The sequence below is a fragment of the Dermacentor albipictus genome, unplaced genomic scaffold (assembly GCF_038994185.2).
Source record: "Dermacentor albipictus isolate Rhodes 1998 colony unplaced genomic scaffold, USDA_Dalb.pri_finalv2 scaffold_14, whole genome shotgun sequence".
NCBI lineage: Eukaryota > Metazoa > Arthropoda > Arachnida > Ixodida > Ixodidae > Dermacentor > Dermacentor albipictus.
Genome location: NW_027225568.1, coordinates 3,113,408 through 3,165,642, shown reverse-complemented (window position 1 = coordinate 3,165,642; position 52,235 = coordinate 3,113,408). Strand labels below are relative to the sequence as shown.

At 47.9% G+C, this 52,235-nt stretch overlaps 1 protein-coding gene across 1 annotated transcript; it reads left to right on the top strand.

Moving 5' to 3' along the window:
- The first annotated feature begins 10,678 nt into the window (after positions 1–10,678).
- On the top strand, positions 10,679–51,811 carry LOC139051712 (uncharacterized). Its single transcript, XM_070528697.1, has 3 exons — positions 10,679–11,476; positions 14,712–14,944; positions 47,969–51,811. The coding sequence occupies exons 1-3, from the start codon at positions 10,724–10,726 to the stop codon at positions 48,318–48,320; spliced, it is 1,338 nt and encodes a 445-aa protein (XP_070384798.1). The 5' UTR covers positions 10,679–10,723; the 3' UTR covers positions 48,321–51,811.
- The last annotated feature ends 424 nt before the right edge of the window (positions 51,812–52,235 follow it).

Genomic DNA, 52,235 nt, shown 5'->3' with positions numbered 1-52,235 from the left:
AACACCAACTTGCTGCCAATAAACAGCTTTATTATAACATCGTTAATGTTTAGGTAGTGACTAAAGTGACGGGGCCCGGTACTTTAACATCCACACTACGGTGACGGGGCCCGTCGCTTTAACAACAACACTACACCGACGGGGCCGTCACTATAAAGATGTCGGTATTGGGGGCGAGGACCATAGAGTTTCCTACAAAATTCTTGTAGCAAACTCTATGGGGAGGACGACTTACGGAGTCGCCATCTGTCGGAAGCGCCTCACATGCGTCGGCGTTAAATAAAGGCTAAATAAACATACTACGCGGCAGCCCTCCTGAACAATGTTGCAAGTACTCTCGAAATGGCAGTATTTTACCTTTAAAATAATCATGTTGGACAAACAGAAAGCACAGAATGGTTTACAAACGCTATCTCTTTGCCTACTACGTACAGTAAGCTGGGACACTGCAAGCGGTCGCCGCAATCGATTCCACCGAACCGGTTTGCGTGAAACGTAAGCAATCGCTGAGAAAACTATGTGAAATATGTTCTTATAGTGGGATGGCTGTCTGTGAAACTAAATATAGCATAACAGAATGAAGCTGCAATGCAGCGATCGCACGGGTTTGCGGTGACCGACTTCGCGTCTGCATGCATGTCGATCGCTTTCGCTCCGAGCACGTTTTCGCACCGTACCGTGAGCTTTATGCCGCGGCATATGAACATTTGACAGTACGCAAGCAACCATTGTTGCATGGACACTATCGGAGCTGTTCAAAAATAATTTCGTTATAGCTAGGGTCTTCGACTTCTACAGCGACTTGAGATATGTTCCGTCGCGATGATTCAGTCTTAATTTTCTTTTTCTTTTCTTCTAAAGTCTTGGAAGCTTCAATATCATTATTTCTCAAATTTCATCGAACTGCATGTTTATCGGTCTTCTAAGCGAGCAATTACCCGCTGCTTCTTTTTCTTAATTCAGTAGAATATTCATTGTCTGGTGCTACACAAGCAGAAACATGTGCCGTGCCTTTTTTAATGTGTTTTTACCGTTCCCCTTCCATTAGAGTGAACTTTCTTTCTTTATTATAATCATCATAGGTGTTACAGTGCATACGCAAAAGATTGCACATTCATGGACAAGTACCCATTGCGGTCGTTCGATCCGTATGTGTGCAATCAATGTATTCCATTGCTGCACGGAAGTTGCTGACATCGTGAAATTCACGTGGTGTTGTGGACAGTACTGGAATAAAATACCACGGTCCGTGAAGTGCTTGGCATCCCCATAGGCGCCAGCACCGAGAAGCTCATGCAGCTGGGGGTCCACAACACCTTCGATGAGCTTGGGTCACAGAAGTTAGTCCAGGTTGTCAGGCTCACTTCCTCGCCTGCGGGGAGACGGATCCTGGAGGCGCTGGACTTTAACCCGTCAGGGAAAGGCGGTGCGTGCTCGACGCGTGGTCGCGGGAGGCCGTCACGGTCTCGCCGTTCCCGCGCAACGTGCACGCGCAACGCAATGTAGGCACACGCCGGGCCCGAGCGGCCGCACTCCTCGGATCCGTCGCCGACGATCTACGATCGGTCGCGTTCGTCGACGTCGCCCATTACGGTTCGTCCGACCGGTTTGCGGCGGCCGTGGTGGATCACAGGGGCAACCTAACGCCGCGTCCGTGCGGGGCAGGTGTCCGGATTGCGGAGATCCATTCTGCACTTTAGAACACATGCTCTGGCGGTGTCCCTCGTTACGGGACCACGGTCATCTCACCACGGAAGAAGAGTGGGAGGAGGCGGTCAGGCACGGCCTGCCCGTCCCAACGTCGGAACGGCTCGCGGCGGCCCCCTACCTCTTAAGGGGGTTTCGGAGTCGCTCCTTAGGACCTTAATAAAGTTCACTGCCTGCCGTGAAGTGCTCGAAGTTGTTTGCATAGAATGTTTGAAAGAAGTGCGGCCATTGACGTCGCTACAGTGTTGACGTAAAGTGCCGGTCCCGTCTGTGGTTAAGGAGACGGGCCCCGTCACTGCAGGGCTGAGGTTAAAGCGCCGGGCCCCGTCACTGTAGTGAATATGTTAAAGTGCCGGGCCCCGTCACTGTAGTGCATATGTTAAAGTACCGGGCCCCGTCACTGTAGTACAGATGTTAAAGTGCCGGGCCCCGTCACTGTAGTCACTACCTATCAGTTTTCCTTCTTTTTCGCCCTTCGTCATCGGCTCGGACACGACTTGCTCGCCGCCGCGCTGCCGCTGTCCCTGCGATAAGCCCCACGGCGCGTCGCGTGATAGAAGCAATGGAACTTGAAATCGCTAATCACAATATACGGGCCCTGCATTGCCTGCGCGAAGTAAAATCGAAGAGTGTGGTGCTGACGGTGCGCGCTGTGCCGTGACGTTGAGGAAGAAAGTGTGGCACTCCCGAAAGAGACAAAAAAGGGCAGCCAAATAAGAGATGTCCATAATACCTTCTATTCTGACTGCATAGTTTTATCAGCCGAACGAAGGAAGCGCTGAACCAGCCTATAGGTTGAACCCTTCTGATTGCTGAACGGCGATCTGCGAGCTATTCACGCTGGCGATAGCACTGGGATTTCGATCTCACCATGCACATATCTCCTTGGGATTGGCTTTGAAGCTGAGGTCACGGCAAAGCTGACCCAGCCCTTCAACCGGCAAACACAGTAATTGCGAGAGCAACTTCGTGGACAGTGTCGGCAGCAGAGATCTAGGCCATTCCGATGAATGCTTCGCGGCCGACCGACCTCTGGGAGCTGCAGGCCGGTGGCGATTGACTGAGAGGGATTGAGAGGGATTGATGCACTGGGACGCTTGCATAGCGTAGCCTGCAAAACGTCTACTTAGAAAGCCGGCAAGGGTGGTGCAAATCATTATCCGTCACTTCTTCGAATGTGTATCGCACTTCCAGCCGTGGTCGACACCGAAAGAGCAACGCCAAGCAGACGACAAAGGCAAGTAATATAGCCTCCGAAGCAACCAACGCACGCGCGTCTCCGAGGTCGCGCGACCGGCGCGCGCGGCCAGGGTCGCAAGCCGATAGCCAAGCCACAGCAACGGAACCCAAAGCGGACTACCCCTTCGCCGGTTCCTACGACCGGTTCGCTTTGAAGATGATTGACAGGTGCGTGACGTATTCATAAATTGCGATACCGCCCCGCTGCCTGTGACGACCTGTGACATAACCAAAATTTTGGCCAATCGGTTCCTACACCGAACCGTTATAAGATTCGGCCCCATGTCTAGCCCCCAGCATGAGTTGGCAATGATGTTGATAATCCTGTTGCAAGATACCCACCCAGTGAAAGGAATTGGCTGATAATCTGGCAGTCAAAGCATGCAAATTACTGTTAAGTTATCCGAGGAGAGTGAGAGAAAAAAAAAGAAAAGTGTGCCAGTAACCCATGAGCAAAGGATAATTAAGACGGCACACTAGCCTAATCTAACTTATCAAATACATAATTATTAAAGGATGAGATAATTAAGGCCGGTGCGAAAAGAATTTGAAATATAAAAAAATAAAGTTGAAAATAATTCCTGCGGTTATACGTGCCAAAACAACGATCTGATTTTGATCAAAATCAGATCGTTGTATCGCCACCGGCCTGCAGCTCCCAGAGGTCGGTCGGCCGCGAAGCATTCATCGGAATGGCCTAGATCTCTGCTGCCGACACTGTCCACGAAGTTGCTCTCGCAATTACTGTGTTTGCCGGTTGAAGGGCTGGGTCAGCTTTGCCGTGACCTCAGCTTCAAAGCCAATCCCAAGGAGATATGTGCATGGTGAGATCGAAATCCCAGTGCTATCGCCAGCGTGAATAGCTCGCAGATCGCCGTTCAGCAATCAGAAGGGTTCAACCTATAGGCTGGTTCAGCGCTTCCTTCGTTCGGCTGATAAAACTATGCAGTCAGAATAGAAGGTATTATGGACATCTCTTATTTGGCTGCCCTTTTTTGTCTCTTTCGGGAGTGCCACACTTTCTTCCTCAACGTCACGGCACAGCGCGCACCGTCAGCACCACACTCTTCGATTTTACTTCGCGCAGGCAATGCAGGGCCCGTATATTGTGATTAGCGATTTCAAGTTCAACTGATTAGCGATTTCAAGTTCAACTACGGCGTGCCTCGAGGCACGCCGTAGTTGACTCTAGATTAAATTTGACTCCGCGAGGTTCTTTTGACAACCCGAGGCGCGTTCGTTCGGTTACCGGCGCGCGCGATTGGCCTACTCCGCGCCGACGTCGCCAGCCGCGGGGCGAGGCCACGTTTTTGGTGACGTCTAAATGACGACACGCTCCTGCCAATCATCTTGTCACCGAGCACGTCGTCTGCTAGGTGCCGAACGCGACGGGAGTTGGGAAGTTTGCAGCCATCGTGGGTGCTATTCCGGACATTCCGCCATTTTCTTCGATGCGTGACGTAGACGCGACGCGAATAAATTGGCGCTGATGGCCCCATTTTGCTTTCGTAACGTGGCGCCAATTTGACGTTCTGCCTAAGAAACTGAACTGAAAGCACTCAACGTAAGGTTCTCGGTAAAGCAGAACAGTTTTCTTCCGCAGTAAAAATAAAGCAGCTGGCTCAAGGCGCATGAATATTCCGTCAAAAACGCTTCTCGCTTCCGTCGTCTGCTGCGTACAAGCCGTCGTCTGCTTCAATAGCTAGGATGCGTAAACCCGGATAAAGGAATGAGTCATCGTGCATTGGCGCCACCGCGCTTGTTTTCCACCTTGAGACAACATACACCCGCCGTGGTTGCTCAGTGGCTATGGTGTTTAGCTGCTGAGCACGAGGTCGCGAGATCGAATCCCGGCCACGGCGACCGTATTTCGAAGGGGGCGAAATGCGAAAACGCCCGTGCACCTAGATTTTAGGTGCAACTGAAAGAAACCCCGGTGGTCGAAATTTCCGGACTCATAATCAGAAAGTGGTTTTGGCACGTAAAACCCCATAATTTAATTTTTGAGACAACATACGCGACCTATACCAGTGGTGATTATCGCACGTTCTAGGCCACGTTATCGCTATCTCGTTAACGCAAGTGACTCAGCCCGACTCGGCTTGCTGAGAAACGGCCGAATTTCACCGATAGCGTTGCGCGTGCCAGATATATCCACTAGAGCGACGCAAGCGCCGGCGCTGCCATCTCTCGTTCATTTCGCTGGTTACTCGCACCGAGGGAGGAAACTTCAAGGCGCCGCCTTGTGTACATTTCTTTTTATAAATTAGAAAGAGGCCGTTGTCATCACTTTGGATTGTGCGAAAAGGCATTAATCTTGATTACAATAGAAATGCAGCAGTGAAAAGTGGACAACATTGCCGAAAGTTTGCTAGATTCAACCAATATTATTTCGTATAAACGCGTTCTATTAAAACATGATGGCCCCAAACACAAATACCAACACCCCCCGAGAGCGATGCATATACTATGAGCCCGCATTATGCACAAAAGATTTTCATGGCGCCAAAGGACGGGGAAAATGCGGCGATACGCATTCCCCTCGGCTGCCGTTGCATATGGCTGCTCATTAGCATAATTCGCGCGGCTCGTGCACCACAAATTAGGGCGGAAAATCGCGGCAATAGCCGCCCAGCGCAACGTCACGCATCGTCAAAATGACGTTTACGGAACAACCCTTCCTGTGGCGCTCCTCACGGGATATTGCTTCAGCCAATCAGCAAGCTGGCATGGCGCATATCTTGGATTGCCACCATGTATTTGCGAAATTGCAGATGCATTGCACTGGCTTGTGTAAGCTACCGCTCACATTCTTTTTGAAGCGCTAACGTCGAAATATAGCTGCCAAGGACCAAAAAATGTATTAGTCTATAAAATTTGCAGCTCCACGTCGCGTTTCGTCATCTTGATGAAAAGGCAAAATTGCATTTTGCAAAACTTCCGTTTCGCGGCACAAATTTCAAGGCACGTCAGCTCTCTACAGCCAATCAGAGAGTCAACATGTCGGATAATGGCGGCCGTGCAGCCGCCATGCGTGTCGAGAATAGCGCCCAAGACAGCTTTCCAAACACGTACACGACCATGCCATAGCGTACCAAAAGCTGCCGTACGATTTCATTTTTTTTTTGTTGGCTCATTACACAGCAAACTATGTAAGAATTAGCCGTGCAAAAGTATCGCAGATAAATTTGCGATAAATCTATTGTCACGTAGTAGGGACGGTGAAAAATGATACAGAGCCAGAACTGGGAGTTACAAATTTAACTTTTTATTAGGCGAACTTAACACGCTTCCCAACCGCCCTGCTGCTGCCATTGTAAACGGAACCTGGGGCCAGTCAAGCTGCTTGCTCTGCAGCTTATTCCCCTTGTTTTTCCGCCACAGCCACGCACGTCCTTGCTTGTGGAAACACATAAAAAATATACAGTGCTAAAATGCGGGCACGTCCTGTGCTATCGGCGCTTAGCGGAGAGACGAGAACTAGGAGTCGGATTCCTGATTCACAAGGTTATAGCTAGTAACATACAGGAACTCCATAACATCAACGAGAGGGTGGCAGGCCTTGTCAAACTTAATAACAGGTATAAATTGAAGGTCGTACAAGTCTACGCGCCTACATCCGGTCATGATGACCAGCAAATCAAAAGCTTCTATGAAGACGTGGAATTGGCGATGGGTAAAGTCAACGCAAAATACACTATACTGATGGGCCACTTCAATGCCAGGGTAGGCAAGAAGCAGGCTGGAGACAAGTCAGTGGGGCAATATGGCATAGGTTTTAGGAATAGCAGGAGACAGTTATTTGCAGGTTTATTTTAGTTATTTGTAGGCCAGGCTGATAATGATGATGAATAATCAATCAATTAATGCTTTGTTATAGTGCACAGGAACAGTTAGAGAGCCTTCGTACTGGTGCACTTAAAAAGCAATATGTCAGACAACATGTACGGAAAACATGAATGTATTAGACGAAATGAAGCAGAAACAAATAGGGAAAAAGAAAACGAGGAAGGGTGAAGCGAGTTAATCATACATGATTATCTACAGATACACAAAACACAGGAAATGAACTCTGAGGTATGTCAATACAGGCACAATTCTTACTACATGTTCTTTGGAGTCTTGTCATATATAGCACAGTCTCCAACGCAAAAAGGCCAGGCAAATAATGCTAAATGCTGCCTGGTATACTGTTTCGGCACGAACAATTGCATATGATCAAGACGCTTTGGGGAATGTACAATGCCATGGACCACCTTATACGGGGACAAAAGGTCTGATTAATTAACTCTTTAGTCTAGAGGTGCAAGTGGAGGTATACTTGAGAAAGCTGAACTATGGTCGCCAAAGCGGCAAAAGTGGTACTTGAAGATAGATATCAATTGATTCTGGGCACGTTAAATGAGGTCGAAATTAGATTTGCACCATGCACTCCCATCTACACAGGCATACGCTAGAAGTAGAAGGCATACAGCAGAATACAATATCAGAAGCAGAACCGGTGAGTGAAAATCATGCAATATACGACATGCAATTTCAAGAGCGTGAAGGCTACGTTAAAAAAAATAAATAATGAGGGTTTTACCTCCCAAAACCACTTTATGATTATGAGGCACGCCGTAATGGAGGACTCCTGAAATTTTGACCACCAGGGATTCTTTGAAGTGCATCCAAATCTAAGTACGCGGGTGTTTTCGAATTTCGCTTCCATCAAAATGCGGCCGCCATGGCCAGGATTCGACCCTCGACACCAACACCATATCCACTGAGCAACCACGGCTTGTAAGTCCAAATTGTGTGACTATCTGTGTCAAGAGAAGCTTAGCATTTTGTCGTAGTACCGACCAAGATCTTTCATTTTATTGACCCTGGGCAGTGGAGCATCTCGAAGGTTTTACGAAAACTGCAAATGGTTTGTTTTCTGCATATAACCTAATGCCATAGTAATGGCAGCATTTCAGAGTACCCTATTGTTTCTGCACCAGTTTGAGAGCGAAAAAAATTTTTTTTGGAGGTTAGTGCAGTGGTGAAGACTGTTGACAGTCTCAAATAGCTCTCGGTTGTCGGCACACAAAGCGATGCTGTTCATTTATTGAAGTGTTCTTAGCACTAACATGAAGCAAGGACTGCAATACCGCTTCAAATACTTTTGACGCACTGCAGAGGAGAGATATAGGCCGGCATGTCTAGCACCCGATTTGTGCATGGGCAAGGTCCATATGCTGCCTTCCGAGTGCTAGAAAACGTACCAGACTTTAGGGAATTATTGAAGATGCTTGTGAGAACAGGGAACATGTATGCTTCCATACGTCTTAACCCTTTCAGACAGCACTTTATCCCGTTGATTAAAAACTTGGTTTTGCCACGTCTGTTGCATCTTCAGAATTATGGAAAGTGTACAGCTGCAGAACTGATTAAGCATTTTCGATTGTTTAGTGAGTTTTCTCAAGTTTACCGAATTTCGACTCCATGCGAAAACTTATATAGGAACATCAAATATGAGAACATAAACTCTTTCGTGTTTTTAAAAGATTGAGAAGCACTGTCCAGCTACTTGAAAACTATGCCTGGTGCATGATATTGTGAAAAACAATGAAAGAAGGGAAACCGCTATATAGAACATACTGACAGAGAGTAAGAACACACAACCATCTACCTTCCCACTCATTTTGCTAAAACTTTCTGCACGTTATTCAAAATTGCCAGTTCCAATAATAACTTTTTCAATATGTATACGCAACACACTTAGATATCATTGCTTTCATAAGGGTTTTCGCTGTTGATTCATTATCTTGCTGTACACAGTACTGTAGACAGCATCTGAAAGGGTTAAGCACTGCCGAAGGAATACCAAAAGCACCACAAGGGAAGTTTTGACGCGCTTCATACTTTTCAAAACAAGGTCTCCATTGACTGATAGCGCACAAATGATGCCAGACTTAGAAGGAAGGTTACTTGAAGCATCTTTTACACCATATACAGAATGTAAATGCTCTGCAAAGCCATCAGCAGTGTTCGAGACAACATCACCATATTCATCAAGAAGGCATACATCATTGGCCCTCTCTTTGGAAGAGCGAGAGTGCACAAAGCCGGGGAAATATATTGAAAACGTGTCACGCTGGCCTCAACACATTCAATGTGGTCGTAGTAAAAATTCTAATAATAATAATATAAAATAACAATAATAATCTTAGTAGTAACGTGGCACTCTAGACAGCTTGCAAGGCTAAAAAGAAGGCTGATGCCTGGGTGCTAGAGCGCCTGTAAGCCAGCCATCTAGAGCAGCAGTTCGCAGGGTGCAGAAGACTCCACGTGCACAACACACACACACGCACGCACGCGCACACATTTGTTGAGTTGCAGAGCACTGCACACAGTCGACGGGTGCACAACACGCAGGAGTTCCGATTCAGTCCGGTCGCAAGGAAGGGGTGTCCGAATGGCCGAGGGGTGGAGAGAAAGCTCTGTATGCCAGATGTAAGCATGGAGTTGTGGTGTCGGGCCGTGCAGGCGTGACAGGGCTCAGGCTGTGCGGACCACTTGTTCAGATGGACTGAAAAAGAAAGACGAGTGCTGTCCAGAGATCCATCAAGAAACCTGCAGAATAGACTAATGCAGTGTTGGGCTGGTATTGCATGGGGTGCCACTTTAGTGCTCTGAGGCAATCCTCGTAGGCTGGCATGAGCTTGCGACGACCGAAAAGACGGGAGTGTGCGTGTTGCCCTGCGCTGAACAAAATCAAGTTTATCGGAGACGTGAGTCTGGTATAGGGACAGTACTGATGAGCAGTACTCAAGGGTCATTGTTTTTTAAGCAGGGGGATTATTTTTGCGAGTTTCCAGTCAGGAGGTATCTATGCGTTCATGAGAAAGTATTTTACTATATTTCAGAAGTTTTGTGGGGCGAGGTCAAACAATATTTTCAGCATGCCTGATGTTAATGTCATCTGGACCTGGAGCTGTGCCAGGGAGCAGTTGAACAACGTGCTGAAGCTCCTCCATTGCTACCATTGAGCAAGCATCCCCTGACAGAGCCCCTACGAAGTTTACCTGAAGCTGAGTTGTAAACCGGTGCTCTAAATCTTTCGCAATCGTATCTAAGGATTCTAACAGTTCTTTTGGTGACAGAACAACCGAGTCACTATTTGTGGGCACTGGAACCACATTGCGAGAGCGGAAAAACCTAAACAGTGCTTTTGTATACTACCACTTTTCAAAAAAAAAAATCGAAGTTTTTCCTCATAATTATCCTTCGCTAATGAAATTGTTCTTTTCAACATAGCAGCCGCATACTTACAATGGCTGCTCGCGAATATTGGCGGGACGCTTCTTCTTCTTCCAGAATTCGCCAGTTGTATAAATCCGAAGGTGTGAGCGCTAGCTGGTGCTGACAGTATAAGCGTCATAAAGCAAAACTTTTGATAGCGACCGCTCCGAGGCTTTATAAGGAAAAGACCCGTTAGAGAAGGCATTTAGTGCAGAATTGCGACAGATTCAACCGTAGACTGTTTGATCCAATTTAGAACCATTTACTGCAAGCTTGAGCAATGTATTTTGCACGTAAGATTTTGACACCTTGTCAGTGGAACTTTGTTTAGCTGCCAGACTACCGAAAAAAAGTTTGTTTCGATTAGGTGTTCATGAACGGGCGAGAAATATTTCCTGAAGATATTTTGCCATTTTTAGCCACAGTGCCTAATCCCGCTTCTGCGTGCATTGGTGGAGTACGCGCGTACGGGGTGAAAAGGAAGAGGCATCGCCCGTTGTCAAAAGTCATGCCGTACGAGTCCTACTACGACCTCAGCATTCCCCGTGCCCCCCAGCCTCCTCCGACGTTACTTCTAAAGACAGTTGAAAACCAGCTGCCCGCGCTACCCGGTACCCCGCTCGCCGTTCCCAGAGTGAGTCTTCCAACGGAACCGACGTTCGCTCCCTGTGCTTGGCGGCGCAGCGGCGTCACAGGCTATCACCCCGATTCTGCCAACCCCTGCAGCGGCGGCATTGCGTCTTCCCCAGTGCTGCAGACGTACACGGCCGCGACGAATGTGGCCGCCGAGTTTGCCGCTAGCTCCGCCGACAATGCGACACTGACGACACTCGACTGCAGCCGCGAACACCAGCCGCTGCTGCAGCTGGAAGCCGCACTTGCGCAGGAACCAGAACCCGGTAGTAAGACGAATGCGCTGCAATATTGTCTCATCGGCATCCTGTTTGCTGGTCTAGTGATCGCTGCGGTTTCAGCAACGACGAACGCGCCCGGAGGTCCCCTGGCTCCTCACGACCTCCTCCCAGAAGAAGAGCGACGGCCTGCACACCACCAGCCGCGCCCCTCGTACCACGTGTCCGAGAATGTCCAGACAGTGTTGGTTGTCCCTAGCATCGCCCGGCCAACGTCGCCTGTCGTCGCGCGTCCGACTGCGGACGAGTCTCGCAACAGGCTCCGGAACTCTGCGGCAGCGAAATCCGTTGACCAGACGAACACTGCGCAGCACTTGGGCCAGCTCGAGTCAGCGGGGGCAGAGAAATACGTAAGATACATAACTCGAGCTAATTCGCGAGGCGTCAGCTATACATAGCGGAACATCGGTCCTCTGTGAATCCTGTCTGATAGATGTAGGAAGCAATATCTCGTCTCGTTTAATTTATGGCATCATTGAAATCTTGGAACATTACAGGACGCTGTGATACAGTTAATAAAACGTTTTAACATAGCGCTATTGCCTTGCCTATAGCGCTGCTGCTACGCACATTGGTGCTAGACTCATTTAAGCCTTAGACTAGTAGCATTTTGCACGCGATACCAGTTCCTGGATGAGGCGATAACGCTAGCGACTGGGCGGTAGGGCTGGACAGTACCGCGATGTATCTCAGTGGTACTTTTCAGTATCCGTATTTATGTATCGAGATACATGTGAAAAATGCATTTGCATCTATCGCAACATTTCTATCATCTATCGCATCTATCGCAACATTCTAGCATCTATCGCAACAATTCTATCGCAACATGATGGCCACATCGTGTTTACGAAGAAAGCTTCTAGTTCTGAGATTTTTGTTTTATAGTTACCCTTACTGTAATCACGAATTCGCTTTCTCGTTACACCGGTAACCGGTGGCGTTTTATTGATTGTTATTTGGAGTAAATGGTGTTCTCTAAAGCCATCCAAGTATTCTATGTGACCTATTGTTTAAGGTGCAGCACTAATAAGAAGATCAAGAACATTGGCAGCACATGTGGGTTTTGTGACACCTTGAAATAGATTGAAATCTAAAGACACGTTGATGAATTCAAGCGATATATGACAAGGAGGTGATAAATTTGTCCACTCAATTAGCGAATAATTGAAATCCCCGAGAATATAAACTAAATCAGCCAGGAAAGGTTCCATGGATCTGTTGATTGTGTAGCGCAGACCATGGATGAAAAAACTGTTAGAATCTGGTGTACGATAGCAATTACCTATTAGTATCCTAGAAGATGTGGTCGTGCAGGCCTCCCAAATAATCTCGAGATCAGAGTTAGTGTTGACCAAAAATGAAGTAATGGCTTTCTTATACCAATCGAGACACCGCTCCCTCTTTTAAGAGAGCGGTCACGCCTATATATGTCATGCATCTTTGAAGATGAAAATATTTCACCATTATTGCGGAATGCAGCCAGGTCTCCGTGAAAGCGATAATGCCGGATTTACTGCCTGCCAACAAGGGAGAAATGAGATCGCGCATTTATAATATGCTTCGTATGTTTGCGTATGATAGCGATAGCGAGGGTGAAGCTAAATGTATGGGGTTTTACGTGCCAAAACCACTTTCTGATTAGGAGGCACGCCGTAGGGGAGGACTCCACAAATTTCTACCACCTGGGGTTCTTTAACATGCACCTAAATCTAAGTACACTGTTGTTTTCGCATTTCGTCCCCATTGAATGGCGGCCGCCGTGGCCGGGATTCGATCCCGCGACCTCGTGCCCAGCAGCCCAACACAATAGCCACTTAGCAACCACGGCGGGTGAGGGTGAAGTCGTGGATAGTCTTAGTGCTTGGTGACTCTGTGCGCCTGCTCTCAACCGTAGCTATCCATTCAGTGGGACAACTGAACTTACCGAACCTTCTGCAAACTAAACACTGTGAGAACTTGCCCTGCGGTGAACTGACGTAAGGCACGCAGACGCAACGCCGCATTAAAGCCGCCCAGAAAATCAGCACTTCTGCACCCGACGCGGCATCTCAGTGGCCTTGCTCGAGGTCACGGGTGCGATCCCGACCGCGGCGGCCTCATTTCCATGGGGGTGAAATTCACAAGCTTTAGGTGCTCATTACACAACACCAGCTGGTCAAAACTAGTCTGGTGTCCCACACTACAGCGTGCCTGTTAATCATACAGTGATTTTGGCACGTACATCCTTTAAAGGATGTTTAACAATTTCGAAGCGATTCGATGCGCCGCGTGAGGCAATGGCAGTACTAACCTTCTAGCAGGCTATGAACTATGGTCAACAACAACGCCTCAAGCGAAGACGTCTCGGATGTGTGTACGGTGTACCACGTCGACAAACACAAGTGGTGCACGCAGAGGGACATCATTCTCTCAATGCGCCAACTTAAGCGCTCGATAACTTAAGCATTCGCCGTCAACACTACAGCCAATTATCGCAAACTAACTAAAACACTACAGAAATCTTCGCTGACACTGATTCCAAATATGTGTGGGGAACTGAATATCTTTTTTATTATCAGTTGTACCCGACGCCCAAATTTCAACACTTGTATCTTTCATTCCGCTAAATCTTAAAATACACACTAAATAATCGACTAACGCGGAACATGATGAAGTTTACACACCTCAAGTTTAAATAATTATTATTATTAGGTTTTCTTTCAAGGCAAGTACCAACATCGTAGGCAGAACGCATTTTCTGAGCATTGAGGTTACTTTTCCCATCTTCTAAAGTGGAATAAAATGAAATTTGAAGCTCCTTAATTGGAGAAAGAAGATTGGGTTTATGGTGTACTTTTTTTGTTAGAATCAGTTCCTAAGCCTCCATAGTAACTGTTAAGAACAGAACTTGCTCACCTGGTGCAATATGTGAACGCAACCACTACATGGAGGTGTATGGGGTGATCATTTTTAAGTATTCCGGAATTTTAAAAAATCGCCTGTTGGGGCCATTATGAGCTCATCAGCCACATTATGGCTGTAGTTGCTAATACCGCAAGGTCGCAATGTTCTGCTTGAAGCATATTGCCGCATCCATTCTTCGCACAAATCGTCACACCTAGGGATTGTTGTAGCACGAGTCGTATATGCGAAAATATTTGTGCTACAAGCCATACGCTCTGAAATGTGCTAAGGCCAGTGAAGCAAAAGTACACAAAATATGGCACGGTAATTCCTCACCCAGACCAGGTAGTGCTAAAAGTCGGAAAGGAATGTGCACCCTTGCCTTACGCATCTGATGGCCACTGCAATGCGCGTCCTATCGTTGACATAAACAGGGCAGACGTGGAAATCACCCGGAAACAACCACCGCGTCTAGTGCCGTCTATGCCTATACAGGGATTATGTGCGATCATCAATTCACTTTAAAGCCATTATAAATATCTCTGCGACACCTGATTTTTTGTATTCTGTAGTGTTTAAAGAAAAAAAAACTATTTGTGCCTGTTTGAGGAACGCCTGCTGTGTATCAGCAGTGTTGTCACTTGCGATAAAGGCCCCTTCCTTTTTATAAATGTCCACGCGTCCGCCCTCTACACTTCCAAGGTGGGCGAAGAGTGCCGGCGCTACTACTACACCTACTGTGCGCACCCGATGCCTCTGTTCCACTACGACCCGGAGCAGAGGGTTTGCGTCTCTACCTCAGACGACGGCGGTCAGCTATGCAACCACGGATCCAACCGGTTTAGCAGCTGGGAGACCTGTCGCGCGAGCTGCTTGCAAGCCGACCGCGTCTCGGAGAGCTGTTCGGAGAACACGCTCTTCTTACCATGCACCAGGTGAGTCGAGAGCACGAAGGGACTGGAGGAAGCGTTTTTCTAATTAGTATTGCGGCATGCATATTCCATGTTCTTTTCTGGAGGATGCGCGCGGGTGCCCCGACGAAGACAAGCTGCTGCTTTAGCATGAGTTTTCGGCTGAACGGGTCAGCGCTGCAGCTGTTCTATAAATATATCTTGTAAATAGTATTCAGAATAAAATTATCCCTCGTTTGTCCCGGAAACTGTACAGAGGCGGCACATTCCCGCATGGCATCCTGCTGCACGCCACGCATCCTACGAGCTACAGTTACAACTGTGCCTACTGCTCTGCGCCCAATGCCTTCTACCGCGTGACATAGGAATGTGGGTGCACAAGCCATCGGCACCACCCATCACAGGACCAACCATCGAGCAGTGGGAGGCCCAGCTGACAAGCCCGAACCTTGAAAACCAGCATCCTCGGGTGAGCAGGACCAAGCTATCGGCTCAGGCCCACGTCATCCTGGACTAGGCAAGCCGCCCACCTCGGACAATTCCACCGTTGGTTCATTTCTACAAACAAAACTTATTCTTCCATTTCCCTCATTCACGTAACATTTTGGTGAAGGTTGGCCTTCCCCGTCCTCACCACGGAACTCCGGAGCAGCAGCACCGTCCAGCTTGCCGCCATGACTCCCGATAACGACAACTCGTCTGCATTTACACCTGCGACTCCAACTACAACGTATGTCACGGTGGCCAATCCCTATATTCCTGGCATATTTTCGGGCCAAGATAATGCTGACAGCGAAGACTGGCTCAGCATGTATGAGCGTGTTAGCCCGAACAGCCGCGGGGACCGTACCATACTGCTAACACATGCGATATATATATATATATATATATATATATATATATATATATATATATATATATATATATATATATATATATATATATATATATATATATATATATATATACACAATGAGCTAATGTCTTTAATTGGAAAGACAAAGGCGCCAACTTACAAGTCAAAGCAAACTACCTGGCTTAACAATCAACTCAAAAAGTTATACAAAGGAACGAAAATGAGGTACATCACACTGCAAGTGGGGTGAGGCCTTTTGGGTACGCAAAGATGCTTCGTTGCGCTAGTTGTAAAACTTCTTAGTCTATGCTGTGCATTTTCCTCATTACTTTTTATTCGTCTTATGCTGTATTAGCTGCTCAATAACGCAATCCAGCTACTTGTTCTCATGTTTTTCCGCACTTTTGAGATATCGTTGTGTCTTATTTATTGATTTATTACAGTGAAGTTGTATACCTCCACCGTCCAAAAAAAAAATTCGTGTCGTTGTTCGCGTAGTAATAAAATACTCCCCATGCGTGGGCCGATCCCGAAGATTGTGCAATGCCGGCCCGACCCGCGGCGGAGGTACAGTGGCTACAAGGGGGAAGTGTGAGCAGCGCGCCGCTCGCCGTATGCGGTCCACTGAGGCCTTTGAGGAGGATCCGACAGGCGGCGCTCGACGACGTTTGCACGTCAGTCGATGGGCAAGGCGCGGTGGCATACGCTGGCGTGAGCTGTGCTGCACGTGTTTCTCTCGGCTTTGCCGGCAGTTGTGTGAGTTATTTCTTGTGCGCTGTATGTGTGGTGATGCCCAGAAAACAGAGCCACTGTTTTGTGCCTGGGTGCACTACTGGCTACAAATCGTGCAAGATGAAACTGTCGCTGTTTGGTGTACCCAAGAATGAACTGGCGTTGGCGCAGTGGCAGCGGGCTATACCGCGTGCTGACAAACAACTCGAGAAGAACTCTGCGGTGTGCGAGCTTCATTTCGACACAAGGTACATTTCAAGGTACTTTGAGCACACACTGAATGGAGAGCTCGTCCGAATCGAAAGAAGCAGGCCTCTGTTGCTTCCTGGAGCTGTGCCCACGCTTTTCCCAAACCTACCAAAGTATTTATCGAAGCAACTGCCGCCTGACAGGAAGCGGCCCGCAAAGCCTGAACCCACAGCTCCAGCCAAGAAGAAATGTGCAGAAGACAGTGCCGTTTCTGTGAGTGTGGGCTTCGAGGAGGTTCCGTACTGCACAGCTTCGTTTCAGGACCTCACTTTACCGTCGTGTTCGTGGGGCATGCACACGTTGAACCCTTCGCCGTTGACTGTGGCTTACAGTGTGTGCAAACCAGGGAAGGATAAACGGGTCCTATATGCAAGCAAGCTGGTTGTGTTTTCACAAGAAGCGAACTGTGTGAAACAAGATGTTTTTTTAAAGGGAGTGCGCCAGTCGGGGCTGTCATCCACCGATCCTACATCTCTTTTGAAAGAGGTCGACAGCATGGAAGTCTGTGTTGGAGCCGGCACAGTCGATGAATTTCCGTTTGCGTTGGGAAGCAAGAAATTTCACTTTTTTGACGCAATCATTTCAAGCATAAAGTGTCGTGGTGTAGCGCATGACAGTAGGCCATGTGTGATGTGCAAGCATCTAAGAAAAGCTCTTTTGAACCAGCGATCAAAAAAGCGTCGTAGCCAGAATTCAGCTCCCAGACTCTCAAGGAAGAAAAAACTTCAAACGCAAACTGTTCGGCGACTCAAGGCCAAGTTGCCAGTCTACACACAAACCATCAAGGATCTTGAGAGGCAGAGTGTAGAACTGGAAGAGAGCGTCCTGGAAGACAGATTAAAAGCTCTTCCACCTAAGCAAAGGCTCGCGGTACTGCAGTGTTTTCAGGCAGCTCGTCGCAAATCACTGAGAGGGATGAAATACAACCCAGATTGGCTACTCGAGTGCATTATAATGCGCATGAAGAGTCCAAGACTCTACGAGCACGTCAGAAGAGAGGGAATACTAACACTCCCGAACAGAACCTGCTTGAAGACATATATGCGGAAGTATAAGAGCGGGTTTGGCTTCAACTCCCTTGTGCTTGCAGGGATTGGCAAGAAAACGAAGACCATGGATGAATTCAGGTGCCACGGTGGCCTGATAATAGATGAGATGAAACTGTCGGAGTGTTTCAGTGTAGTTGGAGGGGGAAAGATTGAGGGACTTGTGGACTTAGGAAAATTCACCCCCGAAAGTGAGAAACATGTGCCTTGTGATCACGGTCTAGTGGTCATGTTTCAACCTCTAAGCGGTTCTTGGCATCAAATACTTGGTGTTTTTGCCTCAAGGGGCAATGTGAAGGCAGCTCTGTTGTCGAAAATCGTCCTAGAAGCTGTGATTCTTGCCGAAAAAGCTGGCCTGAAGGTTGATTTTGTGACAGCTGATGGCGCTTCATGGAACCGCTCTATGTGGCGCATATTTGGAATATCTGGTTCCTCGAGCTGTGTGAAGTCGTCGGTTGCTCATCCTGTTGATAAAGAAAGACGTCTTTTTTTTATGTCAGATTTTCCCCACTTGATAAAATGCGTAAGGAACGGTTTCCTGAAGTGCTTCTACAAAACTCCGGATGGTGCTGCCTACATTGAGCACATCAGGGTGGCACACGAGGAAGATAAATGTGCAGTCACCCTCAAGGTCATGCCAAAAATTAGTGCATGCCACGTGAAGCCCAATAATTTTGAGAAAATGAGGGTGAACTTAGCATTCCAACTTTTCAGCTCAGAAGTCGTTCGTGGCCTTTTCTTTTACAAGAATGAAATTCAAAGGAATTGGGGTGACCCAGCAGCAACTGAGGCATTTGTCAGCACAATGGCCAAGCTAATAGAGGCGATGACAGCACGTATTCCATCCGAAGCTCTAAGACTTGGGTCCATTCAAGAGAAAAACATCAAAGATTTCATCGAGTACCTTAACAAATGGGAAAGATCCTTGGCACCTTCCAGAGTAGGTTTTTTGTCAGCAAGCACAGCTGAAGGACTGAGGGTTACCCTCCATGCAACATTAGATCTGTTAAAGTATGTCCATGACAAGCTTGGGTACAAGTACTTGCTGACAAGCCGCCTTTGTCAGGATAGCCTGGAAAAACTGTTTGGCGTCATACGTCAGTTTTCCGGCTGTAATGACCACCCCAACGCAACCCAGTTCCTCATCACTGTTAATTGCCTAAGTTTTTATAACTTAGTGAAAGCGCCGAGCAGCGGAAACTGTGAAGGAGGCACCCTGCAGTTTTTGCTGGGTGAGAAGGAAGCAGGCGGTGAAGTGGATGAACTTCTTGACAGAGGACAGATAGAAGATGCTTCACAAAGGCTCCAGAAATCTGAGCTTCTCTCTGACCATGTGTACAATGAAAAAACGAGCGACAGCCGCCTGGTGTTTTACATTGCAGGGTATGTTGCACGAAAGACCATCCTGAAAACTCACTGCAAAGACTGTTTTGATCAGCTTCTCGTGAATCCGGAGAATGCTAACAAAGAACTCTCGACATTTACCAAATTTTGTGACAAAGGTGGTCTGCTCTACCCATCCCACGAACTTTTCTCGTTTGTAGAGGCGTTAGAACTCACCTTTTCTATGTGGTTTAGCAACAACCAACTGCACTATGACAGCCTTGATCAGCTGACATGCTGTCTCAGGAAGAACAATGTCTTGATTGGCTGTGAACTTCATGGGCTGAGTATTACCAACCACATCACCAAGTTTTTCCTGCTAACACGCCTTCATTTCTACATGAAATCCCTTAACAAAGAGAGGGAATCATCGCGGGAAAAAAAGAAGCACTTGAAACTGAGGCGGGTTACCTAAGGACTGTTTGGAAGAGGTTTCACTCCCAAGTACCAGGAAATCATTTTATTTTGCCGCTACCAGAGCAGCTTAGCAAAATAAAGCTTTATTCAGAAATTTTGCGCATTTGAACATGTGGTGCTTTGTCCGAGTACAGCAGAAATCAACCCGTCGCGAAATAATCTACGCTGTTGGGCGATCCAACATGGAAACGGTAAGTCTGCTTTCTCTTGACATTCTGCTCAATTTGGAATTAACTCAGTAATATTTCCGGCTCTCTTGTACAACCAAGTGTCCAGCAGAACCGATTTCTGTAATATAGTGAGAGCCATGGAAACATGACGAAAGAAAAACTGCGTCCGCCGCGTATAAAACACGCGTTTACCAACGCTGCAGCCGAAGAATCTGACGTGTATGCGCGCTGCAGCGCCATCTGCCCCTTTCCTTCCAAAGCGCTTCGCCTGCCCGGGCGCGCTCCTCACACTTCCCCCTTGTAGCCACTGTAGCGGAGGTGAAGCCCGTACATGGTCGCTCCGCCCGTCCGTTCCGCCCTCGCCCGGCCGCGTGCGGAAGCCCGAAAGGCGGAAGGTGTCGCAAAATTCGATGCACGCTCAATCCGCACGACCGGAACGCACGCGCACTCCTATTGGGCGACGCGGCCTGTTGACAGCTGGCAACCGTTCGGCGGAGCAAAGGTGTTCAAGGTTGGCAACGACCTTTGACAGCAGACGACACTAGCATATTTTTGCAGATCTGATTTCAAGTTTCCGCGTTCCGGTGAAAAGGCGACTCTAGGCTGCCGCATTCTGTTCTTCAGCCGTATGTGTTGCATTGGCACCGTCATCCTTCTTCGAAACATTGCACAGTCGTCTTATCTGCGCCACCTTTTACAGATGTATTGCAATCGCATCACGTCGCAGCACGCGACGTATTCTCGGATGATTACTTTCAGTGCACGCTGCCTTGGCTGGTTGAACAAAACCTCTCTAATTATCCAACGTGATGCGTTCTACGTCACGCGAAACTGAGAGTGTCGCCGGAAGCGCGGTGGCGCGGTTTCTGTAGTGCTAGTGACAGCTTGCAAGAATACGGAACGCACGCACATCTGTCGCGGAATGCATTTGCGTAGGTCGCCAAGACGCACCTTTTTACCACTGAGCACGCGTGTGAGGCTCCGAGTACAGCTTGCTGACACGCTTGCTCGTGCTTTTTTTTTTTTTTTCACTCTGCCAATTTTAAGAGAGTGCTTAAAGCAGTTGGATTCATGGAATGCATTTTCCTTAAATTATTTGCTCAGCGATGACTGAAGTTCTCACCGTGTGCAAAAAAAAAAGTTATGCATAAGTGGTTAACTTCATGCAGCAAGGAATTGAAGGTTAAGCAGTGAATCTACAATTCATTATGACTGGCTTAAAGCAATATGTATAGCGGTGACCTTATGCAGATATATGCATACTCATGAGATATGTTTCCAAGGGGAGTACTTATTTGAAAGCATATAATTTACATTGCTTATAGGAAAACTTATTTTGAGTGAAATCAAACAATTGCATTCTTTCTTGCCAGCCTGGCTACCCAATATGTTGCCAGCGTACTACTTAACATACCTAATTTAACATTTCAACAATGTACAAACATTACCAAAGCACACAAAATTAAGCAGTACCTTGACAGGCATGCTCCCTCTCTCACCCATGGCACCAAACAAGGATATTCGACTCGAGATTGTTTGATACTGTCGGCATCATACATGCATGTTCTGTTTTGATTACTCTACTTATAAAAAATAAGCTCTAATCAGGTTATATGAGTTAGTTGGGCATGAGCTGCATGTTGTTTATGTATTTATGTAGTAACAATCTTGCTAGCTCATGCACAGCCATATTTTAGGAAAATGAAAAATGCATAGCATAACATAAACAGCTGGCTAGTGCCTGTATTTATTTGAGAGCAAACCGACATTATCAAGTGTAGCTTAGCAGTGAGCTCAGTGACCTCTTGTGGTGTGAAAAGGTTGATGTAGTTAGTAGTTTTGTGTTTGTCTTTCTTACTTAGTTGCTGTTTTAACATGCACGTGACAATGAAATGAAGGTGCGTAGGGCAGAAGACAGGGCCACACAAAAAGCGAGGAAACATTCTTTGTCATTTTTTTATTTCCATAACAAACCAGCCAATAGTTCCTTAGGTTCAGTTTTGTGAATAATGCACAAGGTGTTCTGCGTAAAACTGAAAGATTGTAGTGCTCTATTACCTATACACTATTTGGGTAGCCAAATGAACGATATTCCCATTAGCACTGTGAGAGCACAGAAATTTGCAGTGAAGAGGCCGCAGTGGCTCAGCCTCTGTGCCAAATGTAAAATTGTTCCAAAAGAAAACATGCATACTGGTGAATTGGGTATGCATTCACATCTGCTATTCAAATCCACACATCACAAGTAATCTTTCATTCCTTGGCACATTTCTCACCATTGTACAGACTTTGCTTCAGCGCTCTTTGTGTGCAGTAATATAACTTGGTAAATCAAAGCTGCGGTTATTCAGTACACTGAAAGCAACTTTGCGTGTGGGTTAGATAAAAATAATGCTCCTACATATGGGTCAGCTTAGTATTATCAGCCGTTTTGTTTACTAGTTCACTGTTACGCCTGAACTATACGGTGCCACTGGACAATGCTGTATCCCTGTAGGCACGCTAGAACAGCTTGGATATGCACAAACAATCCTTTACATCGCACTTAAATTAAGGTGGTGTAGATTTGCTGTCACAATGTGCTTGTAAGCATAACTGCCGAGCATTCAAAAAAGTGTTTGAAATGTAAGGGTGGATGCTCAGGTTTGCAGGTGTGACATTTTACATTTATAGTGCAAGGACACACCGACGAACAGGAGGGATACCACACAAATCCTCGTGTTGTGACCTCGCAGTCACAATGCAAGTAGTTTTCAGTGGTGTTTAGCTATAAACATGTGAAGCAATCTGTAAATTCAAAACTGTATTAAGTAAACTGAGACACCATGAAAAGCAACATAACACTACGGTGTACACATTTTTGTCACATCAGCTCTTTGTGGTGCCGGTCAAATATGTATACAAGCTATTTGTAGGAAGTAGGAAGCCTATCCAATATAAACAAGAAACTTGCAGGCAAGGTAATCACAACAAACCAGCTGAGACGGTGGTACTATTCTACTTGTTTTCGTTTGTGATAGCACAAGTGTTCCCACTTGTGCTGCTGGATGGTTGCGACTGATATGCTCGCGAAGGTTTGGGTCATTCACATTTCAAGGGATGAGTAACTGTTACATACGTAAATCATCTTCCTCTGCATGCAGCCGCTGTGGCTGGCAGTCGATCCCGTAGCCACATGCTTAGCAGCCAAACACCACAACCACTAAGCAATCACGGCGGGTAACTGCTCCTCAGGTTGTGCAATCTGTGTGGCTGTATCAAAGCACTGATGTAACACGTGTTTCAGTGGGGTCCAACTACAGCACAGAAGTTGTGGTGCAGCTCTTCCTAATGGCAACATGTGTTGCAGCTGGGATACAAAGAGTTGAGCCTTTGTATCCGATGAGCATATGGTAAGTGGAAACTTTGTTTCCACTTCTAAAAATTTTTGAGTATGTTCTAAATGACATGAGCCAATGTTGTAATGCTATTTTAATTTTTATAATAGCTGTACATGTTTGTGTACATCAAGTACACCATGAAATAACAGTCATCGGGGTATGCTTGAAAGGCACCTTCAGCATCTGCACTTCAAACCGCAGCTATGTCGTAGCCATTGTAGGTGAAACAGCAGTAGTCAACGCGCAATTGACCGCCACTTTAGCAGTTTGCATGCAAACACACATTCATGTGGTGGCATTGTTTATTTTGGTTACCTGGCCCAGGCAAGTAATGCGAATAGGAGAACAATTATCAAACATCATTAGCTTAGTTAGGCCCAAAATACTCAGTCGGGTAACTATTCATAGCAGTAGTCGAGGGCACGCTTGAAAGGCACCATTAGCAGTCTGCACGTGAAAGCGCAGTCAAGTCGTCGCCACTGTTGGTGAAACGGCAGCACTCAATGCGAAAATGACAGCCACTGTTGGCAGCTTGCATGCAAACACACATTCATGTGGTGGCATTGTTTATTTTGGTTACCTGGCCAAGGCAAGTAATGCGAATAGGAGAACAATTATCAAACATCATTAGCTTAGTTAGGCCCAAAATACTCAGTCGGGTAACTATTCATAGCAGTAGTTGAGGGCACGCTTGAAAGGCACCATTAGCAGTCTGCACGTGAAAGCGCAGGCAAGTCGTCGCCACTGTTGGTGAAACGGCAGCACTCCATGCGAAAATGACAGCCACTGTTGGCAGCTTGCATGCAAACACACATTCATGTGGTGGCATTGTTTATTTTGGTTACCTGGCCCAGGCAAGTAATGCGAATAGGAGAACAATTATCAAACATCATTAGCTTAGTTAGGCCCAAAATACTCAGTCGGGTAACTATTCATAGCAGTAGTCGAGGGCACGCTTGAAAGGCACCATTAGCAGTCTGCACGTGAAAGCGCAGGCAAGTCGTCGCCACTGTTGGTGAAACGGCAGCACTCCATGCGAAAATGACAGCCACTGTTGGCAGCTTGCATGCAAACACACATTCATGTGGTGGCATTGTATATTTTGGTTACCTGGCCAAGGCAAGCAATGCGAATAGGAGAACAATTATCAAACATCATTAGCTTAGTTAGGCCCAAAATACTCAGTCGGGTAACTATTAATAGCAGTAGTCGAGGGCACGCTTGAAATGCACCATTAGCAGTCTGCACGTCAAATCACAGTCATGTCGCAGCCATTGTTGTATTTGTTTATCTCACGGCAAGTAACACCAATGCAAGCACAATTATTCACCCTGAATAGCTTTGCTAGCATTGTTTGTACAAAAAAATTCTGAGTGAAGTTGAATGTGTTTTGTTGAGGCAATTATTTAATTCACAAGCCATCGGCATAGTGATCGACGGCCAGGTTCAAACAATGACATTTGTGAAGTAATAAATGGTGAAAGTTGCAAAAGCTATCAGTGCACTGCTTTGCTGGGCTCCATTTACTGAAAAATGTCTTTGCAACGACAAAAGCATCAGACAGGAAATGACACCCCACTGCACAATGTTATTCGTGTTGAACTTTTTTGCCATCATATGTGATGGGCAGCGAAACCATCCGTTTACTAAGACTGATTGCATGAAAAATGCAACAGCATAGCAAGGTGTAGTTTCACAATATGGCACCCTTTCATGTGCACTTCTGGCGAGCTGCCACATGCACTGATGCATAAACATGAACTGAGGTAAGAGGCTAAGTTGCTGTGCAACCCCCATGACGCTTTTAAGAAAATCTATCTCTAAACCTTTCTGTTTTCATAGGCGATGAAAATCTGTTTTGAGCAAGTTGGTTAATCACACTGCAGCAACAACACAAGAACCAAGGACAGAAAACACAGCGAGTAGGCAGACTGAGAGGACGAGGTAGACCAGTGAGAAAGGTTTTAATGAGATGGAAGAGGCCTGCCCTGCCGTGTACATGAGTTAGTGCTTTGAATGAGATTGGTTTATGAAAATGTCTAATGACTTTCCTGAAAGAAAACTAGCAAAAGCAAATGCTAATATAATATAAAAGGACAGAAATAATGGTAAGCGCAAGCACGCATGGAAACAGGCACGTATTCACACACAAATGCGAGAACTAAGAAGAACTCCAACGTAAAGAAATCTGGGAAATAGAAAAAAAAAATTGACAAACGCAAGAAAACATTACAAACAGACGCGTGTCGAGGTATTATAGGAGCGGGTTCACAAGCTGCTGTGCTTACCTTCTCATATGTTTTCTTTTTTAACCGTTCTCTTAATACTGTCTCGGGAAATTTTAATTGCATTCATGACATTAGTGCTCTCAGGCGCGTCCACATTTCACGACAGCGCTGAACGTTTTGACGTATGCAATTATAATGTTGTTCCCTAATTTCCCCCCACCGATAGAAGCATCTTTAACCATGCAGTAACAACTTTTGAAACAAACGATAGATGTACGAAGCAGAAAAGGCCGGTGTGATAGGGCTTCTCTATCGGGCTACTACATAAGAAACGCAATCGGCAACACTTATGCTCAGCTCACTTCTGAGCACACGAACATCGCGTAGTACGACCACTTCTACACCCAGTAACGCTGCAACACATCGCACATATATATCACGATTTGTAGCTCGCAAACGCACTTCATAACAGCAAGAGCACAGCTCGAACGTCGCGGTCACCACGGCGCATCGCAGCCGGCAAAACGGCTCATACGCAATATAGCACACGCAGAATGGCAGCGACAACTAGGCGATTAAAACTTATCGCTACTGATCGTATCGTTACTTTTGGTAAGTTGCGAAGGGCTGGCGTTCACCACACTGCGGCAACGATCGGCATACACAGAGCAGAAACCAAACGTGTACGCTGGGTGCGCAAATCGGACGCTACTTATTTCGCCACGACTTGAACGTGTGTGCTGCTCAGAATGCACGTGTATGTGATGGAGTTCTCGTCTGCGACGCACACGCGAAGCATGGCACAAGAAATCACGAAGTCGACGGCTTGAAATATTTCTTCCGACGCTCTCGTAAACACAACACACACTTCCTGCGCTCCGTCTGTTTCTGTTGGCGATCGCACGCACTGATGAGGTCTGGAAGCGTACACCGGCTTGCTTCTTCCGATGACTATCTCCGTGGGTGCCACATATCTCTGGTAAAAATCACAAACAGGAGAAAAAAATAGACTGTTTCTGACGCGGATGTAGCCTATGCCTTGCGTCCCTGCTTCGCTTCGCTTCGAGCACGCGCCATGTTTGCTGTGACGACAGCCGAACTATCCGCCTCGGACCAGCCAATGAGAGACGAGCAGGCGGCCGGACGGGAAACTTGCGTCCGCTCCTCGCTCACCAGTAGAGAGCTATCCGCACGCGACCAGACGAGGGCGGAACGGACGTGCGGAGCGACCATGTACGGGCCCTAGGGGCCGATTTACGCTCGAGCCGCCCATCGCCGCAAGCCGCACCGCACGCGTGCGGTCACGCGAAAGGTTGCACGCATGAAAAACTTGTGCACAAATTTCGCTTTACAATGTGCTGGATGCGTGCAATTTTCCGCGCGACCGCAAGCGTGTGGCGCGGCTTGCGGCGATGAGCGGCTCGAGCGTAAATCGGCCCTAAGCACTCCCCATACGTGGGCTGTTACGTTGACCAGCGGGAGCTGGCGATCTTCGGGGAAGCGACCGTCGGAATGGCGCCGGCAGGTCTGCTGCGACTACTCATTTTGTGAAAACAAAGTCATGCCCGACCCCAACCATCACAACCGGCTGACAGCGGTGAGACGGACTTTGCGACGTGGTGCTGTGTCTGCGGCGAGTGCTTGGTTCTTGCTTTGACTCTCTAGGCTTCCTTTTGTGGTTGTTCTGTTTGGAACAGTAGGGAAGCTGGATTGTTGATTGTTAGCTAGGTTGTGTTTTCCTAGGTAGGTTTAGCGGGCAGGACCAAGGCAGTAAATCAGCCATTATGGAGTTAAGGGCACTGCTGAGAGATGAATTGTTGATTGTTGGTGAGGAACTGGGCCTAGAGGTAAGCAAGAAAATGCTAAAATTGAAATTATTTCAGCTGATTTCCGAACAGGCCAGTGAGGAGGACATTGAAATTGGGTTGGAACTTCTTCGAAAAAGAGAAACGGGACAGAGAGAGAAACGCAAGAAAGATCGCGACTTAACAAGAACGCAACTTGAACTTGAAAGCAAACGTTTCGAGTTGTCTCAAGGGAGTGAAGGGCCTCTGGGATGGTCAAGTGAGGCAGAATCATACCGCATGGACAGGCTGTTAAAGCCATTTGAGGTCGGGAACGACATAGGCTTGTTTTTAGAAAATTTTGAAAGGACTTGCGAGAAGATGAACTTCGGTCCGAGTACATGGGCACAGCGGTTGCTGTCTATGTTGCCTTGTGAAGCTGCTGAAGTAATCGCCAAACTCAGTGCGTAAGATGCATATGATTATGCGAAGGTTAAAGCTAGTCTTTTGAAAAAGTACCGCCTTTCAGTCGAAGCTTTTCGGCAAAGGTTTAGAAGCCCGGGCAAGGATAGCCAGGGATATCTGGAGTTTGCATATGGCATAAGGTCAAACCTAGTCGAGTGGCTGAAAATCGCGGAAGCATACGAGAGCAGAGACATGATTATTGACTGCATGTGTCTAGAGCAGTTTTACAGAATCATCTCACAATCTGTGAAGCTGTGGTTGCAAGACAGAGGAAATGCAAACACTGTGGAAAGGGCGGCTGAATTAGCCGAAGAGTGCGCAACGCGTAGAAAGCTGAACACCGAGGACGGTAATTGGGACGGTCGAAATGGACCGCGGAAACCATTTCCGTTTAAAAAGGGTTCCCAGACTAGACGACCGGAGTCTGTAGATGTGGCGGAAAAGGCCTCAGAAATGAGCGAGGAGAAATCAAACGGGGAAACCGTGCAAAAAGAGCAGAAAAGAAAATTCGAATCTTTTGGACCTATCCGCTGCTATAAGTGCCACAAACTAGGACATATCGCTGTAAACTGCGGGAAGCCTAGCGTAGTTTTCTCCTACGTGGATGAAAAAGACGAGAATATGGAACTTTTAAGCCCATATCTTCACGACCTGGAAGGTAATGGCAAACCATGCCGGGTGCTGCGAGGCAGTGCCGCCATTATGGACATTGTCCATCCGTCTTACGTGACGATAGATGACTTCACTGGAGAAGTAGTATGGATTAAACAGGTTGTAGAAGAACACAGCGTGTGTCTGCCCATGGCCAAAGTCAAAATCAGTGGACCGTTCGGGGAGCTGGTGAGCGAGGCTGAGTTTCCAAATTTTTGTCGCTGCACAACCCTTACATTTTTTCGAATCGTTCAGAGCAGTTACTGCGGGACAAAGTGCTTAAACTGGGAGAGGGCGTAGTATAGGCGTTGACACGAGGCCAAGCTCGGAAAATCGCGTCGCTTTAGGCTGAAAATGGAAAAGCTGCTCCAGCGGATGTAGCAAAAGAGCTAACATCAGTAACCGAATCTGAGCTAGGCTCGAGGGACGAAAAAAACGGTTGAGCAAAGCCTGCCAGCTGACCAGCTCAATGAGAGCGGATCACTAGGGTGTCAAAGTTCACGCCTGCAGGAAGAGCCAGCTGACGCACCCGCAAGCGAGACAGGGCCGTTACTATCACCGGCCTTAACGAACTTTGATCAGCTCTTACGTGTGGGCAGAGAATCACTGGCAGCCGAGCAAAAGAAGGATGGCAGCTTAGCTAAACTACATCACACAGCTAAAGAAGGCATTGCTAGGTGCAACGTGATGATACAAGAGAGAGGAGGGTTGTTGTATCGGCACTGCAGAGACCGAAAGGGTAGGATTCTAGATCAGTTAGTCGTACCTACTAAGTACAGGGAAGACCTTTTGAGTCTCTGTCATGGAAATGGGTGGTCTGGCCACCTGATCATAAACAAATGAAAGGACATATTGCTTATGGGATACTACTGGCGTGGCTGTTTCAAAGGCGTAGAAAACTTTGTAAGATCATGCGACGCCTGCCAGCGCTCGGGTAAACCAAGATAAACCTGGAAAGCTCCACTAAAGGTAGTGCCCTTAATATCAGAACCTTTCAGATGACTTGTGATAGACACAGTAGGGCCTCTACCGAAAACAAAGTCGGGTTACAGGTAATTGTTTACCATGCTGTGTCCGGCTACAATGTTTCTAGAAGCGATCCCTCTGAAAAAGCTCAGTTCACCCGAAGTAGTAGACGCGCTTTTGAGAGTATTCGCACGAGTTGGGTTTCCAGCCCAAATTCAGTGGGATCAAGGGTCAGTATTCACCAGCGCACTGCCTCCCACATTCTTACAAAAGGGCGTGGTAAAGTTTATGTACAGTTCCGTCTATCACCCTCACTCAAATAGTGTAGAGAGCTGGCATTGAGTGCGTAAGCGAGTTTTGTGGGCGCACATGTTACGAGCACAAGGAGGACTGCGAGAATTGTCTTCCGGCTACTTTGTTTGCTTTGCGAACGGTGAGGCTACAGGGTTCTCGCTAGCAGAATTGGAGTATGGGAGGACACTAGAACCAAGTTTAATGAGTGTAAGGCGACCTCCAACTCTGAAATCAGCCTAAAAGAAGTAGTAAAACATTCGGCAAGCTCGCACGCTCTAAGACCTGAGGAGCTAGATGAGCTAAAAGGGATGTTAGGGGAATATCTCGACAGATTCAGCGATTCGTGAGGTAGAACTGAACTAATAACGCATGAAATAGAGCTGACATCAACCGAACCCGTAAGATCTATAGTTGAAATGTATTTAGCAGCGCTAACCCTTTCAATTCGTTCCTCAATGTTGGGTGTCGGGTACAGCTGATCCCTAGTGATGGCATTTAACTTCCTGTAATCAACACATGGACGAGGGTCTTTAATTAAGGGTTTCTATAGGTATTAATGGTGACGTGAAGTCACTCTCAGCAGGCTCAATAACTCCCAACTGTAGCATGCGCTGTATCTCTGCCTCCATAATTTCTAATAACTAATAACGCATGAAATAGAGCTGATATCAACCGAACCCGTAAGATCTATAGTTGAAATGTATTTAGCAGCGCTAACCCTTTCAATTCGTTTCTCAATGTTGCGTATCGGGTACAGCTGATCTCCGTTCTCCACTGAGAATGTTAAGAGAGATGTGGGAGGAAAGAGGAGAGAGTCCAACATTGGTAGGATACATGCTAAATTTGCTGGAACGGCTAAGCGCAACCCAAGAAGTAGTCGGAAAGAACATGGGAGTAGCTCAAAAGAACGCCAAATTCTATTACGCCAAGAATGCGAGGCTCCGTACGTTTAACGCCTGAGACCAGGTAATGATCCTCAAATCTTCAAGAAAGAACAAGCTTGAAGTTCACTGGGACGGGCCCGTTAAAGTGTTGCACAAACTTTCAAATACTAACTATGCTCTGAAGATGCCCGGTCGCAGGAAGGAGATGAGGATATACCACTTAAATTTCTTGAAGCCGTACGTAGAGCGGAGCGGAGTCGTAAACACTCCGTAAACGCTTAGCTACATTGTCGCCTTTTCTTTTTTGCTATTCCGGTCTCTCTCTCCTTTTTACTTCCGGTCACTATCTCCATCTTTTTCTCCCCACACCCCTTTCGCCGTGCAGTGCTGTTGAGGTGTCCTCCTGTGAGAGACAGTTACGGCACTGCACTTATCTCTTCCATTTCTCTTTAAAAATCACTTCACACAGTCGTAAACTGCAACATCAAGGAGCAGGACGACACTAGAACCAAGTTCAATGAGTGTAAGGCGACCTCCAACTCTGAAATCAGCCTAGAGGAAGTAGTAAAACATTTGGTAAGCTCGCACGCTCTTATACCTGAGCAGCTAGATGAGCTAAGAGGGATGTTAGGGGAATATCTCGACAGATTCAGCGATTCGCCAGGTAGAACTGAACTAATAACGCATGAAATAGAGCTGACATCAACCGAACCCGTAAGATCAAAGTCTTACAGGGTGTCCCCACGACAGAGAGAAATTATGGAGGTAGAGATACAGCGCATGCTACAGTTGGGAGTTATTGAGCCTGCTGAGAGTGACGTCACTTCGCCATTAATACTTGTAAAAACCCTTAATAAAGACTCTCGTCCGTGTGTTAAATACAGAAAGTTAAATGCCATCACTAGGGATCAGCAGTACCCGATACGCAACATTGCGGAACGAATTGAAACGGTTAGCGACGCTAAATACATTTCAGCTATAGATCTGGGGCGGGGATACTGGCAAGTTCTCCTTTCAGAAAGTGCCAGCCGCTATGCCGCATTTATCTCGCCTGTAGGCACTTTTCTCCCTCTCGCTCTCAGGAGGTTGGGGCTGAAGAACGCGCCATTTAGCTTCTCTAAGTTAATGGATATTGTCCTAAAAGACTTGCAGGAGTTCGCCTTGCCATATCTTGATGATGTAGCAATTTTTTCGGACAGCTGGGAACAGCACGTATCGCACCTCAAACAGGTGTTCTCACGGTTGAGGGAAGCCAGCTTAAAGATGAAGGCGGAGCAGTGTAGGTTTGGCTGCTCGCAGGTTACTTATCCGGGACATGTTGCCGGCCAGAGCACGAGACGGCCGGCCGAGCTGAAAACAGCTACGATTGGAGAATTTTCTCAGCCGCGCACGAAAACAGACCTTCGTTCATTCTTGGGACTTGTAGGGTACTATCAACGGTACATTCCGAATTACTCGCAAATGGCAAGTCCTTTAACGGACGTCCTCCGAAAGGGAGCACCGAATAGCGTGCACTGGGATAAGGACAAAGAGAACGCTTTCCAAAGTTTGAAAACGCTGTTGTTTTCTCGTCCTGTGCTTCGCGCGCCAGGCTACACAAATGAATTCAAATTTCAGCGCGACGCAAGCGACAGGGTCAGGTCGGCGACTTAGTCAGGTCGGCGACGATAATGAGGAGCATCCTATCCTCTATGCCAGCCGTAAACTAACCGTAAGAGAGGAAGCCTACAGCGCTTTAGAGAAGGAATGTGCTTGTTTAGTTTGGGCAGCCCAGAAGTTGTCGTGTTACTTGTATAGAGCGAGGTTCATCTTCGAGACCGACCACTGTCCTCTGACGTGGCTCAATCAAATGTCACACAAAAATGGCCGCTTGCTCCCATGGAGCCTCACTCTCCAAGAGTACAACTTCTCCGTTAGATATAAGAAGGGGAATGTTGCATAGCAATGCGGATGGTTTGAGCAGGCTAATTTGAATTCTGGGTTAGGAATCCCGCCTAAATATTGGGGTTGTTATTGTTAAGATTGTTAAGCCAAGAAGATGCCCTCTCATTTAGCAGGACTCCCTCCATGATTGCTCAATTTCTCAGCACGAAATCCCTTTTAAAAAATTGGCGTAGCGAAATGCAGCATTTTTCGTTGCTGCACTTATGTTTTCTTTGAAGCCTAGCGGGTCTAATGTGAGATCCAATATACGTCATCTCGGCGCAGAGCCGTGTTGTGGGGTTCGCTTTGCAGTTGCCTGTCCTTGTTGGATGTTTTGGAGCGGTGTCATCATTTCACGGCGGGTCGGTACAAGCCAAATACTTTTATGTAGCGCGTATTGAGCAGCAGAAAGCTGTATCGAGAGTTTTTAAAGTTGCTCTACAAGTTTATCATCGACACTTTTCTTCTAACTATAATATTTGAGAACTTATAAATACGTAAGACTAATTATCAAATTAGGCAGAATGAAAAAATAATTTGACTATCTCCAAGCCAGGACAAACAACATTACCTTGGTTCTGTTCAGCTACGTAGCATTTTCATGTTTTTAATGCTTGGCTCAAGTTACGAGGGGCACACTGTATAAGAACACGGACGATGCCAAGGCAGATAGAAAACGACAGTTTTTCTATCGAACCAACTTTCTAAACCAACTAGTCGATGCTTTCACTTTAATAGGTCGCAGCAGGGTCTGCGTGGGGCCGAACTCTGTTAAAGCGCGAAGCTGTGGCAGGCGCCTGGCGTGGTGTCAGCCGCACGCGCTGCGTAATGTAAACTGCGGTGACCATCCTCCCGGGCACGGGTCGGATTTCACTGCCTGCAGAAAAAGTCGCAGTTTCGCCCGAAAGGCGGAGCATCGATTGCGATAGCAAATTAGTAGACAGTTATACGAAGTAAAGATCGTAGTTTTATCGGCCGTATAAATTTGGAAACATTCGCTTACTAACTGAATTAAGCATGGAGTCAGCGCGCCCAGGCAAGCATATCGCATTCGATGACCGCGGACACTCGCTGTCAACACGCTGGCGTGAGCAAGTGGGACAGCAGCAGCGAACAAAGTGGCCTTCGTGCTGTCTATCGTTTCAACGCAAACAGTGGCGAGAAAACAGCGCGCACACACGTGTGAGCTGTGTGCACATCGATTTCAAGACACGGAGAGCGCGAACGCGCGCCGCAACGCAAAGTATGCAGTTGCTGGCGGGGTTGAAGCCGACCCCCTCCTCTCCTGCGCTGCCTCCCCCACTAGTTGGTTCCCCTTGCGCCCGGTCGCGAAATACGTAGTTGCTGCCAGAACCAAACGCCGCCAGCCCTGCCTCCTATCCCAACATGGCCTTCCGCGCGACGGCGCGTTTGCCCTACGTTTTCTTGCTTCGCGCGCACCAGATTGAGCCGCGATCGCCGGCACTCCTCACCACGGCGACGCCGATGGCGACGGCAAAAATGCGTCCGGAGTGTCCACAAGATTGCTTTCGCAACAGTAAAGGCTTTTCATTCCCAGCAAGCCTTGTGGATAGTCGCTTCTTTCTGCGCTTCTCGCGCCCACGACATGGTGCCAGAAGTGGGATTATACTGCCGTCTTTAAAAAAGGCTTTGGTCTTGTCGCCCTTAACGGTCTCCAACAACCGCCATGGCGGACTCAGCTGTGTCAGCAATACAAGCGCGATGGGCTTCTCTTTAGAACCTCCTCGGTCATTCACGTTTCATCAGGCCTCCGTGTGGCCTGCATTATCTTCTAGTTGCACAACTACGCACCGGGGCTCGTCCAACAAGATCACGAGTTGCAGGTCCGAACTCTGCTCTACGTTGTGGGTCGCCAAGTGAGACAGATTTCCAGAACGTTTTCGCTCGCTACGGAAGACGCCAGGAACTTCAACGTCGTCAAGGGAAAGTTCCAAACGCACTTATATAGTTGAAGTGAAGAACGTCGTCTACGAATTAGCGTGCTTGAATTGGTGGGAACACGATCTGAGACCCTTCTACCAGCACGTCGTCGTCCTGTACAACATGGTGAACCCGTGCGACTACGGTGACTTGCGGATTCGCCCCATCCGAGACCACTTCGTGCATGGGCGGCCCGACAAGCACTCTGAAGCGCTGCAATCGTATGCTAACCTCACCCTCCATGGCCATGGCGCTCGCTTAAAAAAGAAGTCTGTGCACAAGCAACAACAGCTCATTCATGCCTGCGAGGGACCGTCCTCTGTCAAGCCCTAAAACACCCGACTCGACGCCATCTCTCGCCAGAATCGCCGCCAAGGCAAGAACCTCCCACGAACGCGGAACAACGCCACGAAATCTACCAATGAACAACGCAGTTACTGGGATAGAGCGCCTCACGCTCACTCTTTGTGCCAGCAAAGGCCGAGAAGTGCTCAAAGTTCAACACAGTGCGAGATTACGCTCGTCTATGCAGAAAATATCCGTCAGAGGACGTCTCTGCACTGGAGCAAGGAACATCAGCACTGTTTCTCGATGCTGTAAACCACCCAGCCGAGGCTCAGCGCGACGCAAGCATTCTCGATGCCGAAGTAAACGGCTGTGCACTGACCACGAAGGACGACACTAGTGTTTAAGTCTGCATTTTCCCAGCTACCAGGATTCCTGGGTATATCCAGCCAACGAAAGAAACCCTCCTGGTACCAAGCGGCATGACACTTCGGATCGTCAGAATATTTGACGTGACGACGACGTGAAGTCGCACAAGTCGGACTAAGTCGCCTAAGTTGTGCATCATGCAGCTCAGACATCCGCTTCACGCATTACCTGCAATCGAAGGCTTGGGACTCATGTTTTGTTGTGTGCCACAGACTGCGTAGAACAATATCACCAACTGTTCAACGGACTGGGACTGCTGCCAGCCTGTACACCATTCCGCTCAAGCCCACGGCTATGCCATATTCCATGACCATGGCAAGGCGCATTCCTTTGCTCCTGCGGAGAGCAGTCGAACAGTAGATAACCGGCACACAAGAGCAAGGACTCATTCACCCTGAGGCCCTATGTACTAGTGTGCTGAAATTGTTCTGGTAGTCAAACCCTCTGTATATAGGTGTCCGAATCTGTGTCCCGCCTCAACTCTTCGGTCTTCAGGAAAAAGTTTCCCTTCCTGTCAGTACAACAGACGCTCACTTTGTTAGGTCACTTTGTTACATTAATGATATTGTAAACATTAACAAAAATACAAAGTTAATTTTATATGCAGACGATACGAATGTATTCTTCTCAGGTGCTCATGTAAGAGAGGTATTTCATCGAGATAACGAATGGCTAACGATCTGGATTTGTGGCTTCAATCTAATAGACTTTAATTAAACATCAGTAAAACAAAATATTTACTCTTCCGGCCGCGAGCAAACCACCCGACTGTAAAGTTAGATTTAAAATTTTAGAACGTTACCATCGAACAATCTGTATCAGTTGATTTTTGGGGGTGACATTTCAAGAAAACCTCTCATGGACGCCTCACGTTGACAAGCTCCGAAGTGGGCTAGGGCGAGCTGTTGGCCCTGCAGCCGCTGCCCAGCTCCTAGGATTATATGTGGCGACTTCAACGCGCATCATACTCTGTGGGGCGACAAGGCGACTGATGCACGTGGAAAGCAAATTGTTAGTGCTTTAAACACCGAGGGACTCTGCGTGGCAAATGACAAACAGCCAACGTTTTTTCGACCACCGGCCTCTTACAGTGTCATTGACTTGACGTTACACTCAACGGACATCCTCGCATTGTCAACAACTAGTAAAGATAGAATGGGCAGTGATCATTTTCCTGTCTTCGTTAACATTGCTGGATATAGAACCAACGGCCGAAGATCCTGTCCTGTGACGCATTGGGATACGTACAGGGACGGCCTAAGCGAATCATCTGGAAACCTGTTCGCAGACATGCTACGTAGCAAGAGATTGGCTACCGCTGAGCTGAAGCTACCCGACCACTTCCCCGCTCCGGATCTAAAGCTCAAAAATCTATGCGCTGCCCGTAGAAGAGCGGAACGGTGGCTGATGAGGACAAAAGGCAACCCATCAATGAAGACTATATATAACAGGATTAACGCAGTAATTCGACGTTATACAAAGAAACTAAGAAGAGATCAATGGGCATCATTTTGTGCAAGCCTATCGGTCTTCAAGCCAGTTCCACGGATATGGAGGGTCGTTAATAACCTTGCTGGAAACTTTCGACCAAACAAGCCATTTGAAGCCCTAGCATTGAAGTTAGGCAAGACACTCGCTTGTCTTGCGAATGCCTTCGCTGAAATATAATCTTCCGGAAGGTCAGCTGGCACAACCAACCCGCCACCGCCGCTATCGTCGTCTATAATGGATGCTCCTTTCACACTCAGAGAGGTGGAACTAGCTATGAGCAGCCTCCGACGTCGCTGTGCGGTGGGACCTGACCTCATCAGTAATCAGATGCTGACTAACCTACCGGTTGAGAGACGGCGTGATTTGCTGGCATTTTTTAACCAAGTCTGGGCCAGTGGGGCTATCCCACATTTATGGAAGGTAGCATGGGTGGTACCGGTTCTGAAGCCTGGAAAGAATCCTGCAGCTCTGGACTCATACAGACCGGTATCACTGACCTCGTGTGCAGCGAAGCTAATGGAGAAGATGGCGTGCACAAGACTCACTTGGTATGTCGAGCAGGGTCGAAAACTACCATCGCGCATGACTGGGTTTCGGCAGCGTCTAAGCGCTCAAGACAATGTGCTGGACCTGCTAAGCCACATAGAACATTACAGTGCGGATGGCCTGTCGACACTTGCTGTTTTCATGGATGTTTCTAAGGCTTACGACTACGTGTCTCAAAGAGCCATCATCAGCCAATTGCAAGTTATAGGCGTCACGGGTCATCTCTTGCACTTCATACATACGTTCCTCAATGATCGTCGCATCAGAGTTCGTCTTGGCGACACTTTGAGCGATGAAATACGTATATTTCGCGGTGTGCCACAGGGGAGTGTTTTATCTCCCTTATTATTTAACACTGCCATGAGTAGCCTCCCAAGTGTACTAAACCATCGAACACCAGTGAAGATATCTATATATGCCGATGATATCTGCATTTGGGTCTCCGGCTACCAGCATCGCCGCCTCGCACGAATAGCCCAGGGAGCAGTAAAAGCCATTCACGGCCACTTGGCAACGATTGGATTATTACTATCAGCAGAAAAATCATCATTCGTACTATTTCCTGGAGTGAAAAGAAAATCTACACGTTTGACGCTGAATTTGGACATACCAGATTCGATAAGTCACCAACGTCCGATTTTTGGGCGTTACCTTAGACCACAGGCTACTCTGGCGCCGCGGTGTTGACCACGTTGTGGCGTCATCGTCACCCAGGCTACATGTGCTCAAGCGAGTCGCTTGCATACGCTGGGGCAACCACCTTACGTCGATGCTACGGCTGCATACAGCGTTGGTTACCAGTCGAATCCTGTATCAACTACCTCTGATGTCACCCTCAGACAGCCAATATGAGCGCTTAGAAGCCATCCACAGAAAAGGTATCCGACTTTGTCTTGGAGTCCCTCAGCCAGCGTCAAACAAGAAAGTGCTCTACGAAGCTGAGTCACGCCCTCTGCGACTTCAGGCTTCCCAGGCTCTGATGATCCAGCTCCTACGATTGAGTGAGTCTACGCCTGGCAGAGCGCTCTTACGACGTATAGGTAACAGGCCGCGCTCACATTTTTATGCAGCATTGAACACGCTTCGCGTATTAGGATTGCGCTGCTCGAGACAGAGGGAAAGGATAGAACCACCCTGGACATTCGAGGGCATCACATGCAACTTAGGTGTACCATGATTGCAATCAAAGAGCTGCATTCCATCTGCAGAAGCCAAGTCATTAGTCCTGAAACACCTGAACACGATTTACCCGAGTCACCTACAAGTATACACAGATGGCTCCGTCAAGGCAGACGAAGACCGCTGTGCAGCTGCATTCTATATTCCCTCTCTAAGATATACGTTGTCTGGCCGTCTGGACTGTATAGCCTCGTCGACAGTTGTGGAAGGCGCAGCTATAGCTTCTGCTCTGCGCAAATTAAAGACTTTGCCTCCGCAGAATGTGGTTGTCCTTACGGACTCAAAGGCCGCATTACAACAAATATACCGTGGTTTTCCATCCCTCAAGTTCCCACGCAAATCACTAGCCATCGTGAAAGAGCTCAACAACAAAGGCTTCACAGTAAAGTTTCAGTAGATTCTTTCCCACATTGGTATCTCAGGAAACGAAAAAGCTGATGCGCTTGCATACGCAGCGCTCTATCATCCTCCCAAAATCAAGACCCCAAAGAGTAATCAAGTGCAAAAATCTGTCATTCGAAATCACTTTGCGTCGCTTTGGGTTCCACCGCATATGCCCTGCGTAACCAAGAGATTGCACCGAGAGGACGCCACGCTTCTATATCGAATAAGGACAGGATCTGCTAATACACCGGCCTGGTTATTTAAAACGGGGCGAATCAATTCTCCGAACTGTTCGGCATGCAACGAGACAGGAGACATTGAGCACTTTTTGTGGTCCTGCCAGCAATTCCAAGATGAAAGAGACACTCTCCTGAAAAATCTGCAAAACAAGGACCTTCCGCATGCGCGCCTGCAACGCCTTATATTTCCCGAGGGATCAGTTATAGCACGCAAAGAAACTTCCCGTCTCCTCATCGAATTCTTAAGAGAGACTGGTTTGATGGACATATGGTGAAACCCTTCAGCGGTATTGTGCGAGACGCTCGGGTGGAGCAATTGCCCGCCTTGTTCGCCAGGCTAAACCCGCCTGTTGCTACAATTCACCACCACAACCACCACCACCACCGAGCTGTTGTAATCTTAAATAAATTAAGATATTATATCCCGTATGTAGTGAAAAGGCAGATATACTACGCGCTATTTCATTCCCGGTTATGTTACTGTTACTTAGTATGGTCAACAACGACTAAGACCAACCTAGACGGTCTTTTTTCCTTACAAAAGCGAGCGGTGCGTGCAACCGGAAATTTAGAACTTTCTGAAGACACTGCACCTTTTTTAATATCAAATAAAATACTGCCTATTCATAAATTGTATAAATATAAACTGGCCCTAGAAATATTGCATCAGCACCAAACAACACCTCTCCAAACCAAATATCAAGTGAAACCTGGTCCGTACTGCCTACGAAATAATTTAATACCCAGGACACATCCTCGTACAAAATATAGCGATCAAAAACTAAGTTTTATTATACCAGTCCTTCTAAACGAATATCCGGAAATAGCTGAAGCACTCGTTACAGCTACCTCAATGTACATTATCAGAAAAATGCTCAGAAATTTTTTTCTTAACACAGACTAAAAATTGTGCCGGACTGATCCCAGTTGGTTTCCGCTTACTCTGTGTCTTGACTTTTCATTGTGAAAGTCCGATATATTTTCAGTACCCGGACGACTGTTGTTTCGAACTACCTGTACAATGTATCTGATTGTATCTGTATTTATGTTATTGATCTAAAAAAAGGAAAGAACACTTATTGATGTTTAAGTTCTACCGTGTTTCAATTTGCGGCTATTGTATTCAATACTTTTTGTTATTAATTTATGTGCTTGTGTGACCGCAGCTGCCAAGGGTGGCGAGGCCCAGTCAGGCACGTTCAGTGCCTTTTGTCGCGTCCCCCAAGGCATTTCTGTAAGGAATGTCTTGAATAAAGAAAGAAAGAAAGAAAGAAAGAAAGAAAGAAAGAAAGAAAGAAAGAAAGAAAGAAAGATGAAGAAAAGGCTTTTTTTTTTTCCGAGACTAGACGCAACTTCCTCCCTCCCCGGCATGCCAAGAGCTGACCACGTTCATAACGCCAATCGGGCGCTTTTGTTTCACGACACTCCCCTTCGGCCATAACGCCACCACCGGAATGCTTACAGAAACACACGTCCGAATACCTGAGCGCACTAACAGGAGTTGTCAACTTCATTGACGACGTTCTCGCCTTTGGCCGCGATCAAACCGAGCACGAGAGAAATCGTGACACGATGCTCGAGCCTCATTGGGAATCACCTTCAACCGTTCCAAATGCGCTTTCCGTGTGAAGGGGCTGACTTTCTTGGATTTCATCATCAGTGGTTAAGTCATATGTTCCGATCATTAAAAAGTCGAGGCGTTCAAGTGCCTTCCGCCGCCTACCTATGTCGCCGGAGTCCGCCGGATCGTAGGGTCCAGAGTCCGCTGGATCCTGGGGCAAGGTTGCTGCCCTATTGTCCAGAGACGACAGCCTCTCTGCGTGGTCTTGTCAAGAAAACGTCGGAGTGGACATTGGGCTCCACTCAAGAACAAGCCTTCCGAAGCCTCAAGGACTTCACCTGTTTGAACCAGTGCTTTGCAAAATACCAACCAGGCTATCTGGCGACGCTTTCAGCAAGCGCATCAGCCCACGGCTTCGGCGCGGTACGGCTGCAGGTTCAGCCAGATGAGAACGTCCACCTAATTGCGTTCGCCTCAAGATTCCTAACGCCAGCCTAAACACCCTACGCTCAAGTCGAAAAGGAAGCACTGGAAGCACTGGCTCTCTCATGAGGAGCCGAATGGTTCGAAGAATATCTACTTGGTCTGACGGCAACTTTTCAAAGTGATCACGAACATTTGCTCTCCCTACTGGGAAAAAAGTCTATCGATCTGCCGCAACCACGAATACAACGCTTCTGCGTGTGCTTCATGCATTTCAGCTACGTCATGCAGATACGTCCCAGGGAAAGGCATCACCACTGCTGACGCTCTCTTGAGGGCACCAACCGCAGGCAGTTCGACACCAAGAGTCCTCACTTGTCATGAAATGAACGCCCACCCGCCGTGGTTGCTCAGTGGCTATGGTGTTGGGCTGCTGAGCACGAGGTCGCGGGATCGAATCCCGGCCACGGCGGCCGCATATCGATGGGGGCGAAATGCGAAAACACCCGTGTGCTTAGATTTAGGTGCTCGTTAAAGAACCCCAGGTGGTCAAAATTTCCGGAGTCCTCCACTACGGCGTGCCTCATAATCAGAAAGTGGTTTTGGCACGTAAATCCCCAAATATTATTATTATTATTAAATGAACGCCTATGTACAGGGAGCACTCACGGGCCTGCAAACTTCCGTCTTCGATGCAGTGAAGAAAGACCAAAAGGAAGACGAGGTCTGCCAACGTAAACGGATGGTCGAGAGAACATAGCGCACTCTCTCTATTTGAGCAGCACCAAACAAGTCTGCCAGAAAACGACGGCTACCTACTGTACGGAACGCGCTTAGTTTTTTTTCAATCCTTGAGGAGCGAAATTTTCGGTCGCCTACATGAAGGGCACCAGGACATCGAACGTTTCAGGACAAGGGCGAAGCAGTCTCTGCGGTGGGCAGGTACCTCATCCGAACTTCAGCAAATGGTTTTCAACTGCGAAGCATGCGCAAAAAAACGACAACAAAGAGTCAAAGCGCTTCTACCGACGGCTCCTTCAGAGCATTCATGGCATATGGTGTTTGTGGACTTGTTCAGACTTTGGGGAAACAGCTATCTTCTTTGTGTAAAATACCGCTCACGGTACCCGGAGATAGCGCATCTGGCTTCCACTTCCGCAGACGCCTTTATTAACGTCATCAAGATTATCTGCGCTCGTCACGGCGTCCCTGTGACAGTGGTGTCGGGCAACGGCCAGAAATTCTCAATCTTGGCATTCACAAAGTTTCCCGAGGCATACCACTTCACCCACACAACAAGCAGCACTCTCCGCCCACAGGTCAACGGGGAAGCGGAACGCGCCGTCGAAAGGCGGAAACATCTTTTGGAAATAGCACAAGACCCTTACATCGCTCTATTGGCCTGCAGGGATACGCCTTCGCTGACAGGCTTCAGCACGACTAAATTTCTATTTGGACGCCAGCTCCACTCGCTAGTTTCAGCATTCCAAGCTCTCCTTGTACCGGAAAACGTCGACAACGCGAAAGCGACAAAAAATTCCGGCAGAAACTATTCTTGATGATTATTTATGTCAATGCAAATCATTTCCGAAAGTCAATGAGGCAACTTCACATGCATTTTTGAGCAGCTTCTTATTTTGTGTTATTTTAATTTATGCGGCCCTGCCACCAAGCCCCCAGTCCCCTCCACGTCCTTCCACCTTCTTCTTCAACTACGGTGATGGCGGTTGTCGTCGTTGTTGACGTCGGAGGAGGTAGTGCTACGCTGCGGAACAGCTAGCACGCCATCTCCTCCTCGAAGACCTGAGCGTTGACGATTTGGACGACAGTTTCAAACTGACCACCGTGCATGAAACGTTTCACTCGCATGAACAAGTTCCGGGGCGACACCAAGCGATCGGTGATAGCATTAGGGCGGCAGGCACGGGGGTTTCTCGGGATACCATAATCAGTTGCTTCAAAAGAAGCGCGGGACCATGCCCTTTTATAAAACCCCTGCATATGGCGGACAGCCCAAACGAACTCACGTCCTCCCGGAGAAACGCCCGCTCTAGGAGCGCAACATGCATGAGCCACGGCACGCTGACGACGTCCGATGTGAATCAGGGGTGATCGCAGTGCACACATTGAACCAAATTCGTTATTCCAAGGGTAGACAGGCTACGTGTACTAGGCCTTCACATACAACGCAACGGGAAGGCCACACATACCCTACACATACTCCGCCAACAAATCACCCAAGTAACGCACATGATAAAGCGCATTACAAACTGCAGACAAGGACTCCATGAAAAAGATGTAGTCCGAATCGTGCAAGCCCTTATAATTAGCAGATCAAGCTACCACCTCCCTTATCATAACCTGATTCAGACCGAGATGCACCAGATGGTCGCCCTCCTCCGTACAGCACTAAATGCAGCGCTGGGACTACCCCAACATGCGTCCACGTAGCTCCTACTACGACTCGGGGTGCACAACGCCATCCGCGAACTAGTCGAAAGCACGGTGTCGAAAGTCATCTTAACTGCAACGTCTCCAACGAAGAATGCAAGGGTGCCTCATTTTATCGCGGCTAGGATACCAGACACCAAGAAAACAACAACAGGAAGACCGCACACATCTTGCACTTAGCATTCGCAACAAAATTCACGTGGCCCCGTTCCCCCGGAATATGCACCCTGACCGTCATAAAGGCCGAAGGAAGGAAAGAGCACAAGCCCTGGCTCTACTCTTTGACGATGACACATCAAACACACCAGTCCTATACACCGAGGTGGCCCGCTACCCACAGAGACATGCCCTATGTCTAGTCGTACTAGATAATACAGACATTCTGAGGGCTTCGGCCACGTTCAGCAATGTGTACACCGGCATGGCGGAAGAGGCTGTTATTTCCCTAGCCATCGCACACGCTTCAAACATACCGGTACCGAATGGAACCGTCACAATGGTCACTGATTCATAGACTGCCTGCAGGACTTTGACCCGCCGTGGTTGCTCAGTGGCTATGGTGTTAGGCTGCTGAGCACGAGGTCGTGGGATTGAATCCCGGCCACGGCGGCCGCATTTCGATGGGGGCGAAATGCGAAAACACCCGTGTACTTAGATATAGGTGCACGTTAAAGAACCCCAGGTGGTCGAAATTTCCGGAGTCCTCCACTACGGCGTGCCTCATAATCAGAAAGTGGTTTTGGCACGTAAAACCCGAAAATTAATTAATTAATTAATTAATGCAGGACTTTGGCACAAGGGAGTGTGACACCCTACACACCGCATCCTTACATCATTACACCCCACAACGTTACACAGAGTGCGTATCGTCCGGAAACCTGGACGTGCCTCTCTCCATAGTAATGAACGCGCTAATGCGGTAGCCCGAGAGCTCGCTAACCGGGCGCTATTGGAAGAGCTGTCCAACCCAGACGGCGCACCGACAGAACCACTGAACTACATTGAAACTCTGCGACATTACAGAGATAGCAGGATACACTTCGCCCCACCAAATAATTCTCTTAACCGAGACGACGCCGTCGCGTGGCGACAGCTTCCAACATTCATTTTCTCTACCTCTTTTATCTTCACCTCTTACACCCCACACAATATCCCTCATACTGACCCTACTGTGGAGCAAAGCCCACAGTATATCATTGCACCTTAGAATGTCCACACCCTCAGGGTTACTCCCCTATTCCTTTACCTTTACCTTCCTCCTGGGAGACTACGCTGACCAGCTTAGACCCGCAAGAGCAGCGACGGCTGATCCGGCGGGCACGTGGAGTGGCGCAAGCCAATGGGCTCTGAACTAAGGGCTCCACCCTACCAGATAGTTACCCCCATCTCTACATATAAAAGTTTTTGTTCTCTCTCTCTCTCGTCTTCGACGAAGTGTTTTATTGCGATAGTAATTATATGGACACTCCAGGCGCATTTCTACCGTCGTGGTCGTCGTCGCCGTGATGTTCCATATAAAGTCCAAGCACGATAACATCGTTGTTGCATCTGCAAGTGGAGGCGTACGCGCAACATAGTGCACCTAGTGCAACCCAACCACGTCTGTTTGTGGTGCGCGCACCCGTACTGGCGAGTGCACTAAGAGGCGCCGAGCCAGTAGCGGAGAACGAGCAGACGCATGGGGGCGCGCGAGCACCGCCGACAAACTTTACGACCTGGAGCCGCTTCACGTTTCGCCTTGGCTCTGATTAGGCAAAGATATACCTCGCATTTCGAAACTGCGAAGCGAAAGAACGCCAGAGGCTAGACTTCTACTGTCACCGTGAGGCCAGGGAGCTACCAACTGCCTCGCCGCAAACCCGCGTCTGGGTAAAATACCTCAAATGCGAGGGGAAATAAAGCAAAATGCACCGAGCAGACTTTCTGGTGTGTCCGAACAGAGCTGGGAAATGTGCGCCGCAACAGAAAGATGCTTGCTGACCTCAGAAAAGAAACAGCGGCCGTGTCCCTCCCCATCACTCTTCGACACTGACGACGAAGGTTTCGAGCTGCCGACAGCCGCAGAATCACTAGCTGAGAATTTCCAGCCAGGCGAGCCACTGTGCAGCGACAAGTAATTCACTTCCCGAGCCTGGCAGCGACTCTCCAGTCGAGACAACGGGGATTCGGGCTGCCACCGTTCGTTCTGGCCGCCTTTGTGCCTGACCACTACGGGCTGTGGGGTCCTAACCTGAGCGGGAGATATGCCACGGCACCTCGCGTAGTGTCACGCGCCAGCGCCTTGTGATGTAAGCTGCGGAGACCGTCCTCCCGAGCGCAGATGATTTCACTGCCATGGAAGGCACGGCCGCTCGTCCGGAGAGTAAAGACTTTTCGTTCCCAGCTAGCCGTGTGGAGAGTTGCTCTCTTTGCGCGCCCAAGAGGAGCCTGCGTTTAGAGAGCCAAGGTTCTATAAAAGAACCCGGTTCTATAATCGTTGCGCGAAACAGCATTAGAAGCGGAGTCAGCAGAACAACATTTCATGCAGCGTCGGCGGCGAGTTAGAAACAATCAGCGCCGCACATGGCCATACAGAACCCTGTTTGGTCCTGTCCAGCCTCCTCTTTCCTTCCTTCGTTTCCAGCTTCCATTCCTGGAATTTCGTTTTAAAACCTCCTTGGACATACCCCATTCCGTAGAACTGCTGATACTCCTGCAGGATGCTTCCGCATCGAATGCGGCACGGAAAGAACGGCGCAAATCAAACAGCTGACACTCACGACCATATTGCTTTTATTTCAACGCAGCAAACCGCCTTCTTCGCAAAATCACACGCACAATCTCCTGTGGGAGTTATGTAAATGATATGTAAGCGTTTGCTACTAATCACCTGTTGTTTCGTCGTCGTAAGCTGCTGTGTCAGGTATAATTGTGAGAAACACGTGGAAAGAACCGTGGAACAGAGAAGCGTGGTTGCAACACCGAAATGTTAACTCAGATCAGCATGAGACGACGACGAAGAGGCGAGTAGTAGCAACGTTCACTCATGTTATGTGATGGTCAGTGAGATTTAAACTCTGAATACAAACTTTTTTAGACTCCTTTTCTTTCAGCAAAATTGAACTTGAATTGTTTTTACTTTATGGTCATCGTAGCATTTTCAGTTTCATGAAATATTGCAGGCTCTACAATCTCTATCTTTCGGTTATAGCTTGCCTAGTATAACATTTTGACATATTTTACAGTTTACCTACCCGATTCTTCGCCAATCCCCCAGAGCGGGTACGTGTCAGTAGGGGACAAGGATCTACATATATGATGGTGCATTTGTAAGATCCGGCTGCATCGTGGAAGATGCGTGCTGTAGTATGTGCAGTAATCTGACAGTGTCACGTTTGGTAGATGTCGTGCTTAGATGGGGTCGATCACGCTGCCTCCTCTCGATGCGGACCATCGTTGACGGCGACCCGCCCTACGCCGGCTGCGGCTGCCTTCGGCGCGGCCGCGCGGGCCCTGCATCCCGAAAGCGATGTGCGGCTGAGTGCGCCGAGTGCTGCCAACTTCGTGAGCGCTGTGTTCTCACCGCTCCGCTGAAGCGAGAGGCAGCACGGAGGTCAACTCGTTCGCTGCTATTTCGAAACCGATCGTCTTACGTGACGGACGGACGGACTGCTTTTGTCGTTGTGTAGGCACATAAATGCTTGCAAAGTTAAAAACGCTATCCTGAGTGAGTACTCGCGAAAAAAACGTCCTCGTCGTCGTCCACTACGGTGTTGCCTTCTGTGGCCACGAGAAGAACACGGACAACCGACCTCAGAGTCCGCGTCGCGCACGTAACTTCGCACAAATCCCGAAGAGCGTGGTTAATAATATAACCGAAAATCAGTTATTATCGCGTCCCGCTCCCGAATGCACATTTCTGCAGGTGCTGCCTGCGCAGCGCCTTAATACAAGCGCAACATGCGCGCCGTCTCTTACAGACTAAAAACACAGGTACCTACCTCTCCTTTATACACAATTACTGCATCAGTACCATGGCTTCCTCGCAAAGCGCAAGTGCGACAAGTTTGCATAAAAAAGTTAACGGATGGGATTGTAATTCTTGTATTATTCGACACCATCAGGCAAATGTTTACCGTTCAGGATCTCAACTTGACAAAGTTAGTTGATAAAACGGCGACAAAAAGACTTTTTGCTTTCTTCATTTTGGCGGCTCACAAGCTGAGAAAGCGCTGGAAACACTCCCGTAGACTACCACCGAAATGTACGACTCCATTTTAATTAGCAGCGCGGACACCAACTTGTTTTGTTTTTCGAAATCACGCTTCCCTGTCTTCGTGTCGTTGTTCGTCTGTCTTGGTCAGACTCGCAACATAAGACATACTGGCGCAGCACGATAATTAAAAGTTCAATTCTCGGCTTTTAACGTGCCAAAACCAAGATATGATCATCAGGCATGCCGTAGTGGGGCATTCCTGATTAATTTTGACCACCTGGTGTTAGCGTGCACCCAATCTGCGGTGCATGGGCAGCAGGAGAAACGACAAAACAAACGCGTAAAAGCAAAAAAGAATAACAACAATGTTAGAGGTAACGAAGTCTTCACCTTCCCTTCAACTAGTCGCTTGTCAAGATTGTTAGAGAGACACTTTAACGCCTAACGTAAACTCAAAAGTATCCTCAACGTCTCTTCGCTACATCCTCCTTTACAGGCAGGACGTCGTGGCCACATTCTGGTACTTCGACGGACGTGCGTGTACGACATGGGACTACCCGCGTGGCAACTGCCCGCAGAGCCGTCGTGGCGTCTACGAGACCTTCCGCGAATGCTCCAGGCAGTGCGAAGGGAAAAAGGGGGACGTGCAGGCGGACTCGGAGCGCTGCGGAGTTCCAGAGGCCGGCGCATGCAGCCTGAAACACTTGAAGTACCCCTTCTTCGCCGACATGCAGGCCGAAGGTAGTGCGCGGTGCGTGAACGTGTCCCGCGCGTCTCTGTTGCGGTGCCTGGTGGGATCCAATCAGTTCCACTCGCTCGAGGCTTGTCAACGCACGTGCTTGCACTGAGCCGCGTCCACCCACCCTGATTAGAGCTCATTGGGCGAAGCAGGTGTGAGCGCTCCAATAAAGCAGCGACAAAGCGGCACAGACGGGTCGAATCCTTTCCGATGCCATGCCGTTCGGTTCGCACGCGATGCGGCGCATCGTTCTGTTAGGGCCGCTCGCGCAGAAGCCCGTTTTCACGCGAGCCCATGTGCCGTTTCTGTTGGACCAAAAGGCAGCGATGTGATCTGGGCGCAAAGCAATCTCCTATTTTCAGTACGTATTATAGCCACATAAGTAGGCTTGATCTAGGCGACCAATAGCACAGGGAATGCTTGTCGTATATTTGAAGAGCTCATAGGCGCACGATCAGTTAGTTACTTCTCCGTTGGCCATCATCCAATTTTCGAGCGATTCGCACATGCCCTTTTTACGCCATCCGCTTTTACACTACCCACATTCATGTACTGCAGTGCAGAAAAGAGAACGTCATGAGAGACGCGATCGGTCGCTGCTGCCAGGTCCAACTGAATCATTGCTACGTGATCCCCAAGTACATCACAACACACCTAAAGAGTTTGCGCAGCATGTACGTTTGTTGCACTGGCGCGGCCTTTAATGGCGCAACTTTGGTGTCGCTCTGCAAGAGTTGTGACTACACTTTGGAGTCTTTTAGCCCATGGACCACCACGGCACCGCGCGGGGGCGCGGCAGCGTCAATCGCGGACGCCACCCACAGCAAATATTTTTAAACTATCCGGTGCGTAGCGCGCCGTCCTGCTCCGTTTCGCTACACTGCGCTAACACGATTTAAACTTCACGAAGACATGTGATTCGTTTCGAAAGACACGTACACTCTCTAATCGAAATCCAACGCGAAAGATTATTTTAAGACACGTACACTCTCTAATCGAAATTCAACGCGAAAGATTATTTTCATCGTTCAAACGACGCGAAAGCAAAGCTCCATCCTGTTCCGTCACGCCGACGGCGAGGAGCAAGTCACTCCAAAAAGAAAAAAAGCGCCTCTGTATTTATATATTTATTTGGCTTGCATTACTTCAGTAGATGTTAAATGTCTGAATGCCTGAGAAGTGTTCCGGTACAGTAATTATCTACCTAAACGATGCTTACTATGAAGTTATTTTTGGAAAATGTTTTTTCAGCTATGAACCAACTGAAAATCCTTCTCACTCTGTATACGGCGTTATGTTTTTACCGTACTATGAGTCGACAGAAAATTAACAGCTCATTCACATAATTTTTATGTGCTATTCTCTTCCTGCATGTGACAAATAGCCATAAACCTGTTCAGGCGCTTGAGGTGCACAGCGCTGTAATTAATTAATTAATGATGAAAAGAATTAGTTTGAGAAGGGATGGCTCTGTGAGCTAAATAGGGTATGGGGGTTAAATAGCGGGGTTTTACGTCCGGGAGCTGCAATGTGGACTATGAGGGACGCCTCATGGTGGAGGGCTCCGGATTGATTTTGACCACGGTATTTAACTGCGCGCTCAAAGCACAGCGCACGAGAGTTTTTTGGATTTCCTGTATATAGGAATGTGGCCGCTGCGGCCACGAATTGAACTGACGAGCTCGTGCTAAACAGCGCAACGCCAAAGGCCCAGGGCCACCTAGAGGATTGAGTATACAGGGCGTCTCAGCTAGTTTTCATCATCATCATCTGATCAGCCTGGCTACACCCACTTCAGGGCGGCAAAGGCCTCTCGCATACTTCAACTACCCGGTCATGTGCTAATTGTGGCCCTACTGTCCCTGCAAACTTCCTAATCTCATCCACCCACCTAACTTTCTGCCGCCCCCTGCGATGGCCAGTCCGTAATCCTTAATGAGCATCGGTTATCTTCCCTCCTCATTACATGCCCTGTCCATGCCCATTTATTTTTCTTGATTTCAACTAAGATGTCATTAACTCGCATTTGTTCCCTCACCCAATCTGATCTCTTCTTATCCCCTTAGCGTTACACCCATCATTCTTCTTTCCATAGCTCGTTGCGTCATCCTCAATTTAAGTAGAACCCTTTTCGTAAGCCTCCAGGCTTCTGCCCCATAGGAGAGTACTGGTATAACACAGCTGTTATGCACTTTTCTCTTGAGGGATAATGGCAACCTACTGTTCATGATCTGAGAATGCCTGCCAAACGCACCCCAGCCCATTTTTTCTGATTATTTCAGTCTCATGATCCGGATCTGTGGTCACTAACGGCCCTGAGTAGATGTATTCCCTTACCACTTCCAGTGCCTCGCTACCTATCGTAAACTGCTGTTCTCTTCCGAGACTGTTAAACATTACTTTTGTTTTCTGCAGATTAATTTTCAGACCCACCGTTCTGCTTTGCCTCTCCAGGTCAGTGAGCATGCATTGCAATTGGTCCCCTGAGTTACTAAGCAAGGCAATATCATCAGCGCATCGCATGCTATTAACGTATTCTACTTTTATCCCAAGTTCTTCCCAATCCAGGTCTCTGAATACCTCCTGTAAACGCGCTGTGAATAGCATTGGAGAGATCGTATCTCCCTGCCTGAGGCCTTTCTTTATTGGGATTTTGTTGCTTTCTTTATGTACGACTACGGTGGCTGTGGAGCCGCTATAGATATCGTTCCGTATTTTTACATACGGCTCGTCTACACCCTTATTCCGTAATGCCTCCATGACTGCTGAGGTTTCGACTGAATCAAACGCTTTCTCGTAATCAATGAAAGCTATATATAAAGGGTTGGTTATATTCCGCACATTTTTCTATCACCTGATTGATAGCGTGAATATAATCTATTGTTGAGTAGCCTTTACGGAATCCTGCCTGGTCCTTTGCTTGACAGAAGTCTAAGGTGTTCCTGATTCTATATATTTGCGATTACCTTAGTAAATACTTTGTAGGCAACGGACAGTAAGCTGATCGGTTATCGGCGTTTTTTATTGCAGTCATGGCGCCTCTTGGGGTATTGCTAATTTTCACGCCCAAACTAGTCAATTTCGAAGGGGCTGAAAAGACGACGTCAACGCTACTTATCTTCATGTTATGGCTAGCTTGGTGCAAGTACGGAATCGCCACTACCTTTCTTCTTCTGCTCTGCTGCGCGGCGGAATCCGGGTGATCACGTTTTCTCGTGCATGGAAGGTGTGGTGTACCGTTTTCCTTTAGACTGCGGGAAAGAATACATTGGTCAGACAGGAACGCGCCTCAATGGTTGCTTACGGGAACATTCGAACAATGTTAATGGTCTGCCAAAGAGTAGTCATCTAGCCGCGCACTGCTCGCGTTGTGGCTGTAAACCCTTGTTTGACAAACCAAAAGTGATATCCAGAAACCCAGATCAAGTCACTAGGGAGATCATCGAGGTATTCGAAATGATTAGAAATGACAACTCTGTAAGTTGCCCATCTGTGGTCGCTGTCAGAAAAAGAAATCATGTTCATATCTAGCGGCCTATGGTGGATGATTTTGCCGAAAAGAAATCAATGTTGCGACATTGCCCTGTTGTACGATGGTATATATGTCGTAACCATGTGCAATAAAATTCACTTGTTATTAGCTCAATGTCTTCGTTCCTTTCCGTTGTGGTCTTGCTTTTCTTTCCCTTAGCCTCAAGTTATGCAGTACCGACTAGCCCACCAGTCTGTTCTCCATAGCGTATTTGTGCACCGGAAATAATTGCAGAGAGAAGAATAAAGAGTTAGTCGAATTCCTAAATGCTGACTTTAAGGGTTTCGAGAATGATGTCAAAATTGCCCTCTTTGGTGGCATGAATGCCCGCATACAGGATCTAGATGTCTATATGGACAACAACGGGAAGTCCATGCCAGATCTTTGTGAGCAATATAACCTCGTTATATTGCCTAATTGTGATCGGCAGACAACGTGGGAAGTGGGAAACCGGCAATCGACCATGATGTATTTGTGGCAATTCCCTATGCT

Bases quoted from the DNA above. Each gene is read 5' to 3' on its own strand.
- LOC139051712 (XM_070528697.1), top strand. From the start codon at position 10,724: ATGCCGTACGAGTCCTACTACGACCTCAGCATTCCCCGTGCCCCCCAG. The intron at 11,477-14,711 runs GTAAGATACATA...TACACTTCCAAG, and splicing joins CAGCGGGGGCAGAGAAATAC to GTGGGCGAAGAGTGCCGGCG. The intron at 14,945-47,968 runs GTGAGTCGAGAG...CCTCCTTTACAG, and splicing joins CTCTTCTTACCATGCACCAG to GCAGGACGTCGTGGCCACAT.